At 37.9% G+C, this 72,089-nt stretch overlaps 2 protein-coding genes across 4 annotated transcripts; both read left to right on the top strand.

Annotated features, from left to right (window-relative positions):
* Positions 1-741: 741 nt before the first annotated feature.
* On the top strand, positions 742-27,541 carry TIAL1 (TIA1 cytotoxic granule associated RNA binding protein like 1). 3 transcript variants are annotated; one of them, XM_032225020.1, is made up of 12 exons: positions 742-1,058; positions 12,915-13,011; positions 15,309-15,407; positions 15,624-15,678; positions 16,039-16,126; positions 17,973-18,048; positions 18,730-18,838; positions 20,925-21,020; positions 21,103-21,187; positions 22,771-22,894; positions 23,119-23,258; positions 24,774-27,541. In XM_032225020.1, exons 1-12 carry the CDS (start codon positions 1,027-1,029, stop codon positions 24,889-24,891), a joined length of 1,119 nt encoding a protein of 372 aa, XP_032080911.1. In that variant the 5' UTR covers positions 742-1,026; the 3' UTR covers positions 24,892-27,541. The 3 variants fall into 3 exon arrangements, with proteins under 3 accessions (XP_032080911.1, XP_032080910.1, XP_032080912.1); XM_032225019.1 differs by having other exon boundaries at positions 744-1,058; positions 15,258-15,407; XM_032225021.1 differs by lacking the exons at positions 742-1,058; positions 12,915-13,011; positions 15,309-15,407; positions 15,624-15,678; positions 16,039-16,126 and adding an exon at positions 17,279-17,507.
* A 21,603-nt stretch (positions 27,542-49,144) lies between these two features.
* Positions 49,145-65,726, top strand: RGS10 (regulator of G protein signaling 10). Its single transcript, XM_032225929.1, has 5 exons — positions 49,145-49,261; positions 54,970-55,088; positions 57,088-57,174; positions 58,644-58,787; positions 65,152-65,726. Exons 1-5 carry the CDS (start codon positions 49,213-49,215, stop codon positions 65,296-65,298), a joined length of 546 nt encoding a protein of 181 aa, XP_032081820.1. The 5' UTR covers positions 49,145-49,212; the 3' UTR covers positions 65,299-65,726.
* Positions 65,727-72,089: the final 6,363 nt, after the last annotated feature.

The raw sequence follows: 72,089 nt of genomic DNA on the forward strand, positions 1-72,089 counted from the left end.
CTTGGCGACTTTAAGTCCTATGGACTTCAACTCCCAGAATCCCCCAGCCAGCAAATGCTGGCTGGGGAATTCTGGGAGTTGAAGTCCAGACATCTTCAAGTTGCCAAGGTTGAGAAACACTGCTCTAGGCATTTCCCCCCCTCAATTCCAAGTTCTATGATAGTTTATTTATATTCAGTGGTAGTCGTGCTGTATATCTTTCATAAGATTTGGCATCAAATCACAAAGCAAAATAAGAGAGAAAACCTTGATTTATGAAGTTTTATCCACACGAATGCTTATTGCATATTTCGCCAAGGTTGAGAAGATATGCTGGCTGGGGAATTCTGGGAGTTGAAGTCCACAGGACTTAAAAGTCGCCAAGGTTGAGAAACACTGCTCTAAATGAAACAAACTGGGAAAATAGGTGTTCCCCTCTCAATTATTCTACTGTCTTCTTTCCAACCTGCCCGCCTGGCCAGCTCCCCCCTCCCGTTCATACGAAACTACGGGTTCTCTTTCCCCCATCCCTGGCGTGAACTAGGAAGCAAAACACTTGCGTTTTTAAACTCCAACGCAACGTGACTCGGAAGACCTTACCAACTTTCAGGTACGTGGACTTCAACTCCCAGAATGCCACTCCCAGCCAGCAGGAAATTCTGGGAGTTGAACTCCAGACTGCTGAAAGCCGTCCAAGTTAAGAAACATTCCCTTTCTATCGTGACGCTGAGGAAGGAGAGCGAGAGCGAGAGAGAGAACTGGGTTGCGCTGCGCTTGCGCACTGCACGATTTCCTGAGTGGTTGGCGACCGCGGCCATTTTGTGGACCCTTTGGATCAACGCCCCCCCCCTTCCCCTCCCTCCGCGTTCTATTGACTCCTACCTTGGGGGCTGCCGAGGCCTAAGATAAAACGGGAGGCCTGGAGCGGCTCGGTTGTTTTCGGCTTTTGTTTTAATCGTGTCTCGGAGGTCTCCCTCCGCTTCCCCGGGCTCCCCCCCCCCTTCGGCGCAGCATCCTGGCTCTGCCTGGGAGCAGCTTTCCCGTAGCATGATGGAAGACGACGGACAGCCCAAGACCCTGTGAGTGAGACGGGGAATGGGGTTAGCCGCTCGGGAAGTGGGTCAAGAAGCGATGACAGGAGGGGGATTCTCTGAAGGAGCGTTTGGAGGGAGACCGGGGGGAAGAAAGCGGGACTCAGGATGAAGGGGGGGGGGGTGAGAATCGCGGCACGAGAAGGAAATATAAACCTCGCCTCAGTTTATGTGATGGAGGAGTTGGGGGTTCCCCACAAAACGTCATCAGGGCGGCTGATAAATTGTGAAGGATATAAACTCAGAGTAGACTTGGAGGGTAACGGGGAAGGTTTGTGGAAGGTGGTGTTTTTTTTTTAACCAAATGTGTAAGGTCAGTAGCTTGGTATATTCAAATTGCACCGGCCATTTGGTAACATCGGTGTGCCTGAAACCCTAGAAAGCCTTTTCTGTGGGGTGGTTATCAGGAGGGCCATTGGCAGGGCTTATGGCATAAGATTTGTAGATTTGGCGTTCCCTCTGGCAGTAGAAAAGTTTTGGAAAGTAATCCCGACTTGCAGTGAGGGACCTCCATCAGATAGGAAATACATTGCCCGTTAAAGAAAGCTGGAAAAGACCAGAGGAAAATGGATATATGTTTAAGTAGATATGTAATTTAAAGATTTATAAGACTGCTTAACTCAAGACAGTGTGACTCTAGGCTGTGTCACCTACAACAAAAATCGTCATCGTACAAGCAGCGCTTAGTATATAAATTACATAATCTAAAAATGTGAAATATGACAACCAAGCAGAGACCATAATAATAAACCTTAGAGTGGAACTTCCCCACTCTAAATGCTTTTTTAACCAAATGTGTAAGGTCAGTAGCTTGGTATATTCAAATTGCACCGGCCATTTGGTAACATCGGTGTGCCTGAAACCCTAGAAAGCCTTTTCTGTGGGGTGGTTATCAGGAGGGCCATTGGCAGGGCTTATGGCATAAGATTTGTAGATTTGGCGTTCCCTCTGGCAGTAGAAAAGTTTTGGAAAGTAATCCCGACTTGCAGTGAGGGACCTCCATCAGATAGGAAATACATTGCCCGTTAAAGAAAGCTGGAAAAGACCAGAGGAAAATGGATATAGGTTTAAGTAGATATATAATTTAAAGATTTATAAGACTGCTTAACTCAAGACAGTGTGACTCTAGGCTGTGTCACCTACAACAAAAATCGTCATCATGCAAGCAGCGCTTAGTATATAAATTACACAATCTAAAAATGTGAAATATGACAACCAAGCAAAGACCATAATAATAAACCTTAGAGTGGAACTTCCCCTCAAATGACTCTAAATGCCTGAGGAAGAGCCAGGTCTTAAGAGCTTTCCTAAAGACAAGGACAGTGGGAGGTCTGTCCTAGCAATAGCAATAGCAGTTAGACTTATATACCGCTTCATAGGGCTTTCAGCCCTCTCTAAGCGGTTTACAGAATCAGCATATTGCCCCCAACAACAATCTGGGTCTTCATTTTACCCACCTTGGAAGGATGGAAGGCTGAGTCAACCCTGAGCCGGTGAGATTTGAACCGCTGAACTGCAGCTAACAGTCAGCTGAAGTACTGCACTCTAACCACTGCGCCACCTCGGCTCTATACAGGTAGTCCTCAACATATGACCATAATGGAGCCCAAAATTTCTATTGCTAAGTGAGACATTTATTAAGGGAGTTTTGCCCTGTTTTGCAACCTTCCTGCCACAGTTAAGTGAATCACTGCAGAGTTGTTAACATGAGTAACATGGTTTTTAAGTGAATCTGGCTTTCCCAGATTGACTTTGCTTGTTGGAAGATCACAAAAGGTGATCACATCAGCTTGGGTCTGTGCAACTGCCATAAATATAAGTCAGTTGCCAGGTGTCTGAATTTTGATCACATGACCTTGAGTGTACTGTACCAGCTGTAAGTGTGAAAAACAGTCATAAGTCACTTTTAATGCTTCGAATGATCACTAAACAAATGGTCGTGAGGACTACCTGTATTAGAGGCGGGGGCGGGTGGATCATTCCAGAGGGCAGGGGCAACCACAGAAAAAGCATGCTTTAAAAGTCCCATGAAGTGACAGTTTAAAAGAAGCAATCTGGAACATATGGAACAGGGAGATGGAGAACATAATCCCTCAAGTAATGTTAGTAAGATATAATATTTAATAATGACATAAAGAAGTTGCAAGGCTTGGAACTCAGAAAGTTTGAACAATATAGCAAGTAAAATGAATATAACTTAGAGAGTTTGCAAAACAAACCACTTTGCAAGTGAAAATTGGAGGGCCTTAGTTAAAGGAGGTTATGCTCAACAAAAATATTAGTATGTGAAAAGCATCCCAGAAGTCAGAACAGTACAACATGATAGTAGTGATGCTTTACATAAGAAAAAAAATCAAAATCCTAAGGGGCCATTTTGTAAGGCCAATTGAAGATTTACAAAATAATGAAAGCTTTTGAATTTTATTGGCTTAGATAGGAAGAACTAGGAAACAAGGGAAGTATGTAATTGATTTTTAAGTCATTTTTGTTCTGGGTTACATGCTCAGGTGAAACAATGATGAGCCTCCAGACAAAATCAGACGCAGAACAGCATTAGGTTAAGCTTGGGGAGAAAGTGTAAAAAATTGTCAGTTTGCTGTTTAAGAAAGTATACTTTAGCTGTTAAACTTAGAATTGTTTTACCTACAACCTACACAGCTGATAAGAGACAGAGAACCTAGCTTGATAATATTTATTATTAACAAAACTGATAAAAATTTGTTACTAAGTTTGTGTTGTTGAAAATGAATAAAGAACACATTTTAGTGGAGTAAAAAATGTGAAAATTTTAATTTAAGGTTTCTTGAGAGTATATAAAGAGTAAAAAGAAAAAAAGTACAGAGAAAAAAGAAAAATGTATTAAAGCAAATAGTTAATTGTAAAGAAATAACTTCATCATCATCATGCCAAAAACAAAAAAATTCAGTAATTTATCACTTTGGAGATTACCTTGCTACAAAAGATCTCTTCTTCCCCGTAATCTCATCTCTTATCTGTAGACTAATTTTAAAATCTTTTCATTCAGCCCTAATCAGCAAAAGTCCCCTAAGGGTTAGCAAAAACAATAACATAGTTTAACCTTGATAAACTATCTTATTTCCCCCTCGCTTTTAATAATCTTGATATCCCTTTAAATAATGGCCTATAATTTGCTTTTTTTTTCATTTTCTCTTCTCAGAAATTACTTCAAAACTTTAACAAAAGTTTTGTAAATCCAAAATAGGAAAGTTATGCAACTTGCTCTTCTGGTTTGTTTTTTGTATATCCTTTTTAATTGTTAAGACATTAGCTGGCTTCATTTCTATAGCCAATGTAACATGCAACATAATGGGGTCCATGCTATTAACCCAAATACCAGTTTCAGATGTTTTGTTCTGTTATGATTCAAAATGCAGCTGTTCCACATAGGAAAAGTATTTTGCATATTCCATTCTGTTTCAGTTGCTGTAAATGTCTTGTTTCTTAGATTTGGGATATTTTCAGTTGTCCTAGTGTCAGAATCAGTATAGAAGGTGGATATTCCAATTGCTGCAAAAAGAAGGCTATGTGGGAGGGATTTGGGACAAAACAGTAGGCATTTAAGGAACTAATGTCACAAGCCATTTTGGATGTAACTACCAATAGAAAAAGACTAATTGGAATCTTGAAAACAAATTGGACTGCTCAACTGATACTTGATGCTTCTGCAGGTGGTGACTGCTGATAAGTAATTGGTTGTCTGCCAGTATCTGAGATAACCTCCACATCTTATTCCAGTTTAGTTTCAAATTTGATTCACCAATAGTCTGGTGTTGATTATAGTTAGAAACAGAAAGGCATCTCCCCAGTCCCCATTCCCTGCTTTTCAAAACAGATCTCTTTTGAATTAAAAAGAACTTAGTTAATATTCCAGAGCAGACTATATAGTAACACACTCCACCCACCCCAAATTACTGCTGCTTGGACATTGAATTGGTACAACAACTTCTCTCTCTTACTATAATAATCCTCTATTTCCCCAATAGACTTTCTCAACCTGTAACTGGGGATGCCAGACTTCCCCATCAGTAACTAGAGGATGTCCTTTTATTTCAATCTCCATACCTTTGGCAGAAACTCACCTACTGCCCAGAAATGGCCAGTGTCTATAAGATATTAAGAAACCTGGGTTACATTCAATGCATTCATATGTTGGAGAAGTCATAGTGCAACTAGTCCATGGCTCAGTTCCTGAGAGGCTACACATGGGCTTATTTAGTCTCTGTGCACTTGAATTCCAGTAGGATTCATCCATCAGTCCTCCAATGGCTTCCCACCTATTCTCAATCCAACTGACTCAACCTATTTATGCATGGCCAGTCATAAAGTTCCTGGATCTAGTGTCTGACCCAGCTGTGTCAAATGGTGTACTGTCTGAAAGGCTTCTGGATTCATCACACATATAGCATGGAGGTGATGTTATGGCCAGCAAGCTATATAGAAGAAAAAGGCTATATTCATAATGCCATTACTTGAATGATAACTACTATCTTTTTTGTAGGAAAGTTGGATTTTGTGTTTTTTTGTTAACGTGTGTGGCATTAAATAAATGTAAATAAAAATAGATGGAATGCCAGAGGTGTGTGCTTATGAATGTACTTTCACCACTTTGCTTAAGTTCGTACACAAGTGATGTACAGTAACTACAAAAAGTACACATTGCTTTGATCTGCTCTTTTAAGGGTATGTACTCAGCATATGCCTTTGACTCCTGATGGTGATGTGATTCAGGATATTTTAATTTATGCAGTGAATGTTTTCATCTTCAAAATCATTCTAAAAACTTCACTGTCAACAAGAACATGTAGAAAGTGCACATATCTAAATAAATTCAGTAGGTCAGTGTTTTTACCAACAAATTCTATGCTGATGGCATACTTTCATTGTTAGTTCTTTTATATTTTTTGATTGAATGCATTGAAAAGCAGTTTATCTGATAAGTTGGAAAGTGGAGTTTTTGCATTAGTGTTATGGTATCATTCATACTCATTGCACTGTATTGCATTATCTGGTGCCTTTTTATGGAGACTTCAGAGAACATTTCAGTGTGCAAAAATAATTTAGCCGCTTAGCTTGCTAAGCTTAGATGTGTGAACATACTTGCATTAACAGCATACAGTCCATGCTGTTGATGCAAGGCATAGTGTATTTGCAATTTTGTTGCAAAGGTATTTTTTATTTATTGATTTTGACCTATTTGCTTTAAGGTTTTTTTAAACCACTTCAAGCATAAAGATTGCTGAGAAGAGTGCATGACGCATGAGTAATCTTTTATTGTGTTGAGTGTTGTAAATGTAATGCACTACAATGTAGCATAGACTTATTTATAGAATGTAAATGCTATATGCTGGATATTTTGTGCTTCCCAAAGTGAAGCCCTAGGCCTAAGGAAAAAATGATAAAGCTTTTTTAGAAACAGTCCATGTTCCTGTCAGACTTAGCTTTGGTATAATAATAGAAATTTGGAAGGGGAAGTATATTTAAACTGATTTTAAAAATCTTTAATGGATTGGCATTAATTTAGTACTTTTATTCTAAGGTGTCCATCTGTCCTGGATGAATTAATTAATTGAAAGGTTACCGTATATACTCGAGTATAAGCCGAGTTTTTCAGCCCACTTTTTGGGCTGAAAAAAGCCGGCTCGGCTTATACTCGAGTCTACAACTGGATCCGGCAGTGCTGTTGCCTGTTGGAGGAGGAGGGGATTCCTTCCTGCGAGACCCCGTCCAGAAAAATGCGGGGAGCGGCAGCGGAGCCCCGGGGCTGCTTCTGCTCCATCCGCTGGACTGTTTCCTCGCCTGCCCGCCTGCCCGCTCATTCATTCCGTTTCCTAGCCTGCCTGGCCACTTATTCGTTTCGTTTCCCTCCCCTGCCTGCCCCCTCGTTCATTCCATTTCCTAGCCTGCCTGGCCACTTATTCGTTTCGTTTCCCTCCCCTGCCTGCCCCCTCGTTCATTCCATTTCCTAGCCTGCCTGGCCACTTATTCGTTTCGTTTCCCTCCCCTGCCTGCCCCCTCGTTCATTCCATTTCCTAGCCTGCCTGGCCACTTATTCGTTTCGTTTCCCTCCCCTGCCTGCCCCCTCGTTCATTCCATTTCCTAGCCTGCCTGGCCACTTATTCGTTTCGTTTCCCTCCCCTGCCTGCCCCCTCGTTCATTCCATTTCCTAGCCTGCCAGGGGAAGGATACTATGAAATCCCCCAAATCCTCCCCACTCCAGGGATAGGATACTATGAAAGCCCCAGGATCTCTTGTCTTGCTGGGCAGTCTGCGCCAGCCATTCCCTCTCCTCTGTTAACTCCCTTCCATTCCACGTCCGAGTCAAAGGACGGCCAGTGGCTGCTGGACCTCCTGATGGGCCAGAGGTCTGTCTGTCTGTCTGGATGTTTGTCTGGATGTGTCTGTGTATGCGCGTGTAGTCCGCTGACTTCCACGCAGGTGAGCCGCTGCAAGCCTCCCAAACGTGACAGGCTCCCAGCTTGGGTGGAAGAGTTTGACGCCCTTCCCGGCTTTGCTCTCCTTCGGGGTTAGACTCGGAACCCGAGGATGCCGGGTTCCAGTCGCCCCTGGCGTCCGAACCGAGAGTTGCCCGGCGAAGTTCCTCGGTGGGAACTCCGGCCGCTGCCCACCCGTGGGGAGAGAGGGAAGAGCCCCGAGCGAGCCGCCTCGGTTTGGCAACCAAACCCATCCAGCCTTTTACCTCCCGTCCCCCCGCCCGCCCGCTCGCAGCCCCCTCCCCGGGCTGGCGCCAACTCCTCCCCGTGCCCGGCCTCCAGCCGAGGCAAGTCGGTGTCTCTTTAAGCTAGAGAGAGGAGGGGAGGGAAGGCAGGGACCAGCCGGCTGACAATGGGCCGGAGCGGCTGAGTTGGAGCAAATTCCGCGGCGGAGGCGGCGTCCCAGCTCCAGCGGCTCCGAGGCGAGCGGCTTGGCCCTTCCGCTGGGCGCTCGGAGATGAAGGCGCGCTGGCGCTGAGTTGAGCGGCGAGCTTGCCGAGCGCGCGGCTCCGGGAAGCCCCCCTTCTCCTCCCTGCTGGAAGCCGAGCGAGCCCCGCCGCCCACGGACTCCCGCGGCCGCCCCAGGGCTCCGGGAGGCAGGACCCGGAGGCAGCCCAGCCCTGCCGCCGCCCCGCGCCCTCCACCCGCTGCGCGAGAGGGGACCCCGCTTTCCCCTTGCCGGATGCGTCCCTGGCGGAGCTGAGCCATGCGGCGGAGGCTCCCGCTCTGGTTCCGGAGCTTGCTGTGCCTCTCGCCGGTCCTGGTGGGACCTGCGGCAGGTAAGAGGCGCCGTCGAGCGCCTCGTACAATGATTTATGTATGAGGTTTAAGTGACTGAGACACACTCCTGGCTACGCAGCAATGTTATTTCTGACTTAGTATACTATGAAATCCCCCAAATCCTCCCCACTCCAGGGGAAGGATACTATGAAATCCCCCAAATCCTCCCCACTCCAGGGGAAGGATACTATGAAATCTACATTTCCTCCCCACTCCAGGGGAAGGATACTATGAAATCCCCCAAATCCTCCCCACTCCAGGGGAAGGATACTATGAAATCTACATTTCCTCCCCACTCCAGGGGAAGGATACTATGAAATCCCCAAATCCTCCCCACTCCAGGGGAAGGATACTATGAAATCTACATTTCCTCCCCACTCCAGGGGAAGGATACTATGAAATCCCCCAAATCCTCCCCACTCCAGGGGAAGGATACTATGAAATCTACATTTCCTCCCCACTCCAGGGGAAGGATACTATGAAATCCCCCAAATCCTCCCCACTCCAGGGGTAGGATACTATGAAATCCACATTCCCTCCCCACTACAGGGGTAGGATACTATGAAATCCCCCAAATCCTCCCCACTCCAGGGGTAGGATACTATGAAATCCACATTTCCTCCCCACTACAGGGGTAGGATACTATGAAATCCCCCAAATCCTCCCCACTCCAGGGGTAGGATACTATGAAATCCACATTCCCTCCCCACTACAGGGGTAGGATACTATGAAATCCCCCAAATCCTCCCCACTCCAGGGGAAGGATACTATGAAATCCACATTTCCTCCCCACTCCAGGGGAAGGATACTATGAAATCCCCCAAATCCTCCCCACTCCAGGGGTAGGATACTATGAAATCCACATTCCCTCCCCACTACAGGGGTAGGATACTATGAAATCCCCCAAATCCTCCCCACTCCAGGGGAAGGATACTATGAAATCCACATTTCCTCCCCACTCCAGGGGAAGGATACTATGAAATCCCCCAAATCCTCCCCACTCCAGGGATAGGATACTATGAAAGCCACATTCCCTCCCCACTCCAGGGGTAGGATACTGCAAAATCCCCAATTCCTCCCCACTCCAGGGCAAGGATACTATGAAATCCCCAATTCCTCCCCACTCCAGGGGAGGAAATAAATATTCAAAAACATTATTGGTATCTATTTTTATTTTTGAAATTTACCGGTAGCTGCTGCATTTCCCATCCTAGGCTTATACTCGAGTCAATAACTTTTCCAGGTTTTTGTGGTAAAATTAGGTGCCTCGGCTTATATTCGGGTCGGCCTATACTCGAGTATATACGGTATATGTTATGTGAGAGATCAAAAGCACAGAGCCATCCTTGTCATGCTCCTTTCAGTTAAAATACTGATATTCCTCTGGCAACTACTGCTTCAGATTTCAAGGAAGGCTATGCCATATTTAGGCTAAAATGTAAATGCTCACTAATTGATAGCAAAAATTAAAATAAGCAGATAAGAATGAACAAATATTCATTACAGCTGTTTGATTGTGGTAATGCATATGAACCACACATTTCAAATCCTTATGATAGCTGCATGGCTGTGCCTGTACATATATGCACATTTAGACAGAGAACAGTACACAGAATACTTCAAGAGCTTGGAAAAAGGTATGGCTGCTTTAGTAATTCATAACAGGCATTTCTTGCGCACTCCTACACATTCCTAAGGAACTGTATTATAGGACTTTTGCAGCCCGAATATTGACCAATCCTGTGCAATTTAAGTCCATAAAATTAAAAGACCACTTTTATTGTAGAATATGTTTTTATTGTTTTTATAGACTACAGGTTCAAAATAATCTTTGCAATTCAGCAAATTATTATTCAGTTTCTTACTCAGTGAATAAAATTGAATGTAGTATTTTCTCTCTTATTCTAAATGTATAGTTTGATTTCAGGAGTTTATTCAGTTTATTTCTGAATATCTGTCTCCCATTTTCTTTTTCTTCCCAAGCTCATGCATGAAGCTCCATTTGTGTGAGTGGTGGGTGCTCGCACGGAACCATCCATTCTTTCCTGATTCACCAAGCTAGTTGGGGAACGCTGATGTACAGCAGTAGTGTCAAATTCAAATAGGAGCCCTGGTGGTGCAGTAGTTAAATGCAATATGGCACACTAACTCTGCCCACAGCCTAGAGTTTGATCCTGATGGGTTCAGTGCTGACTCAGCCTTCCATCCTTCTGAGATCTATAAAATAAGACCCAGATTGTTGGGGGCAATATGCTAAACCACTCGGAATATGCTGTAAAGCACTATAAAGCAGAAAATGACTCTGCTTTTGTGCTATTGCTGTTGCTAACTAGAAATGGGGGTCATTAAACTATCTATAAAGACTGCATTTTGACTTATTTTATTTTATTATTAAAACATTAAAATCAGGTCAGAACTAGGCATAACTATTACATAAAAAGAAATGTATGTTTTACAAAATTTGACTTTGTTTTCAATGTTTGTGTGTGTATGTTTATGGATGGGGGAAACCTATATGGTTGCTACCATAGGAATCAAAACCAGCTTAATAGTAGTCTCTCCGTGTCCACGTGTGTGTGCATACATATTTCCCAATTCCACTCTGAACTTCCTCCTAACCTATTGTCAAATTATTGCACAAATCCTCACTATCATGTGCAATGTTCCCTCTAATTTCTGACATCCCATATGCAGGAAATACAGGTAGTCCTTGACTTACAATGATTCATTTAGTGACCATTCAAAGTTACAACGGCAATGAAAAAATGATTTATGACCATTTTTCATAGTTAAGACCTTTGCAGCCTCCCCATGGCCATGTAATCAAATTTCAAATACTTTGAACTGTTTCATATTTCTGACCATTGCTGTGCCAAGATCATGTGATCCCTTTTTGCAAACTTCTGACAAGCAAAATCAGTGGGGATCTGATTTTTAACCAGAATCACGTAAAAGCCAGGTTACTAATTATCAACTGCAGTGCTTAACAACTTTGGCAAAAAGGTGATAAAATGAGGCAAAACTCACTTAACAAAAGTCTCACTTAACAGCAGAAATTTTGGGCTCAATTGTGGTCGTAAGTTAAGGACTACCTATAATTGTTCTATGAGCTTTTTCCAAACCAAATGCTTCACATATTTGTGCATCTCAATATGAGACTGTGAGTAAATTGTAGATATTTGTAATAAACGCTAAAATGTTTACATATTTCCTAAAGTATAAACCAGAAAGTTTAACAATAGGTCACATTTCCCCTTGAAAGTTGTGTGTCTCCATCATTTTGGATTCCTGGCAGCTGCTCCCTGCACTTCTCTTGGCAGTCTTGTTCAGAAGTGATGTGGCAGTTCTTTTCTTCCTAGGAATGAGACAACCCCTGGCTTTGTACTAAAGACAGAAGGACTAGCACTATCTCCTTCTTGGCTGATACTTCAACCATTATACCAAACTCCACGCATACATGCGTACAAATGATAACATCACTACTAACTGCAATCAGTATTTTGTAACCATTTAAATTTCATTCCTTCTTTCTTTCCCATTTGCAATTTGATGAAGTAAAAATTTAGAAAAAAGGAAGAAAAGCATCAAGCACTTAGATTTCCCCCTTTCATTATCCCCATTCTTTTCTTTTTATATTTAAGAACTAACTTAAATTTTATATTACAATATTGGCTTTAAAATTGATATTAATTGAAAATAAGAGCCAGGGTGGCGTACTAGTTAGAGTGCAGTATTGCAGGCTAGATCTGCCGACTGTCAGCAGTTCAATTCTCACCGGCTCAAGGTTTGGTTGGAGTCTGGAGTTTGATCATGATGGGTTCGAGATTGACTCAGCCTTCCATCCTTCCAAGGTCGGTAAAATGAGGAACCAGATTATTGGGGCATTAGGCTGACTCTGTAAACTGCTTAGAGAGGGCTGTAAAGCAATATGAAGTGGTATATACTATAAGTCTTAAGTACTACTGCTATTGCTATTAGTATGAAATTAACAATGATCAGGGACATTGGACAACCTGAAACCCTACAGATATAAATCTAAACCTTTTTTGGAGGGAGGAGGAGGGCAATGAATTCAACTTGTTTCAGAGAGAAAAGAAAGTTTAAACTTGGTTTGGAGGAGGAGGGGAATTTTGAAGGGAGGAAAATAAGTTAATTCAACCTGTTAATTCACCTCTTTCATGGTGGCCATGAAAGTCTGCCTGCTTGCTCTGAGACAGGAAGGCAAATAGCCAAGCTTGCTGCTTTAGTTTAATTGCTCACGTAGGGTCATTTGGTGCTGCTGTAGTGTAGTGCTCCTATTCAGTTCATACCAAGGCAGTGCTAAGCAGTTCTCACTGTTGCAGTTAAGGCAAGGTGATGAAATTTGGCAGGACTTCTTACAAATCATGAGCCCCTGGTTATATGGTGGTTGGTGACTAAATGTATTACTTATTTATTTGTAATGTATTTATAAGTATTATGGCATGTTTATAAAATTGATTTTTTTATACCAGCAAAATATCTTGGCAAGGCATAAATTAATGACATTAATATTACCTTTTGTTTTCTATAGCTATGTAGGAAATCTTTCCAGAGATGTGACCGAAGTCCTTATACTTCAATTATTCAGCCAAATTGGACCTTGCAAAAGCTGTAAAATGATAACAGAGGTAATATGTTCTCACAATCTAATTTATATGAAATCTTTTTAACATTTCACATAAAAGTAGTTACTAATTCTGCTTTAACAAAAATAAAGTAAGACTGAAGGATGAAATGACAATTTAAATGTTTAATTAAGGAGGACTTCTATGCAAGCATTGACTAGGATTATAGCCTTAGTTAATTTAATTGACAAATTGATTAGAAAAAGGTTCTTGTATATCTTAAAATATATGCTTATTGAGTCTTCTCAGCCCCTCATGAAGATTGCTGTAAGATCTCTAGTAATATATTTGTTTAGTTTACCACTATTCTTTGAATGAAGGCTGGAATGAATACTCTTTATGCAAAATAATTCAAGCTGTATACATTATTTAAAGATTACTTCGATTGCAACATTTTCTTTGTGACAGAAAAAAGATAGAGTATAAGCAATTTTTTATTACTATTAATGAATATCAGTCATTACATAGACTACTATGAATATCAGTCATTACATAGAAAAGTAGTTGGGTTGCAACTATGTTTTTTATGTATCTTTATTTGAATAATTTATATTTTGTTAATACTTTCAGATGAACATCAGAATAAAACATGTTTTACTAGGATTTAGCCTTGCTTTTTACAGTCCCATGGATGACCAAAATATTTCTTTTTAGAGAGGATGGAACTTCAGAAAGAGAAAATCAATATTCTGTATTGGACAATTGAAATTGACTTGACTGATTCATTTAGTTATTTTCAACAAGTTATATCTTTCATTATTAAAAAATAAAACTTTATTTTGATGTTACTAAAAAACTAGAATATGGATTTTGAAGTCAGCTGCATAAATATTTACATAAATTATAGAAATTAGTATTTTCAATATGAAATATTTACAATCTACACCCCCCCCCCCCAGTTTTCATTAAATAGAGATTTTGTGGGAATTAGGACCATTTAAAATTAGGTTCTTTTTAAGTGCTAAGAAATTAGGGCTATAAAACCTGGAAGAATGTTCCTCCTTTTTTATTTTAATAGCTCCAGGGAAGGGATCTATTGCAAGTACTAGAACCTTTTTTAAACCTGAAAGTCTATTTCTAAATGGGTTGAAATTACAACAGATACAGTCCAATACTGCAATTTGCAATTTTGAAAATAATCATCTTGACCAACCTTTTCTAGTTCACTAGCCATTGACTGGTTCTGAAATCATAATGTTCATTTTTAGCTAAGTGTGATGTCTTAACTTTTATCACAGTTGTCTCAATATTGACAACAATCTGCTTTGTGTACACAGTATATCAAAGGAAATATATTCCTGATTTTAATTCAAATTCATATTCTGATTTTTTAATGGCAGATTTGAGGGCCTTTTTATATGTTATCAATAAAACAAAATGGTGCAATAGATAGTTCATTAGAAATTTAGACCAAAATACTTTTGTTGGTACAAAAGTACCAGATTAGTCAAAATTGTTCTATGTAATATTTCTCTGGAGGTTGGGTATATAGACTGTAACATTTATTTTTGTGTTTTAAATATTAAAGATTTATTTATTTCTTAGCAACTACCATAGGTAACTGGTAACATTTATTTTGCAGTTTTATTTATTAAATATAATATATCTACTTATGTAGATGTAATATATCTATATAACCTGGTTCATTAAAATATGACGCTAAAAATCAAATTTTTAAATGATTTGCTGCATTTTGCTGTAATTTTCTAATCCACATTCTTGCTTTTAATGCCTTGTGAAATCTGAAACAATCACACACATCCTCCCAAATCTGGGCTTTGAAATTGGTAAGTACCTGGAGCTGAATATGTTTACAAAGGAAATAGCTCCAGTTATCAATAAGCCTCCTTTTCCTTCAAAACTTACATAATTCTATTTGTAAAATTTACAGGAAGGAATGAACCATTTTAGAAGCACACATATGTATAACCTAACATAGTAGATGTAATCTTATCCCAACTGTCTTCTGGATCCAGTTCCACCACAAGCTGCTATTAAAACTTCTTGATTCTAAGTGTGTAATCCATCATGTCATCTAAACAGTGTGATAAATTTTCAAGAAAGGCTGTTTTGAATTGAACCTGCATTTTCATACATGATGACCTCTAGATGTGGTTCTGTGGATGCTATAATTTGAGATATTCTTTTGACAGAATAGACAACAATTCTTACAGCTACTTTGTAAGCACTTATGGTAATATTTTCTTTTCTAGCTTTAAGTAATATATTTTCCTGGATTTTCTTCTCAGCAACCCGATAGCAGAAGAGTCAACTCTTCTGTTGGATTTTCTGTTTTGCAGCATACAAGCAATGACCCTTATTGCTTTGTGGAATTTTATGAACACAGGGATGCAGCTGCTGCATTAGCTGCTATGAATGGGAGAAAAATTTTGGGAAAGGTACGTTGCAAAAGAAAAAAGAATGACATGTAGCAAATTAAGTAAATAGGTTATGATTCATGGCAAGGATTTTTTTGTCCCATTTTTAAATTAGAAATACCTTGAAACAATGTTTCTATAGAGAAAAACACTCATTTTGTTGGAATTGATCCTGTACAGCCTCTTCATCGACATAAGAATTATGCCAATACTGATAATTTTTTTCATTATTTTTAGGAAGTAAAAGTTAACTGGGCAACAACACCAAGTAGCCAAAAAAAAGATACTTCAAGTAAGTAAATGTTCTGAAGCAACACTACCTAAGCCATGTATTTAGTTCGATTCAATGGTGGGATTCAACTTTTTTTACTACCGGTTCTGTGGGTGTGGTTTGGTAGGTGTGGTGTGGCTTGGTGGACATGGCAGGGGAAGGATATGGTAAAATCTCCATTCCCTCCCAATTAGCTGGGACTCGGGAGGCAGAGAATAAATGAAGGTGGGACAAGTCAGAGGTGGTATTTACCTTTTCTCCAGAACTGGTCAGAACCTGCTGAATACCACCTCTTGTTAGATCGTATTCATTGCTTTGGTAGTATAAGAAAGTTAAACTTTTTGCATATAGAAGCAATGCATTTCTATTTTTTTCCTCCAGATCACTTTCATGTGTTTGTGGGAGATTTAAGTCCAGAAATAACAACAGAAGATATTAAGTCAGCATTTGCTCCTTTTGGTAAAATATCGTAAGTACTATACTTTTTACCTTAAATCATTAATACAAATAGAATTAAAACGCAAGATTGTTCTTCTCTTAAGTCACTGTCATTTATTAGGCAAAGATTATTTACATAATGGCATGTGAATGGTGTAGAATTATTTTATACATTTATTGTATTATATTATTCCACAAAAGTATGAACAAGGTTTCTGCATCAGTTCTGTTAAAAAGCTGTGTGGTTTTCACACTTGCAAATCCATATGCATTTTTATGGGCTGGGGTATATTGTGGGTAAATGAAGGCAAACCTGATGATTTTTGTGGCTTATAGAACATAGTCTGATATAAGCTGGAAGTTTCTTATAAATATATACAGTAGGTAGTGTTGGACTGTGTAAGTTCATAGCCAGTTGTAAAACTTCATTTCATGCATTTTTGAAATGGTAGCACTACATTTAGGATTTTTACATTTGAAAATTAAAATTCATATCTTTTGATAAACTTTTGATAAAGTAAAGAAGTCTTGTTTTAGGGATACGTTAATTATGCCAGTCATAAGTATCTTTCTCTGTTGACAGTAGAACTTTGGGACTAAATTTCCAAATATCTATAGCTTTGTAAATGAACATTTTAAATTTTGCAAGTGTTCCTTCAAGTGCTATAGTATGCGTGTTTGTTTTATTATTTAATCTAATTTCTTGAAAAACCTTCTCCTATTGTTTTCTTTGTCTTTTTAACAACATCAGTACAAAACCTGAACATCTTGTGTTACTTTACAGGAATGTATTTCTGCTATAAAGCATATTTTCTCTATGTTTTCTCATATTTTCAAATGCAACAAAATCTTATTTTGTCTGTTTGATTTACTTTGCTTTTTATCTCAATGTGGTAAGTACTGGTACTGTTTGCAAGCCACTATTAAAAGATTTAATATAGGTTGCTATTTCTCAATTTTGATTTATACCTGAGACCTGCAGTTTTTCTAAAGTCCAAGTCACAATTAAAAGTAATAGCATTCTGATTATTTTGCAGAATTGCTCATAAGAATGGACAGGATCTTGAAGCTAACTGCAAGGAACTGTGCACACTGGAACTCAGTTGTAGATTTTTTTTCTCATTTCTATTTATTCTTATTATACATTATTTATATATACATATCTTAGTATTTACATTTTAACATTCTATATTCAGTGCAGTTCTATATTTCCAATCATTTTAACTTACTCACTAAAAATTATGTGTAAAATTTGTTGTCTTCATATTGGTGAACTTAGCATTGTTGTTAGTTATATTCGCCTTTCTTAAATTTCTGAAAATGTCAATTTTTCAAAATTTACAGCTGCCCAAACTCCAAAATGATGGTAGAGAATTGACCAAGAAAAATAAAGAAATCTGTTAACAGGCCATGTATGCCTTTTAATTCCTATTTTTTTCCTCTTTTTCAATTTTTTAATATTTCATATTTTATATCACTAGGCAGAGGGCATTTATTTAGAAAATGCATGGTAAACATAGTTTTAGAAATGTTACAGTAATTTATAGTTCAGTAAACCTTAGAGACCCTAGTCAATAGATAATTAGAAAAGGAAATTCTGTTCCTTTTAAAATTTCAAATTTGAACGATTTAGTTGTAGAAAGTGCAGGATATATTGATAGGTTGCATGTTTATTACATGTTATTTTTTATTTTTGTCCTACTGCTTTTTTCTAACAGGAAAAGAAGTATTAGGCAGAATTAGGAATGGTTATAGTTAGGAGTTACTGAGTTTATATTAGGGAAAACTATGCTCACAATACAGTGTGTGTGGTTCCTTTTAGTTTTTATTTTGAATATCTATAATATTTCCTCATATAACTGTGCTTCTCTTCCCAGGGATGCACGGGTAGTTAAAGATATGACAACAGGAAAATCAAAAGGCTATGGTTTTGTTTCATTTTATAATAAATTGGTGAGTACATTGAGCAATATAAATCATTGCTTCATACTTTGTGAGCTAATTTATGAAGGATGCAATACAAGCAGGCAGACATTTATAGGATACTAGTTCATAGCCCACTTTTATAACCCGTTGGTTATGTGAAAGGCAGAACTTTTTATAGCTATAGTTATATGGTTGAGTAATGTTATATCGATCCTTTAAACAAGAGACAAAAATATGCCTATTTTTAACTTTACTAGTAATAGAGTGCAGATATCTTTTGCAGGGCAGTTACTTCTTATGGAAATAAGGAGAGCTACAGTATACCTACATGGTATACTGTCAGTCTCTACCTAAAAGTGTCTTAAATGTATTGAGTTCTTCAAATGTGAGGTGGAATATTTGTGGCGTTCCAGATGATGCTGAACTAGAATTCTCAGCAGCCCAACCAATATGGCCAATAGTAAGAACCATTGGAAACTCAAATTCAGCTGCATCTGGAAGCCACAGGGCTTTTTCTTTTTCATTCAGTGTATTCATTCCGTTACTGTTCGTTAATTTTTGGGAAAAGCTATTAGTACCTAAATTGATCCATTACATATTTTCTGAGCAAAAGACAAAGCAACAAAATAGAATGTATGTTTTAATTCTTTTATTTCAAATTTATGATTAATTTGGGTCCGTGTGGTTTTTTTTTTAAAAAAAAATTAGGATGCAGAAAATGCAATTGTGCATATGGGAGGCCAGTGGTTAGGAGGTCGTCAGATCAGAACTAACTGGGCAACACGAAAGCCACCTGCTCCTAAAACTACACAAGAAAGTAAGTGAATTTGGGCAAGAATGAAATTCTGTTTTTAATTATATTAACAGAGTGATTTTTAATAGATTACCTCTGTCTATATAAATATCTGAGAGCAATATTGAATATGGATATTTAATATTTTGCATCTCTTCTTGATATTACAAATGTATGTACAGTTCCATAAATAGTTTTGGTAATATTTGCTTTTGTGCATATATTGTTAGTTGGTTTATATGCTTTTCCATTTCGTTATTGTGAGTTTGGACAGGTAAAGGGAAATTAAAACTAAGAAACAATTAAAGAATTGCAATCATTGTCAATTAATATATCATGTGGTAGAGATCCAAACAGATATTTTCATTTGCAATTGTTAAATAAAAAATAACCAATCCATAGGACTCACGCCAACCCTATACACCTGACGAACAACCAGGTGCTTCCCTTAGCTGTATGCTTTACAAAAGGCCATCTAGATATCTGCATGTTGATGGAGAATGTGTGTGGATGCCCGTGCTCAGGTGGTATGCTAGGACAGAAGAGATCCACAAAATGGCAATACAATTAAAAGGGCCCCAAGAATGCCCAAACCTTGTTGATTTTGGCAGGCACGGAGAAACAAAAAGAAGTGGTTAAAGCAATAGCTAGGTTCTAATCTCTCTAGGTAATAACCAGCGTCTTGAATTGCAACAAGAAGTTAGCATGAGTAGTTCCTCCTAAATCAGCAGTGGTCAAAATTGATGCACAAGATAAACCTATGGAAAGACTATCCCAGTCTTTGCTCCTACTTGCTCCTTAAGTAGGAACTACTATCCATCAGGATTTCTGAATTGCACTCCAACTGTGGGGAATGCAACCCCATTTAGAGTTAATGATGAAAAGTATCCTGATCTGATACCCCAACCTTCAAACACCAAGAGATAAACTTGATATTGTCGCTTGGTTAATGTTGGACATATTGGTTATTATAAGCATTCTAATGATACTTGTTATATGTTGACGGATGACCTCATCCAGCAGCTTCATGTATATGTCAGATAGGAGCAAGAGGTATCACACAAAATAGAAATATTGGTTGATCTCTCTCTGCCACCTCTGATTGGAACCAGTTCTGGAGAAAGAGAACCATTATAACTCCATGCCTTCTACTCTCAATCCTGAGACAGTTCAGAAATGTACTGAGAGATGAAAACCAGAATGGATGTACTGTCTCCAGCCTAAGATCGCCAAACTCACCAACAGATGTAATCAGTGCTATGTGACTGCTGTAACCAGATCTGAACACCAGCTAAAAAAGTCCAAATAATCCATTTCTTCCAGAGCTCTCTGAACCACAAGCTGGTCATCTTTTCAGTGACCTTCCCTAAAGAAGGAAAGATGGAGGCTGTATAAAAAATTATCCAGTTCCATTGGATCTAATGGTATCTTCTTGAGAAAATGAACCTTCTTTCACAATAGGTGGAAACCATTAACTACTGCTTGAACTCAACTGCCTCACTTTTTGGAGGCCTGGACCAAGTAGATGAGTTATGAATCAGAAATACTGAGATGGGATCAGCTTAAAGCTTTGAGGACCCAGGCCATTTCATCAGGATTAAGAGATTTAAACTACTCTCAGATAACTAGGCAAGACCATTCTCAAGCAGCTCCATAGACCTCTATAGGTAGACGACAAGCAAAACCAAGCAAACAACCAATCTGGCAGATGCCTAGAATAGTTTTCATAGTGATTCTGCAAGTATTCCCATTGTTCTTCCTTAACAAAGAGGAACTGGCTCACCTTAAATGCAGCTGTCAGTCAGCCCTTCATCTACATGGCAAAGGCATATCCCTGCCCAATATTTTGCCACTCTTATTGCCATGAGATAAAAGTTCTTTCTCAGCAAAGTTTTGATTTTGTTTCTTATGTCATCTTTAAACATTTTCAGTGTTTTGTTAATAAATATATTAAAAATGATATTATATTGAAATTGAACTACCAAAACATGATTTGATGACTTGAAAAGAGTTGAATTTAAGGTTTTTCCAATTTATAGTAGGCTGAGATATTGTGACATACTGTATGTTCATTAATGGAAATAATAGAAAAAAAAGTTTTATCTTGCAGATAACACAAAACAATTGAGATTTGAGGACGTAGTAAATCAGTCAAGCCCCAAAAACTGTACTGTCTATTGTGGAGGAATTGCCTCTGGATTAACAGGTGAGAGTCACATTCATCTTTGCAAAGATTTTAATGAACTACTAAATACTCACATGACTAACACAAGTGTTAATATTTTTAGATCAGTTGATGAGACAAACATTCTCCCCTTTTGGACAAATTGTGGAAACCAGAGCTTTTCCAGTTAAAGGCTATTCTTTTGTGAGGTAGGACAATTATCATTATTTGCTCTGAACTTAACATAGTACCATGTTGGCAACAAGCAAACATAACTATATTTTAGCTATTGTATCTGAATTACTTTCATTGTATTTCTATAAAGTAGTCCTTGATTTATGACCATAAAGAGCAGTGGCGGTGCAGTGGTTAGAATGCAGTACTGCAGGCTACTTCTGCTGTCAGCTGACTGCAGTTCAGCAGTTCAATTCTCACTGGCCTTCCATCCTTCTGAGGTCATGCTGAGTCTGTAAACTACTTAGAAAGGACTGAAAAGCACCGTGAATATAAGTCTAAGTGCTATTGCTTTTGCTATAATTGGCACCAGAATGTTGGTTGCTGAATGAAGCAGACATTTAAGATATCATGTGACCACTTCACTCTACTACCGCAATCCCAAGTCCTCTGGTTACAGTGGTTAAGTAACCTCATGGGTTGTTAAGCAGGAATAGTTCAAGATAAGGAGCACAGGGGTTAATTAGATGGTTGGGGAGGCTTCACATGATTTGGAGAATGACATTTCTGCATAACCATGAGTATGGAGTCTGCTTGGACAGTGGCACAAGGGGACCTCAGTAGGATAGTCACACCTTCAGTACTGGAGAAAAACAAAAGGCATAAGTGAGATCCTTGCATGTGTTAGTGGTGTAGGGAGAAGGCTGAAGCCTCCTGAGCCTAGTGAGCAAAGGAGCAGGCTAGGACTCCTGAACCTGGTTAGTCAGGGACCAGGTAGAGGTCCTATAGGCCATAATAGTTTGATATGGGAGAAGATACAGGTGGACAAGGGCATTTGCAGCACTCCTGTGGTCATAAATGTGCACGGACTGCCAAGCGTCTTAATTTTCAGCATGTAACCATAAGGGCGTTGTAACATACATAGCTTTGGGCATACGTTGCAAATCCCTTTGTTTGGGACTGTTGTAATTTTGAACAATCACTGAACAAAGTCAAGGACTACCTCTAACATCAATAATTATGTCAGAGGTTGTTTGGTATTGCCGGGGCAGCGCGTGTCTGTGCTCTATTATGTTTGCGTCTTTGTGGGGTATAAGTTTAAGGCCAGGAGCTGTCCCGTTTTGTTCATCTGGAAACCATATTTTTGTAAAATATTTACAAAAGGAAATACAGAAAATATCCAATATCATACATGTTAAAAAGAAATGTAACCTTAAATATTATGGAATTATATTAAGAAGTTGTCAAAGTCAATGGCATACCTAATTGTTTTTTAAAGAATTTAAATACATTGCTTCCTTAAAGACTGAACCTAATCCCCCTGTCTGATTACTGACAGATAACAACATACACTGTAGCAACAACTTCTTCACTTTTGAAATGTATTTGGTATATTCTTTGAGAAAAGACATGTTGCTGTTAAGTTCCATGAATATTGATAGCATATATGCCAGGTTTAGTGATAAACAATTGGCTGATAGCCTTTTAACTGTACTAGATCTTCTGAAAAAGTAAACTGTTGATAAATGAATTATTTCATTCTTGTTAAACCAATGCTATAAGGTTAGAGCAGGATAATATAATAATATTTTACTTCAGAACATTTTTTTGGCCTCAGGTTTTCAACTCATGAAAGTGCAGCGCATGCAATTGTTTCGGTCAATGGAACTACAATTGAAGGTCATGTTGTTAAGTGCTACTGGGGCAAAGAAACACCGGATACAACAAAAGACTTCCAGCAGGTAATGGACAGATTGCATTAAAGTGTTGTACTCTCTATATCCTCTGTTGTGTGCATTTGTCCAAATCTGTGAAATCAGTTAGTGGAATCTTATGCATTAAAATCCCACATGGAATTCAATTTTAGACATAGAACTTATACTACGTTTGGCTTTTTCTCCAGTTTTTTTCATAAGCACATATTAATTAATATTGTTTATATAAAACAAATTGTTTAAATCTATAGGTGGAGTACAGTCAATGGGGACAATGGAGTCAAGTTTATGGAAATCCACAGCAATATGGGCAGTATATGACAAATGGATGGCAAGTGCCACCTTACGGAATGTATGGTCAAGCATGGAGTCAACAAGGGTTTGGCATTGAGTAAGTACCTCTGCTCAGAAATTGATGCATGCATATGTCATTTTCCTGGGATAGGAACTCTTGATATTTGCTTGTTCATCATTAAGACAAATGTTTTTTTTTCTAAAGTAGTAGTTCGTTACTTAAAAAAAAAAATAGAAAAAACAAAAGGAACAAAACACAAAAATAATGTACATTATAAAAAGTTCATAATAAATGCTTTAAAAAAGTTTTTAATTTTAAAAGAATTAAGCAGTTGTTCTAGTATTTTGTGTATCTGAGAAATTGAAAATGCTGCTGGTCCAAATAATGCTGTTAACAGATGTAGCTATAATATTGTCACTAAGTTACATCTGTGCTAAGAGACAAATATTTGTCTCTTAGCACAGTGTATAATAAAATTCATCTGTATCATGTTTCTAAAGTAAAGTGTTAATTTTTATCTAAGTATGAATTTCTGGAGGGAGACTGATTAATTATAATGTTATGTGAGTGAGCAGCAGTGAACCATAGATTTACAAAAGCACAATCATATGCAACCATAACCTAAGCCAAATGGGTTGCACTAGCTTAATACACACATCTTTTCAAATAAGTTCACTGAGTTATGTTCTGTTCAGTTGAATCAAAGATGTAAATGCAAATGAGGCCCTCTTAGTGTATCTGATTGCCAAAGCTTAATGTGGCTACTGATAATTTGAATTTTCATAATTAAATTTGTAATAATGAAGTAAACACTTTTGAGTTGCAATTTATCCCACTCTACCTTGAATTGAATCCCTATCTATACATTATTCAGAACACCAGTCTACCTTTCAATTGCTATTCTAAGTAAATTGTTTACCAAAGACAATAGAAAACTGCTAATTACTGTATTTTTCAGAGTATAAGATGCACCAAGGTTTTGAAGAGGCTGATTTTAAAAAAAGGTTTTGCACTCTGCAAATCTCCCAAAAACGCCCCGTTTTTCGCAAAAATGGACCCATTTTCCCTCCCCAAAAAGAGCATGAATAGCCTTTAGGAGGCTTGTAGAGTGCTCCTGTGGGGGGAGCAAACAGAAAATAGCCAGTTTTCCGCCAAGAAAAGGGCATGGATAGCCTTTAGGAGGCTTGTAGAATGCTCCTGGGGGCTGGGGGGGGGGCAACATTGAGCAAAACACACCCATTCTTTGCTCATTTCTGCCCTCCCCAGCGCCCAGGATCTCTCTGAAAGTCTCCTAAAAGCTATAAATGGCCATTTTGGTGAAGGGGGTGGGGTTTCGGGAGGCAAAAATGCTGTATTCAGTGTATAAGATGCACCCAGATTTTCAGCCTCTTTTTTGAGGGAAAAGGGTGCATCTTATACTCCCAAAAATACGATAGTTTGTTTTGCGAGGTAGTTGTGGGTAATGATGTATATATTCATTAAAACAAATAATATTTCTGTCATGATTAAAGGTTTACAGGGGGTTAATTTTCATCATCTAGTAAGGGGTATTATTGTAGTTAAAATTGAAACAGATGAGAATAATTACAATTTTCTTTTCCTCTTAACCAGTCAAACACCACCTGCAACCTGGATGAGTGGTTTTGCTGCTCAGCCTGCCCAGGGACAAGCTGCTCCGGTAATACCTAATCAGGCTGGCTATGGTATGGCAAGTTACCAAACACAGTGAGCTTAGAACTCTGCTTAGAAGTGTGATTTCAAGACAGGTTTCGTTTTCCAGTGATTTTTCTGAAGCCTGAAATACAGACACTGGGGAAAAGAGGGGAAGGAGGCAAAACGGGAGGGGGCCAAGACAGAGAAAGAAACAAAGAATATTTATTTTAAAGAATGAAAATGTTTGGACCTTTAACACAGCATTTGCTTTGATGAAGGACACAAATATCTTCAATTTATGCCTTTTTAAGTTTTGTTCATGATAGATATGAACAGGTTTTCTTTATGTACAAAATTTAAAATAAAGTCATTAAAAACAATTCTGACTGCACAATTTGGTATGTTGGGAAGAAATGCTTAACATTGTGGTTCTTAGATCCATTCCATTTTCTTTTGTCTTCAGCATTTTATATCAGGTTTTGGAAAAAAAATATTAAAGATGCTTTTAATTGAACATTAAATCCTGATCTTTTTCTGTGGACCAAAGATTGCATCAAAGGCAACAATATATTCTTCGTTAATTTCAGAGCCATTATTCAGAAGAAATATTCATGGAAATATTTTTAAGTTAATTTTGAAATATTTGAAGAACCTTGTGTAAATATTTTGGTTTGGTCTGATCAACATTACCTGTAGTACTATCAGATATTTCTGTTCCCACCCAGAGGAAAACTACAGCTTTTCAAATTTATTTTACTTGAAGCACATATTTGCTTTTACTTTAGAGGTGCCTTTTTAATTTTGTTTTTTAAGCATCATATATGCCCCTTTGTATAACTACCTGCCGGGTTTAGTATGCTCTGAAATAGAAGGAAAAATTTTATACAGCAAGTTATTTTATTCTGCTGCTTTTTTGCAGTGCAGTAATATAAATGAACCATACACTTTCAGAACTAGCTACTACATAGAATGAAAAAAATATATTCAGAAAGCCTTATTTTTAAATTGATAAATAACTCCTTTTGTCACCAGAAAACAAATTATTTTACTTTATGCTACTTACTATGTAAATTATTAGGCTACTATTAAGTACCTATGTTTTAAAAATGACACTTTAAAAAAAAATATAGGAATATTTAACCAAAATATTTTTAATCAGATTGAATAATTTTTAAAGTAAGACATTTTAATAATGTCATATATGTTTAACAGAACTGCGTTTGGAATAATGAACAATTTGAAGTATGAATTAAGTGTATTTGTTTTTTAATTATTTTGACTTGCATTTCACAAATTTGTATTGAAGCTAGGTTATTTGTGGATTAAATATTATTGGGATAAATAATGAAGTTGGAAAAATGTTACATAGGGTTACTTTTTACTTTGTGGACATACTGATACATAAATTTTAAGTTGAAAGTGAATGAAGACAGGTTACAGAACAATCTGTGACAGCTAGGTGGTGCAAATGATTCATCTTTGAATTTATAACATTTGAGATGAATAATACATGCCATTGCATCTTGGTGGATCTATGCCAAAATATGTATGAGTATATATGTTTGGTTGGTTTCTGAATAGAAAAGTGTTGTTTAATAGATCACTATTAAATATATACTACATTACAGACTTAGCAGATATTGGGGAAAAAAATTATTCCAAGTGGGAGAAAGGTTGGTTAAACTAATCTCTCTCTCTTTTTGAATAACAGATCATAGCGTTATTATCACAAATGTTTTTGCTATGTGCAATTTATTGATCTATGCTTTGGTTAAAATATTTTTAGGAATTCTGAATTTCTATTATTTGCTTTGAGGATAGGAAGATTAAAATAGTATTCACGTACATCCTACTAAGTCTGTATTATGATCTTTGGCAATTTTAACCAAATAATATTTTTTGTTGGTATACATAAAGTGTTAACAATGTTTTGTTTCAGACTGTGGACAACCCGATCTTTTCCGGGTTGGTTAGTTTCCCAGTGGAACAAAATTGAATACAACTTGAGTGTTCTGCATAAAACATAACTCTTAACAGTTTGGTTTCTACATCATATGGGAACAGTGGAATCCTGGATCAAGATGAGCCTCATTTTTCAGTTGAGGACCCCCATCTGACTAATTTCAACATATAGCAAAGTTGGTCAGATTATTTTTTTAAAGAAGAGTTTAAATAAATCAACAATTTAGGATATGTTTTTTCCCCATTCTGTCAAGCTTAGCAAGAGGTAAAGTCCAGAGCACAATTGGACAAGGCTGTAGACAAAGCACAAGCAGTTATCTTTGAAAAGCAGAGTTTAGAGCAAATTGTGCTTTACAAGCTTCATGGCTGTACCACCATCAGAGCTCACTTGTGCATTTAATTATTGAAACCAAATGGTATGTTTAATTTCAGTTGAATTTAATTTTATTCATGGAGGAATCATCATTCATTTATTTTATCCAGGTCATTGTATCACAGATTTTAAAAATGTTTGACCTAAATATTAAAAAGTAATGTTTCTTTCAAATTTACTTTGACCCATGTTAGAGTCATGAGATGAGAAAAGCTATGTAGTTTTCTTAGCAACATTATAAAGTGATTTGCCAGTTCTTTTTTCTAGGATTTTATCTAGCCTACAGTTCACAGTTGTGCTGATGGATTTCCATCTAAGTATCAACAAGGTCCATCTTTTCAAGATCAACCAAGCTCAGCTTTATTCTGTCAAAACAGTTACAAAAAAAAAAGCACAAGACATACAAACATTCATTTTATTTTTTTCATATTTTTTTAAAGTTGTGAATGTACCTATCAGGCAAGACTAGCCAAACTTACATGGAGAGTGAGTAGGCTTTTTAGGTATCTTAAGAGTCGTCATTTGTCATCCCAAATGCCAAAGCAAAAGTGGCTCAGGCATTGCCTGAATGCCTATTAGAATTTTTGACTCCCCCCAAAATGAGTTGGTCTAAACTTTTTCTGGTCCTCTGTGTATATGAAAGGCACCATTAGTTTTGGAATCTGGTTTGGACACAATTGAATTTCTAGCTAGGATATATTAATTGCCAAGACCAAATTGATTTTTCCAGCTCTTCTGATACGATAGGTACCAGCAGTTAATTTTTACATAGATATGATTTGATTTTTATTCATTTTATTTGAGGAAAAACACCATAATACTTTGTTTATTAAGCACATGCATCAATGAAGAATGGGTATAGGTAATGATGAAATGATACTACGTGTTTTCCTTCAACAATCCTTTGATTCACTTTTATCTTTTCTTTGTTAAGTAAAAATACATTTGGCAAATTGTATGTGTATATTACCTGATCAAAATGCACTAATCGCTGATAGAGTGGCATAATAAACTAATTTTTTCTTCAGTTATTAAAATTCACTGAGTGACTTTGGCCAGTCTTTCTCAACCCAGCTGACCTCACAGGATTCTTGTTGGGAGAAATTGGAAGAGGAAATACTAAGCACACTTAAGATCCTGATGACAGATGGAATATGAATCAAATAAATGAATAAATATATGCTACAGTGTATACATATAAGCTTCTGCTACTTACTAAGTACTAGGAACAGTTTTTTTCAGGAATTATGTTTCATATCAGCCATCCAGAATTGTTTCTATATGTTTCCTATTTAAATGAAACATTTGTGTCAAGTTCAGCAACAATACCTTCTATTTCTAACTATATAACTACTGTTTTTTTTCTGTCCCTCTTGTCACCTCACACCTCAGCAATGGCAACAGAGAGAGAACTGGTCTTTGAAACTTCATGGCTCTTCTAGATAAAAAAAAGCCAGTCATAGGATTCAAATGTTCAACCTTATTGAACATTTATTTGTTTGTTTATTTGTTAAATTTATTTGCTCCCTATCTCACCGTGGGGCTAAGCAACAAAAATGGCACTATTTTGTGTTTGAATGTGGAATAAAACCAATATGCTTTGTTCAGAGGTCAAGACAAAATTTTAAACAAGGGAATGTTGTCAACTTGAAAAACAGTTTGTGTTTGAAGCTTAACATGGTTTACATGTCCCTAGCAGTTGCTTTGAAAAACTTGAAAATATTTGGATTTTATTTTTCAAATTGAATCTAGCAATAAACCAAAAATATTTATTTTATTAGACATATGGCTCCATCCTGACTCTGAGAGGCATATAATATCAGAAGTGTTCCATTAAACATTTTTCTGACTGTTTTAGCATGATACTATTTTATGCTTTTAGCTAAGGCCCGGTTAGCTATTTTTTAAATTAGAGATCTCTTCAAATTCAGAATAATTGTTTTATTGTACAGTTTACTTGATAGGTTTGTAGGATGCACTGTGGTGCAGGACACCGAGAAAAAAGGGAAGCTTACTGAAAATCAGATCATGTCATCAGATTCTGTGTGTGTGTGTGTGTGTGTCTGTGTACACCCACCACCCACACATATATATAAAAAAGAGGAAAAAAGGAAAAAAATAAAAAACTTCCTCCCTTTTCCAGCACTTAAAAGTTACAGGACATGAAATTAATTTAAAGGAACTAGGTTAATCTCCAGAATTGAATACTTCAACAAGACAATAATTATGGAAGCTATCAAAATAGAAAAACACCCCCACAACATGAATAAATGTGACAATACCTCCCGCCTATCAGACATCTGGAAACCAGCCCCAATCTACCAATCATGATACAACCACACAATCAATCATTCCACTTACTGAAACAAAGCCAGCACTCCACACACACACACCAAGAGTTATAGAAAGACGGCAGCTCTGACCATGCTTTTAAGCCCAAAACCCAGCCTGAAGATGGCGAGTGAGACCTCGCTGAAACATTGCCAAGACAATCTCAATGTTACATGGGAAAAGACACGAATACAAGAAGACCGGCATACATACACACACAAACACGCAATAAATTTACCTGCAAGGCTTATTTTCAGGGTTACTTAGAGACTGAAAAGAAACAAAAAGAAAAGGAGTGAGGTCACCTTACTACCATCTTCATAACTAGGTTCTTCAAAACCTGTTAATTTTTATTTATTATGTTCTTGGATTTTAATTTAGCCACATTTTTATACGTAGCATATAGAAGTATTAAGCACTTCTGACAGTTTTATACTTAAAAGGATTGAAAAGAGCAGTACTGTACTTAAAATGTTATGGGATTTTAACAAATCAAGTTTGATATTTAAAAATTGAACATGCCTATAGCAAACCTCTTGAAGGCTATAAAAACAATTACTCGTATGTTATACCATGACAGTGCAATAGTATAGTGATGAAAACATGTTCATGGAGCAACTGGTGCTAAGATTGTAATCAGCATCCATAGAAAATGCCTTAATCAAGCAAATACAATACATCGGTTTTCTGCATTCCATATAATTTACAGATTACTTTTCAGTATGTTAAAAACAATGTATAGTTCTCTCAGCAATCTTAAACATTTTCAGCCCATAATTATGTCATTTGGCCAGAGTATAGAAGATAGAAGTACTTTGCTTTTTATTCAGATAGATATACATTCTGTTTAATCTGAATTTTCTGCTAAATTCTCCATTTTTGCTCAAAGAAAAAGAAAGGTATCTAATTACCTGGTAAGTACCATAGGATACAGATATGTAATGTTTTGCAAAACTATATAAAAACTATATGTTTTGAATAAAGAACATAAAATCTACTGCATAGATGGTTTCACATGAACAAGAATGTTATAACAATTCATGTTTAGGTACAATTTATGGATAGTTATCAATTGTACTTTTTAATAAGTTTGGAACTCCATCACACCATATGAATTATATACGTGCATTAAACGAAAATTCCATATGCTACTTTTTGGATGGTATAACAGAATTCTGCCATAGAAATACAGATTGTAAAGGCATAATTAAAATACATAAAATAATAAATACTTTGCCCATTTGTTATTTATTTAGAAAATGCCTTTGTTCCCCAAAATATATCAAAATTTTCATATGAAGTGATTGGAATCTTCATTGTTCTTTGTGTTATGTTACAGTAAAAGATAAAAATGAAGTTTTTATAATTTTACATCTGCATATGTTTTATTGTTGAAACATATGTTATTGAAACATCCGCTGCATTCAGCTGATTTATAGTTTACCCTTCGCAATCAAGCTTAGCTCTTAAATTGTGGAACAAGCTAAAAGAAAATCCATGCAAACTGCTTGGTGCAAAGTGAATATAAAGACTTCCTTACAAGAAGTTCTCAATGATATTTAATTATAAAGTCTAGGAATAATGAAGCATCACTATTGCTATGCTGCTGTTTCCGTGGCACGACAAAACCGCGCTACGCAAAATAGCGGAGATTAAATCGCGTCGCTAAAGTCGCGACGTCATCACCGCGCGTCATCACCGCGGGGACAACAGCGCGGCGACAGAAGGGCGTTCTACATACTTCGTTCTTTGCCTCCAAAGGTAGCCCTCCTCCTCCAGCTGACAGCGGCAGCAGGCATGGGGCAAAGCGGGCTGTCCAGCAGCAGCAGCCCGCGGGAAGGGTCCAGCACAGCCATGGGGGGCAGCAGGAAGCCCGCGGGGGGCCCGAGCAGGGCCGCCGACGCTGGCGGCGGAGGAGGACGCAGCAGCGGCGGTGGCTGAGGCTCTCCCGGGGCTGGCGAAGCGGGCTTGCCCAGCAGAGGCAGGCCGCCCTCTTCTTCCTCAACAACATCTCCTTGGATGGGCGGCCGCCGCCACCGGGCAGTTTATGAGAAAGCAATGGAGTAAACAATTCAAAGGAAAGTAGATTGTCAATTTAGGTCCTGCTCTTTGTATGAAATAAGATGGTTCCAAGGAAAAGAAAGTATTGGGGCAGGAGATGCCATTTTACAATGGCGTCTCCTGTTTTATTTAGCAATAGCACTTAGACTTATATGCTACCCCATAGTGCTTTACAGCACTCAGTGATTATAATGTCATCATATTTCCCCCAGCAATCTGGGTCCTCATTTTACTGACCTCGGAAGGCTGAAGGCTAAGTCAACCTTGAGCACCATCAGGATCGGACTCCAGGCTGTGGGCAGAGTTTTTCTGAAACACTGCCTTTAACCACTGTGCCACCAAGGCTCTTTTACCTATTAAGCAATGACTACTTATCTAATAAAACTCTGTTGTAGTGAATCACAGCAAAATATCATCTTCAGCACATAAGCTCCACTAGATGTGATGGGGAGCCAACTTGGATAAAATAGAGTTAAAATTAGGTACTCCGGGTTCTAATGTAAGATATTTCTATGAAAGCATATTGCATCTTAAATGGGAAATGGTTAAAGTAAAATATGTTAATGAAACAATAAATGATTAAATTGTCAAGATAGCTTGATTTTAAATCTGCCAAAATAAAAATGGATAAGTTTTACTTTCAACCTGCTCTGACTATGCCCACCATGCTGCATATTAGCAAAGATTGTTAACTGCAGAAATAGTCACAAATACTTTGTAGCTGAATCATCTCAGAAAAGTTAATATTCTATAAAATAATCCAAATAGTAACTAGATTTTTCCATATTTCATTGTCACAGGTATTTTAAATAGTAAGGGTGATTATTACAAATCATTATAGAACACCAGTTCATTTGCAGCTAATAAATGCAGATAATCCCAGGTTTCTGCAAAAATATTTACAACATGTTTTATACACCTTCAGAGTTTGAACAGTTCACCAGCTGACTTCACTTTTTATAGTAACAAAAGCTTAAAAAATAGTTTCTTAAATGGTCATATTTGGAGTTTCATTGTCATACTAAAGGGAAACCCACATTTTATATATTTCTAGTTTTCAAAGAACAAGGAATCTTCAATATCTGGAGCACTGCAAGCTTTTGATTTTGCTTTAAGAGCCAGATACAAATCCTAGTTAGCAATGAAGCTCAGAGTCAGTCTTGGTAATTATTTCTTACACAGGATAAAATTGAGAAAAACAACCATATAGAACTCTTTGGTATGGATAATTCATAGCACATAGAATAATGCTTTCTGCGCCAGCTCAGAAAGCTCAAACTGCCGAAGGAGCTGCTGATTCAGTTCTACAAAGGAATTATTGAGTCTGTCATCTGCAACCAAACAAGACAGACAGAGACTTGAATGGATAATTTTTTTAAAAAAATTTTATTTTATCAATTTCATATATACATTCACAATTATATGATCTCATAACTTATTAATAATATGTATTTATAACAATATTTTCCCTACGGTTGACAATATACTTGAAATTGCTTTCTTACCATCCCATAAATCCATCTTATCTTACAACGGTCCTACTTCTTCCCTCCCTCCTCTTTCCTTCCCTCGTTTCTTCTCTCCTACTCCTCTTCCTTCCCTCCTTCCTTCCCTCCCTTCTTCCCCCTTCCCTCCCTCCTTTCTCCTCTCCTCTCCTTCCCTCCTTCCTTCCCTCCTTCCTTCCCTCCTTTCTTCTCTCCTTCTCCTTCCTTTGAATGGATAATTAGAACTGCAGAAAAAAACAATTGTTACTAACTTGCCTTCCATTGAAGACTTGTATACTGCACAAAAAGAGGACTGTGATATAGGGCACTGCACACCAGAACAACTAGACACAAGGACAATTTTTCCCCGAATGCCGTCACTGCTAAACAACTAATTCCCACAACACTGTCAAATTAGTAAGGCTATATTACTATTATTCTCCTATTTCCTATTATCTATCTCCTCCCACTTATGACTCTAACTTGGTGGCTTGTATCCCTACCATTTATATTGTTTTATTTGTTTCCTAGTATGATTTGATTGCTTTAGTAACCTATGACTATCACTAAGTGTTGTATCTTAGGATTCTTGATGAATGTATTTTTTCTTTTATGTACACTGAGAGCATATGCACCAAAGACAAACACACTTGGCCAATAAAAAATTCTATTCTATTCTTTCTACTCTATTCTACTCCTGTCTATTCTATTCTAATAGAGTTGGAAGGAACCTCAGAGGTCTTCTAGTTCAACCCCCATATCATTCCAGACTGTTGTCCAGTATCTTTGAAATCCTCAGTAAAGGAGCACCCACAACTTATGAAGGCAAGCTATTCCGTTGGTTGATTGCTCCCACCATTAGGAAAGTTCTCCTTAGTGTATGTTTCAAAGAGCATAGAATCCTTACGATTGTTCCATGAACAATCAGTACTAAGATAATTATTGCAAACATTGTCATCAGTGCTCTATAAATATTGCAGCATAGAATAAAGTTTTGGTTACTATATACTTTGTATACGAGACTGCAGAAAAATTCAAATCCAAGAATGTTGTTGTATTCCGTAGCGGTGGACAAAACAATTCATATTTGAAATATTTTTTGCTAAAACACTTTGTTCCAAATTCAAGACAGTTCTGATTATCCTGGAAATGTTCTGAGCTTCAAAAAGGTTTATTTTGAGCTTCAAACACTAGTTGCAAGTTCAAAACGAGACTGCTTTGAACCAGAAAGAGATTTGGAATATGTGATTTTTCTCTCACGAATGAAATGAATATACATGTCCCAGGATAATGTTTCAGGATTCAATCTGGATCAGTTACGGGGACCAGAGGTTTTGTCTTCCGGGCTTCTCTCTAGTTCTAGCACGAGTCCAAAATCTCGGAAGACAAAACCTCTGGTCCATGTGACTGACCCAGATTGGATCTTGCATTTTTTCTTCCCTTGTATGCCCAAACTAAGGTATAGCAATAGCAATAGCAGTCAGACTTATATACTGTTTCATAGGGCTTTCAGCCCTCTCTAAGCGGTTTACAGAGTCAGTATATTGCCCCCAACAATCCGGGTCCTCATTTTACCCACCTCGGAAGGATCGAAGGCTGAGTCAACCTTGAGCCAGTGAGATTTGAACTGCAGAACTGCAGTCAGCTGAAGTAGCCTGCAATGCTGCACTCTAACCACTGCGCCACCTCGGCTCTATATGTATGGCTGGAAAGTAGTAATCCTTTCCCTCCTTGTTCTTTTCTAGTAATTAAATTGGAGCGTTGGCAAGTGCATATTTTCCTGCTAGGAGATGTATAATTGTTTTCAAAATTGCAGAAAATATTATCTATTCCAAACAGAAAAACTACCAGCCTACAAGCCAGTTGCAAAAAATATATCATAGAAATAGAAGGTTTCCTGGTGGTGTATGTGTGTGTGTGTGTGTGTGTGTGTGTGTGTGTGTGTGTGTGTGTGTGTGTGTATATATATATATATATATATATATATATATATATATATATATATATATATATACTTTAAAGTCACAACCCCTGGTATGCCCAAGTATTACAGGTTCGATTCCCAAAAAACTTGGGTGTGGCTAGCTGATGAGAGCTAAATACCTTGAAATAGATCTATACTAGTCCCTTTATTTATTTATCAGCATAAATATAACATACATATATATATATATATATATATATATATATATATATATATATATATATATATATATATATATATATATATATATATAAAAATTGGCATTTTGGAGCTGGGATTGCAGAAGCTGGTCTGTATGAGTTGAAAACTACAGTTCCATCAGGAAGCAAGCAAGAAGCATGTTTCTTGAAAGGAGATGACATGGAATGGTGAAAAGTAAGACCTGAGATATTGAGGGCCTAAGAAGGCAGCTGACAGTAGCCTGAAGAAAGGTTAAAACAAAGGAAGCAACAGATACCCAAATAACTTGATATATAATAATTCACTTGTTATCTAATAATTTGCCAGTCTGAAATAGATATTTTAGAAAAGTGGAGTATTGGTCAAGAGCTGGCAAGCTGAAAGATTGCATAAATTGACAAAGTGAAGCGATTTAGAGCAACTAATGTCATTTCATCAGCACCAATGTTAGGAGGTTGCGTAATACTTTGATTCAGTACAGGAAGCTACAAAAATCTTAACTGAGGCCTGTAAATAAACGAATTGGAAAGACCTGGGGAGCAAGTACTAGAATTACGCATAAAAATAGGAATTGATTAGATCTAAGTGAAATGAAGAGTCTGCTTGTGTTCCTATTAAGCTATAAATAACCCCTCCAGGGATGAAACATCATTCCCACTCATTGTCCTGCTTCCCTCCTGAAACGGACAATGTCTGGAAGAAAGTAAAACTACTTCTAATAAGTTCAGAATAAGCAATTTGAGCTCAGACAGGTTCAGATTTTAAAATTTTGAATGTTATTAAATTGTTTCTATCATAATATGAGAAAATGGATTGCCAATAAATTAATAGCAGCTTTTGTTAGCTATGGGTGTTTCAACTGAGTTAGCTAATTAGTATTTAACCACTAGTAGTCGTTTGTTCTTTAAATGTTTTAAAAGGGAAAATATTAACATTTTAAAATACTTTGTTAATAATCATATTATAAAAATCAGTTATTCAAATCAAATATATTGTACATTTAATCATAAAATTGAAGGATATTTTTAATGAAATCATAAAGGTTTTCGATGCATTAATTCCTTCTAAAGCTCACCAAGATTGGGTCTAGAATTCATTATGCTCAGAGTGGATCTATTAAATTTAGTGAGACAAAATCAACAAAATCACTACACTCCGTTGATTTCAGTGAAATAAATTGAAACGACACTGAATTTACTAGCCATCACCTTTGCTGAACAATTGGAAGTATGCATAACTTTTGCTTTTTCTAATGTAATATTAATACTTCTGTAATCAATTTAACACTACTTCCTGTGTTAAATGTAATTTTGAAAAGTTAATGTAGCCCATACAATGAGATTTGAAGAAAAAAAGATATGCAGCTGTATAAATCGGAGAAATGCAGTTTTTCCTATGTATCCAGAGAAAACCCTACACATCCACATGAGTCCGAGGGAAGATGGAAAGAGAGAAATAGGTCAGCATTGTTAGAAAGGAATTAAATTTCATCATCTCTGGGAAGTTCGAAATAAGCAAAACAAGAAAAACCCCAATTCTTGTCCTTAATCATTTAGACATAACTGGCATATATAATACATCGTGTATGTTTTTAGTATACAAAATGCAGAAATTACACTGTACTGAATTCTAAGTCATTGCCACTGGAAAAATAATAATGATGGGTTCACTTACTTTACTGGTGAACTTGCCAGATGTTATCCCACAAGCTGATTTACAATTTTTAAAACCACATATGGTAACACAACCTTATTTCAAGTAAAACATTTATTCTGCCTACTTAACAATCCCATTTGCAATTTGGTCTTTATTTTCCTCTACCATACAAGACTCAAGGACCCAACATTCAACAAACTAAGTTGCATAGAATGTGGTCTTTCTGTTTTAATATTTCTGACTTGAAGTTTGCTTTCCAAGAAATACCAAAAATGGCTTAAAAACAGACATAATCAGTTACATTAGAAACTATTTCTAATCAATTAAAACAAATTCTAATCAGTTAAAACAAATTCTAATCAGTTAAAACAAATTCTAATCAGTTAAAACAAATTCTAATCAATTATATTGAAGCAAATCCTTATCAATTACATTAAAAACAATGGACTTAGACTTTGGATTTAGCCAACATTATTCTGAACTTACCAAATGTATCAACTTCCCATGGATAAAGATTTCCTTTTAAGGTTACATTTATGAGATAATAGAAAACATTAAAAATGCATGAATGTAAAAATAACTTAAATTTTCCTTTTTTAAAAACATAAATTTTTACTTAAATATTGGTAAAGGATTTATAGGATGTTACCTTGTTAGATGTAAATATTTGACCAAAAAAAGGCTTTGGGTATGAATTCTTACTGTGTTTTGCTACAGGGCACCAAGTTTTGACACATTCTTTTTTTCTGAGGTTTTCCAGGAAGATTCATGCTATACTATATAAAGAGTCCATTTTAAAGTCCAAAGCTTTACAAAATATTTAGAATAAGAAGTTATTCTCAGTTTACAGATATAAAACACTGATGGATCTTCACTGGCCAAGTGCCATTATGCATGAGTTCACAGTGTTTATACTTTAGTTCAGCTGTTTTTAAATCTGTAAGCACTTACATGGGAGTAAGCCCAGTTGAATTCTTTTAAGATTTATTTCTAAGTACAGGAATCAGTCTTAGAAGTACAGGCTGTATGTTACCAAGTAGATTACCTATGTATTCTTTGAAGAAAAAGCCAAGCACAAGCAAATCACTGTCCATGTGCTGTTGAGTTTGATGATAACATCTCCTTTGATATAATTTATCCAGAAAATGTAACAAAACCCACTTTTGCAGGCAAGAAATTTAGCAAGTTTATCTATCTATCTATCATCTATCTATCATCTATCTATCTATCTATCTATCTATCTATCTATCTATCTATCTATCTATCTATCTATCTATCTATCTTACAATTATGTCCACTACCCATCCAATCCTGCAGGATGCCTGGTGCTCTAAATATAGTGCATGGTGACTGTAATATTTTTTCCCCTTCTTGATAACAGTGTAGAGATCTTGCAACTAAGTTATTTTGCAATATGGTCTCTTCCCAAAGTAAGGGAACCTGAAAAATAATTTGATTAGCTTATATAATTTTTACAACATGAATTTGTTGAGATGAACAACTTGCTCAAACTGAGTTATAATTAATGCTCCAGCTCCAGGATTTAAAAAAAATAAACAGCAGCATGTCTAAGATGAGCATTTGTTATTTGCAAGAATTCTGTAGCACAGCGTTGGAATATTTATTTATGTATTCAAATTCTATAGCCACCCATCTCAATTAATGACTCTGGATGGCTTACAAATTCAAAGGTTAAAAACAACAACAATAAAAAGCATTTTAAAAAGGTAAAAACCAAAATAATAAAAAGCATTTTGAAAACAGTAAAAACATGCAAAATAACAATACACAACAGTTAAGAAACTTGACCAGTTAAGAGTAAAGCCAAGAAATGGGGTTCCACCACAAAACCGCGATGCCCTTATCCGCGCCGACATAAGTGCGGAGGCAAATCCGCGGCGTCCGAAGCACTAAGAAAAAAACGACCCTACCGCCGCAACAACAGCGCGGTGACAGAAGGGCGTTCTACATGCTTCGTTCTTTGCCTCCAAAGGTAGCCCTCCTCCTCCAGCTGACAGCGGCAGCGGACACGGGGCAAAGCGGGCTGCCCAGCAGCAGCAGCCCGCGGGAAGGGTCCAGCTCAGCCGTGGGGGGCAGCAGGAAGCGGAGGAGGACGCGGCAGTGGCGGCGGCTGAGGCTCTCCCGGGCCGGCGAAGCGGGCTTGCCCGGCGGAGGCAGGCTGCCCTCTTCTTCCTCAACAACATCTCTTTGGACGGGCGGCCTCCGCCGCCGGCGCCTCCCCCGGAGGAAGAGGCAGGGCGGGCAGCAGCGGCGGCTGAGGCTCTCCTGGGGCCGGCGAAGTGGGCTTGCCCAGTGGCGGCGGCCGCCCATCCAAGGAGATGTTGTTGAGGAAGAAGAGGGCGGCCTGCCTCTGCCGGGCAAGCCCGCTTCGCCGGCCCAGGAGAGCTGCGTTCTCCGCTGCCGCCAGCGTCGGCGGCCCTGCTCGGGCCCCCCGCGGGCTTCCTGCTGCCCCCTGTGGCTGTGCTGGACCCTTCCCGCAGGCTGCTGCTGCTGGGCAGCCCGCTTTGCCCCGTGCCCGCTGCCGCGGAGGAGGACTACCTTTGGAGGCAAAGAACGAAGCATGTAGAACGCCCTTCTGTCGCCGCGCTGTTGTCCCCGCGGTGATGACGCGCGGTGATGACGTCGCGACTTTAACTACGCGATTTAATCTCCGCTATTTTGCGTAGCGTGGTTTTGTCGTGCCACGAAGAAATGGGATTCTTAACACGCAGGCTTGGGAACACAGCCAGTTTGGGAACACAGCCAGGTTTTTAAAGCCTTACCAAATGCCAACAGGATTGGGGCCATTCTAATCTCAAGTGGAGGATATGCCACAAAGCAGGACTACTGCAGAAAAGGTCCATCTTGTAGTCCCTGCCATCTGAAGGGACCTGTAGATTGGAGGATAGAGACTTGTTGTGACTCAGCAGACGTCTCCTGTGAGTCTTTTCGGGATGCAAGATTAACAATGCAGCTGGGGCTCATTAGTGGCGTCTTCTGGTGATAAAAGGACCGATGGTGCCACGCCCTGGTTGCAGGAGTCAACGTTCAACATTCATTGATCCTAGGTCGTGGTTTATTTGTGAGAGACACTTGGAGAAGTTATTTGTTTTCTGTAACCCTGATTCAAGGAGACACTTGGAGAAGTGCATTGCTTTGTAAGAGTTTTGTTTTGCATTCTGTTATCTTGTCAGAGACTTTGTTTATGTTAATTTTTGGGTTCGCAGCCAGTCTGAGCCGAGGACTGATAAAGTTCTTTCCTTTTAAGTTTGTCTGCCTGTCATCTGTTAATGAGCGAGGAAGGGGGGACAGAACAGAGACTCATGAGTGTGTGTGGGGGTGTCATTGAGGTATTAATATCCCATATTAATACCTCAGTGACTTTAAACCATTTCATGTGAAGGATGGAGCAGTTCTGGAAAATAGTGGAATACCAAGTCCTGGGAAATGAACCGGGAAGAGTGCACTAAGCAGAATGTAGAGGCACCCAATAAGGAACACATATACCCAGAATGGAACTTGGATTTAACGATGTGACTCAAGCATTCCAGCATCTCTGTACAAATACCCGGAGTATGGAGAAGAAGTTAAGAAGTCTAAATCTAATGGGACAACTCAACTGGAATGCAAACACTGAAAGGTATAGCTAATTCCTCAAGTGAAAACGAATACTAAGAAAACTTTATCCATCATATCCAACAGCTTGAATAAGGTTACTGATGAAACCTGTTTTTTAAAAAAAATATAAATCTGTTGTCTGAAGTGTTCCAATTGTGATTGATTAATGTAACAGTTTCTGAATATTTGCTTCGAGGTCATCAACTAGACTCAGTGACTAGTTTTATTTATATTGGTTGGGGGAAAATTCTAGCTCTGAATCCTTTTGGGGATACTAAATTATAGCTTTTGGGGATACTAAAGAGCTCTAATCTCCCTCCTGTCCCATTTAACGTTTATATGAAATGGTTGAATGAAGCCACTCATCAACACAATGTCTGATATGACAGCATGTTTATGATACCCCATTGTATAGGCTCACCCAAGTTATTTCACTGAGTTTTCCCCTCCAATCTCTGAAGGCAGTGTGGATCTGAATGGGAAAGTAAAGGCTTTGGCTCCATTCTGGCAAATGGAGAGTCTCTGGAGATCTGGAAACAGTAAAGTATAATTTAATTTTCACTACAGGTCATCTCAGGGAAAGCTATTGTATCTTTGGAGGGATTTGTTTAATTAGGTTTTTTGGGTGGTTTTTTTTTTTTGAAAAAGCTTTAACTTCTGGTCCAGGAAATGAGATTAATATGATTTGAAACTGTTTTAAAACGGACACCAACGCAATCCAGCTTTAACCATTTTTTTCTTTCTCTTTGCTGAATTGGTTTGGCACTCAGTCAGTTGCCTTGGCCCTCTTTCAGAGGTGGGCCACAGGAACACTTCCTGCCCCCCCTCACAAGAATTTTGTTTCAAAGCCTATATCAGCAAACTGAAGCATGTCAGAGCATCTGGGAAATTAAATACATATTTGATTTGTGTCTCTGTGTGGTTGCTTCCATTCTGCTTGCATCATATTGTGAGGTTTTCAGGACGATTGGTAAAATGTGTCTGTTAAGTATGTCCATGAAGACATTGCATATTATCTTTTAAATATATAAATAAAATTGGTAACTTATGCATAAACTATTCTGGTACAAAACACTTTATCTTTATTAGTTAGAAGTTATTTTAAAAGTAAAATAAACATTATTCTACCATACACTTGTTCTTCACATGTAGGTGTCACACATTTTGGCAAAGTTTCTTTCCTTGCAACTCTCCATACATTATTTTTACCAACTATGGAACTGCATTTGTTGTCCCAAATAGTATACAGTCAACATGTAAGTTTAAACAAGGAAACAAGCCATAAAAGGCTATATAATATTCTTGTTTTTCCTTTCTAGCATTAAACGTATCAATTGACTTTGTATTTTCATAAATCACCAGTTCTTCTTTTTCGTCTCCGAAGCAGCTGTTACACTTTCTTACAGTAAAGTATAATTTAAATTTCACTACAGGTAGTCTTCCACTTACAGCCACAATTGAGCCCAAAATTTCTGTTCTGTGGTATAAGTTAAGGACTACCTGTATTCCTAACTGCTCAATAACTGGGGAAGGAAGTTCCACTCCACTCCAATACTTCAACTATTCAAATATTCTTGAACATTCCAATGTTACAGTTCATTTATGTAGCTCAACATTATCAAGGGGAAGAACCATACCAATTCTTCAAGACCTGTCAGAAAAGAGCATAAATCTACCAGTTTCATGATTCATTCAGATATGCAAGAAAGTTTCAGAAAGGATTGCTCAAGTGTAATATAGCATGGGATTCCAACATAATGAAAATTATTGCCAACCATGAAAATGATCTGCAATCACTATGCTGTTCAGTATTTTCACTGACTACAATAGTTTTGTACCATTAAAATAGTGCCAAAAAGAAAATAGTGCTTGTCTTTGCTGTTGGTTGTTGCAGTTTGTTTTATGTAAGTTCTTACTGAAATAAATTCTTTTGTTTCTCATCAAAATTCTTTTAATAGACTTTTTGTAGCAATGTTCTCATGGTTTCCTTTATGTTGTATGTTCACACACACATTACATACCAAGTTAAGTGCCAGTTAAAACGAGAAGTCAACATAGGTTTTAAAAAGAGTAATCTTTGTATATTTAGTACAAAATCTTGAGAATAACACTCAGTGTTTTCTATGCAAACATAGGAAGTGCCTTTTAATTAAAACATGCAATTCATTTAATGGAAAGATTACATTTTATTTGCCATGGCATTTACACAGTTTGGTCTGCAATCATAAATGGCACAATGTACAAGAAATAAAGAAAAAAATAATTTTCTGAACATTATGCCTATATTTTCTATAGTTAAAAGTTCTTAATTTTGGGTTCCTCCACCAAGGAAGAGCTGTAACTTTATTTTAATGAGACATGCTTCTGAGTACAGACTTCAGGACTACTTGGTCTATTTCTTTTTATAGAAATTCTAAACATTTTGTACAGTTGCTTTCATATTACTGTAAAAACAAATATCTATAATCTCTATAATAGGACTGAGGATTTTTCTTGCTGTATTACTTCATATATAAAGGGCTTGGAATATTTAAATAGGGCTGGTGAACACAGGATATTTTTCTCAATATCCCTCATTTTCCAAATACTATTTCACATTATTAGTTCTTCTTTGAAAAAAATGGGCTTTTCCCAAGGGTCTCTTATAATGCTTTCCAGAACTGGCTTTATGCTACGGCGGAGTGTGCATTGGCTTGGGGTGCCCAAGTTATTCGACACTAATATTTCTCCTCCTCCTGAATCATTCTAAAACTGAAGATGTTCACATTTGTGGGAGGTGGCACCATCCAATGTGGTCTGGGGGTGCCAAATACTTTGAGCTGGCACTGGTGCTATTCGCTATCTTGAGTCAGCACAAAACTTTATCACACAAAATGTGTTGCCCCTGTGCCAATCCTTATCCCCTTTTTGTTGTCTCTGATCCCAATCATAGCAATTCACCTACTTCCTTTTAAGGCAACGGTGGCAAAGGCTAAAAAATGTTATATATCAGGCTTCTCTTGCATGCTTTCAGAGAAAGGGAAAAAAAGACTGCTGGAAATAAGGGTGGCCCAATGAAGGATAATTAAGCCCCTTTCACCCATGAACTAGGGATAACATTAATTATGAGAACATAGAAAAAAAAGTGTTTTCAAGTCCATGTTTGTGTCATCATTAAGATGAAAGTGAGGTCCCATTATTCTCCTTGTATGACTCTTTAATCAATCTGTATTTTAATTTTTTCAATGATTTGCTTCTGTATGTTCTACTGGATTTACAGGAAATGATTGAATAATTTCGGAACAAAATAATGAGTCTGAAGTAGGATAAAGTTGCCTGTCAAGATCTCTCAACGTACCCTCCAAGCTCCTGCCTGAATTTTATTGCTTAAAAAGCAAATTTAGGAAACTGCATGTTGCAAAGTCACATGCGCTAAAACCATTACTTTAAGATAAAAACCTGAATTTTGTAATGTATCCTCTTCCCTAAGGGAAAAAAATAATAATAAATTGAGGGCAGCGAGCAATTGGAGGGGATGCTGGGGAGAAGTCTCACTAGTTTATCCTTTGAAAATGAATATGTGACTGATGGCTACACAATTATTATATGCAATTATTAGTAAATCGGGAACAGATATCACATGGTCTCACCCAATGTCCATCAGATGTCTGGGAAGTATTTTTAAACATAGTTTAATACTCTTTCAGAAAACCACTAGACCAGTGTTTTCAACCTTGGCAACTTGAAGATGTCCGGACTTCAACTCCCAGAATTCCGGACATCTTCAAGTTGCCAAGGTTGAGAAACACTGCACTAGACTGATAAAAGCAACTGATAATGGGTGGAAGTTGCAAGGTAAGAGTCAGAAGGAACTCTGGGTCCATGGGTTTACCCTTCAATCAAAACCCAGCCCACATTAAGGAGAACAAGTAGACGTTTTTTTTTCTGCTAGCAGGAAAAATCACAATCCTTAACTTATTCTACATTAACCAGTCACCAACCCCTTCACTCAAGTTGAGTAGAGCTTGGACGTCAGTGCAGAGCTGGCAAACTTTTCTACCAGCTCAGGATCTGAAGGAATGCATCTTATCCAAAGCATGAATCAGTGGGGAGGGTTGCTATTGTATCAGACTCTATGTAGCGACCTTTCTGCCTGAGTTATTCTCCATCTCAGGGTTGGCAATGGAAACCACCAGGTTTATGACACTGGAGGATTTCAATCTGCCTTCCTTAGGAGCAGGGTGCGAATTGGCTCTTCATGTCTTCCAGGAAAACCATGGACTTATTCCAGGTCATCTACAGCCAAAACAAGAAATGTGGTCACATACTTGATCTAATTTTCTGTTGGAGTAGAAGCAGAGTGGCCTGGAATTGGCGGAGCTTTCTGTGACCCCCTGTCATAGTCGGATCATGGCCTGGTAATCCTGGGATTCTCTGGCATTGACCTCTCCCATGCTATAGGGAGACGTGGCACGCCAAAACCGCGCTCGTCAAAATAGCGGTGATAAAACCACATCGCTAAAGCCGCGACGTCATCACCGCCATGACAACAGCACGGCGACAGAAGGGCGCTTTAAAACAGCACAGCGGCAGAAAGCCGATTTAAATTAAGGTAAGGGTTAGGATTAGGTTTAGGGGTTTGCTTTAGGTTTAGGTTTAGGTTTAGGGTGCTGAGTGCTTCGGAAGGCGCGAATTTGCCCTCCGCGGTTATGTCATCGCGGTGGGGTCGCGTTTTTCCTTAGCGCTTCGGACGGCGCGGATTTGCCCTCCGCACTTATGTAGGCGCGGATAAGGGCTTCGCGGTTTTGTGGTGGAGCCATAGGGAGATAGGACCTCTTAGACTGGTCCACTGCCAGAGACTAATGACAGCTAGAAGGATTCCAGAGGGAATTATGGTTTGTTTGTTTTTTGATGGTCTGATGCATGGTCCAATTGAGTCCTTAGTCACTGCTTAGAATAAAGGTGCATGCAATTATCGTTTTCCCATGGATCGTGTTGTTCTGTGCAGTTTATGGAAGAGCTAAAGATGGGAGATGTCTACAGCATTGATGAAAGTCAATGAAGCATGAACTTGACTGAACATAGGTAAGAGTCACTATTAAGGCCGCCCTTGTGAGTAAGGACAGTGAAATGAAATTATTTCTCTAACCTTATTGTTTACAGAGATTGCTGTTTGGCGGCCTTATTTTGGGTGGCCCAACTCAAGCTGTTGTGGACAAGGAGAAACTTGCAATTCACCTGCAAGACTTGGTGGGATAATTTTCTTAGTGTCTATTGAACAAAATCACTCAAAATTTGTTCCAATAAATAGCAATAGCAGTTAGACTTATATACCGCTTCATAGGGCTTTCAGCCCTCTCTAAGCAGTTTACAGAGTCAGCATATTGCCCCCAACAACAATCCGGGTCCTCATTTTACCCACCTCAGAAGGAAGGAAGGCTGAGTCAACCTTGAGCCGGTGAGATTTGAACAGCCGAACTGCAGAACTGCAGTCAGCTGAAGTAGCCTGCAGTGCTGCATTTAACCACTGCGCCAAATCGGCTCTATGGTGACCACTGCTCTTAATGCCAGTTATGGTGTGGGTCCAGTGGAAATGCCTAGGGTTCAGTCTTGCCTGTTACAAGAATGGTTTGAATTTGTTGGGCCTGAGGTTCCACCACAAAATCCCGGAGGACAAAATCGCGCTCGACGAAAGCGCGCATTTGACGTCATCACAGCGCGACGAAAACATCGCGCTGTGATCGAAAAATGTAAAAATAAAGCTAAAACCTTACCCTAACCCCCCCAAACCTAACCCTAAACCTAACCCTAAACCTAACCCTTAACCTAACCCTAAACCTAACCGTTAACGTAACGCTAAACCTAACGCTAACCCTTAACCTAACGCTAAACCTAACCCCAACCCTTACCTTTATGTGAATCAGCTTGCTTTAATTTTAATTTTATTTCAATTTTTAATTTTTTTCGTCGCGCTGTGATGACGTCACATGCGCGCTTTCGTCGAGCGCGATTTTGTCCTCCGCGCTTTTGACGGGTCACGGACTCTGATGGACAACATCCTTATGACTGCAAGCTCGTTCACCTCCTCCTTAGACCTAGGGCCTTTCTGGTTAGCTACGACTTTGGTTCACTCAGAAAACCATTGCTGGATCCCACCATACCAGAGGTGGATTGCTGCTGGTTTGGCCCAGATTGGATGAACCGGCAGTAGCGGCGGTGAGAGGCTCCGTCCACCCGCCCGGATGTTTCTGTGCATGCACATTAGTGTTGCGCATGCCCGAACCAGTTGGAAAAAAATTAGAAACCCACCTCTGCACCATCGTGGCATGGCGAAACCGCACTGGTCAAAATCGCGGCAATAAAATCGCGGCGCTAAAGCCGCGACGTCATCGCCGCACGTCATCACCGCCGCAACAACAGCGCGGCAACAGAAGGGCGCTTTAAAACGGCGCCACGGCAGAAAGCCGACTTCATTTAAGGTAAGCGTTAGGATTAGGTTTAGGGGTTTGTTTTAGGGTTAGGTTTAGGGTTAGGTTTAGGGTTAGGTTTAGGGTACTAAGTGCTTGGGAATGCGGGATTTTGCCCTCCGCGATTATGTCATCGCGGGTTAGGGTTAGTGTTAGGGTAGAACGGCACGAATTAGTCTTTGCGCTTATGTCTCTGCGCAGAAGGGCTTTGCGGATTTGTGGTGGAACCTTGCACCATACTAGACAATTTTTGTCCAATGTCCAACTTGCTTTTTGGGGGGAAAGTTGTAGAGAAGATGATCATTCAATAGCTTCACCAGATCCTGAATGAAATGAATTATCTGGACCTCATGCCTGGACATGGCATAAGAATGTCATTGGTCATGCTTTTGGAAGATCTATGGCATCAGCAGGATGCAGGGTAGTGGATCTATCTTGGCTCTACAAGGTCTCTCAGTCAACCATCAACCGTATCATTTTGGATCAACTCCAAGGATTGGGATTGAGTGGCACAATATTGGAAGATTTTCTTCTTTCCTTAAGGCCAATACCAGCCAATGTTCACTGTGCTTAATGATGATTATTTGATGACAAAACAATTTCTCTGTGGGTATGTGCATTATACATAAAATCAATGCACTTTTATCAGTTGAAAACTACAGTGTTCTAATATCTTTTTACTTTTCCATCAATATTTGTTCATTTCTGGGGACTCTTAACTATTAAAGTGGACTCTTCAGTAAGGAAGGACACTTGGATGTTATGATAGCTACCGTGTTATTTGAAAAATCTCATTTAAAAATCTCATCTTGATTTCGTTTTTGATCTTGCTTCAAAAGGAGCAACTTAGCATGAATATTTTCTCTCATCAGCAATCACACTGCCAACATTTATTCATCTTAAATTCTGGTTAGCTGCAAGAAAAGGAGGAGGTCATCATATATTTCCATTACATTTAATGCTTACAGTATCTTTTAGCGTTACCACAGATGTAAGCCTATCACTTATAAAATGCAGCCCTCTAAATTAGCTAGCAGAACATTGCTGCCACGATATATCTTTCCCATCTGCGATTGCTTCAATGAAGACGTTTCATTTGTCTTCGGGACAATTTTAATTCGCGGCAGGCAGTTTCGTTTACTTTTATTTCGCAACTCAAGTTTACAGTTCCGTGCGGCTTTCAAAGAAAGGCGATGTGACTTCTAAGGAAGATGGAGAACACAGAAGAAACGGGCATCATTTCGGGAAATCGCCGTCGTTGACACGCACCGTTCTACCCACCCTCAAAGCCTTCAGGCCTGTAAGACGCGTGTTCAAAGAGAGACGCGTGCAGACGTTTCACGCTTTCATAAACTCTATAAGCGGGGGAGAGTCGCCAAGCTCTGTCTAAGGGTCGAATCAAAGAGGCGTTGTAAAACTTAAAGGTGGGCTGGGACGCTACGGCAGTGTTTCTCAGCATAGCTGGCTGGGGGATTCTGGGAGTTGAAGTCCACAGGACTTAAAGTCGCCAAGGTTGAGAAACACTGCTCTAAATGAAACACTGGGAAAATAGGTGTAAGACTTGCTAGCATGGAAAAAGTTTGGTTGCGCCTAGCAAGTCTTACACCTATTTTCCCAGTGTTTCATTTAGAGCAGTGTTTCTCAACCTTGGCGACTTTAAGTCCTGTGGACTTCAACTCCCAGAATCCCCCAGCCAGCATAGCTTCTCAACCTTGGCGACTTTTAAGTCCTGTGGACTTCAACTCCCAGAATCCCCCAGCCAGCATAGCTTCTCAACCTTGGCGACTTTAAGTCCTGTGGACTTCAACTCCCAGAATCCCCCAGCCAGCATAGCTTCTCAACCTTGGCGACTTTTAAGTCCTGTGGACTTCAACTCCCAGAATCCCCCAGCCAGCATAGCTTCTCAACCTTGGCGACTTTAAGTCCTGTGGACTTCAACTCCCAGAATCCCCCAGCCAGCACAGCTATGCTGGCTGGGGGATTCTGGGAGTTGAAGTCCACAGGACTTAAAGTCGCCAAGGTTGAGAAACACTGCGCTACGGAACCGAGCCCCAAGGGCGCTTTTCCCCGCCAAATCTAAGGCGGGCTGAAGTCTCCACTCCTCCGCGACTCCCTCCGGGCCCGTCTTCTTCAAGCCGCGGAGATGAGAGCGGGCGTGACGCGCGCCGGAGACGGTCGCTCCAAGGGCCGCGCCAGGCGCCTCCCATAAGCAGCGAGGCGGGTGGTGGAGGGCGCCTGCCGAAGAGCGCGCTTCAGCCGGGAGGGGATACGCCTCCTTTCCCCGGACTCTTCACCGCCGGCGATGTTCACCAGGGCGGTGAGCAGACTCAGCAGAAAGCGGCCTCCGTCAGGTATGGCCCGGGGTAGTGAGAGAGGTGTGGTGATGGGTTAGAAAGAAAACGCCTTGCAGCGTAGTCTGTTTGCTAGTTTTCTTGCAAGCGGAGAGTTCGGACCAGGGTGGCTTTGCAGTTTGCAAACTGGCTTTTTTTCTGTGCCGGAAGGAGGTGCCTCCCGTCTGTTAAAATTTGATTTTTTTTTTGGTTCATTGTTGCTACTTTTCTGCATCTATAAGCGCAAGTATTCGATTTAGGATCGCTAGGTTTTTTTTTTATCCCGCTTTTTTTCCCTCTCTCTCTCTCCCCGAAGTCAGCAAACGCAAGGGGAAGTCTTGCAGCCGAAAGAGGAAGGTTGAAGAGAGGCTCGCTTGCCATTTGGCAGGGTGGTGTTTTCAGACAGACCGGCACGAACGAGTCAGAGAGAAAAAGAAAAAAAAGGAAGAGGGAAAGAGACAGGCACGCACTTCGGAGCTGAGAGTCTTGCATAGTTCAAAGATACCGAGATGGTTTCAGGGGCATGCAAGAAATGCAAGATAGAAATTAGACACTGCCCTTTTCTTTGGGAATCCATCAGGTTGGATTGCTCCTGCAGACAGGAGGGGGGGGGGATTCCCCATTAATGTTGCCTTTCTCTGAATAGTCAGCACGAATCAGAAAGGTAATACAAAATAGCACAGCAGAGAGCAGATGCTGGATCCCGTTGAGCCAACTTCAGTTCACTTTTATTTTGGTTCAAATCCAGGCGTTTTTATGGAAATCAGTTTTGCAGTATGAAAATATTTTAGAGATGAAGGAATTACTGCAAGAACGGTGGAATCATGTTCCACATTTCCTATACAGAATAAATTCCCCATTAATGTTGCATTTCTCTGAATAGTCAGCACGAATCAGAAAGGTAATATAAAATAGCACAGCAGAGAGCAGATGCTGGCTCCCGTTGAGTCAACTTCAGTTCACTTTTATTTTGGTTCAAATCCTGGCGTTTTTATGGAAATCAGTTTTGCAGTATGAAAATATTTAGAGATGAAGGAATTACTGCAAGAACGGTGGAATAATATTCCACATTTCCTATACAGAATAGTACTGTACCTAAATGGAAAATAATATGTTTCATATCTCAAAGTGAAAAGTCCAGCCAGTCACAAGATTTGGGTCATCAGGATTCTGTTGAACTTTGTAAAAGTTTTGCTTTGAAACAATGAACCTTTAACAATGATACTGGGTATTGGAAGTTAGATTCAGTATTTACTGAGTATCTGCTCAGCTTGGTTTTCAGATTTTTGTTTATAAATTACTGGATTTTTCATGCATGTGGTGGAAATGATTCGTGCTTTGATTTTAGCATGATGTTCTAGGATCCCTGAATATGATCACTGTACCAACCCCCCCCCCCCCGAAGTAATCCTGGCTGGGAAGCAGTTACTTGGAAAGTATTTATATACAGTATTAGCAATATATATTTATTAATCTCAATTTTAAGATAAAGTTTAAGCTAATCAGGTTAAACTTTGTTTCCTATGCTTTGGATGAGAGCAACAGGAAATCTCTGGGCTATAGTTTGGACTGCAAATAAATAAAAAGCTTCCTAAAAGAAGACAACATCAAGCTACTTCTGTATTGCTGCAGAACATTACCTATGACCCCAAATTATAGCCAGAAATCACTTAATTTCATAGAGACTTTTGCCTCTGAAAAGTTATCCCCATTATTGAACTGTCCGTAGTATGCAGGACATTTTTTCATTTTTGTCTTTTGAGCATATATCAGGGCAGGTGAACTTAACTCCATTCTTACTTGGATTTTCAGAAAACGTTTCTGAGTTATGAAGATGGATATTACTTCTACGATTTTTTTTCTCTAGTCTTGGTGATTTATTCTGCAGCCTCTCCTTATTTCAAATACTTCTGGTTGCGGTTCTCTGAATCTTTTTCAACTTACTAGAATTTTTAAGTCCAGATTGGTTTTCCTGTTCTCAAATACCAACCTTAGATACAAAACTTTTTGGGGGGAAATAATTTAGATCACATAATTTACCCATAAATATTAAATGATCTGACAAATTACATAGTTTAGTTTAGTCAAGTTAAATTCTAGCAATGCAGGAGCTTGTAAGTAACACTTGGGCTGCTAGAGCTGAAAGGTGTTGAAGATGAATTATAGTGCAATCAGTATTGCTTGGTGAAAGAACCATGTAATATTAACCTGGTTTATTTCTTGTAAAGCAAAGGCTTCACACCTGATAGTGTTTCCTGTCTACTGTGCACATATATAACATCTAAATTTTTGTACATTTTTGTTTAAAAGTTAAACCCTATGATTCCAAAGAAAATGTTTGGATTAGTAATTTCAGTAAATCTACAGATTTAAAACAAAAGTTATGGAAACGTGTGTTTTAGAAACACCTACAGGTAGACATCAACTTATGACCAGTTGCCTAACAACCATTCAAAATAACCACACCTCATAAAGCATTTTTGGTTGTCCTAAAATGTGCTAATCCCCTATGTCGGATGACTGTTTTTTGATAGTTCGGCTAAAGGCTCACCTTTATGAAAGATTCTGATATCCTGTGATCACATGATCACAATTGCAGTATTTTTGAAGTTTCCAGTATTTTTTTGCCATTTAGAAGAGCGTGTTTGCCCTTATGACTACCACGTTCTTTCAACCACACAGCAGATTTGCTTAAAAATGTCCCCCTTCCCTAAATTATAAAATTGGGTCCATGTGGTTGCCTTTATTTAACAACCAGAATGACTTACGACCAGAAATCCAATCCCAATTGTGGTCATAAGTCAAGAGTGTCTGTACTACTTAAAAAAATTGTGTGTGAAACCTGACCATGGAAAGTAAAGTTTCTTTGTTTCTTGGCCATGGAAGTATTTTCATCTTGGATTGTTTCTTTCAATCTTCAGCTTATTTCAAGCAATGAAATGTGTTTCTATGATTGTAAAATGATGTTATGTAAAAGAAATTTGTTTTGGAGAAATATGTATCATGTGTTGGTATAATGTTATAACTTTTTTGCAAATTGCAGATATAGTTGTGAATAGAGAGCGAAATAATATGCAAGTTATATTAGCAGTGATGTAATAAAGGTTGTAACTAGTCTATTGTATAACTTAAATAAAGTAAATATCCTATTTAGGCAACAGAAGCAACGTGAAAACGCTGTTTGCGTTAATTGAGTAGGATCTATATTTCATTTCCACTGAAAACAGTGGGACAAGTTCATCTGATTAGGAGTGCAACAAGTGGTGTTTACTAGTTGTCTATTTGTTTGCTTGTTAGTTGATGTTGCAGAGGAAAAAATGAGAGAAGATAGGCTAAAACTGCTTCCAGATGAGGTTTTTATTGTATAATTATCCTGTCTTAAACATAGGATTTAATAGGAAGCTCAGATGGCTTTTTCCATTTGGAACTCGTCCATGTTTTTGCATTGCTTCTTTTATTTCTTACCACAAAATTGGTGGGGAGGAGGAGAAAAGATAGGCAAAATAACTGCAGAGCGCCTTTCAATTAACAGAGAAGCAACTAAAGTGTACCTTAAATATTTAAATAGCTTGCCAAGTTGAAAGCTCTGGGATTTTTACCCAGGATTCTTAAAGTTTTAAATTCAGATGTATCTAGAAATAACCATAATTCACTGAACAAGGATTTTTATTATATTATATTAATTCTTTGGACTTTACTCTGATTATGAGATACTAAGAATCTGGCTTAATAAAGCAGCAGAGGAATCTAATTGATTAATTTATAATAGATTCTCTCCCCTTCCCCACCAAAATTATATTAGCACCATCCTTTTTGACATTCTCAAAAGCCTTCAAATCTGGTTGTCCAACTTGAATACATATCAGAAAGAGAAAGCTTGAGAGTTTACAAAGTTTATACTATATGGAACAAAACTGCGACAGAATCTGATCTGCTTTGGATACCACCAAGATTCCTCCCAGAAGGTAACAAGGAAAACTGGTCGTAAAGCCCAAATACAAACCAAACATTTGTCATTTTAGTGAAAACAAGCTAATGTACATCTAGTAAAATGTTCTTTCCCATAGTTATGGCTGCAGTTTTTTTTCCCTAAACAATTGCTGGCTTCCAAAAAAAAAAAAAAAGGATTTTTTTCTGAGATTAAACAAAAACTGGACATCTCCCTCAGAAAATGGACAATGGACATTTCCCTCAGAAAATCAAAAGCTAGATCTAAATAAAAACATGAACCATTTCTTTAAATCACAGCTTTTGGCATTCAGTATCTGTTCAATAGAAAAGCAAAGGAAATAATCAGGAGGTCTTATCTGGGTTGCCAGAAAGCTATCCAAGATGCATTAAGAATGGAAAAGCACTGGTATTCATTTAATGAATATCCAGATTTTTTCCTAGTTCTGTTGTGGGAGCCCAAGCCTTACAAGTGTTAGATGTGGCCAGTCATCTTTGACAAGAATATTTCAGTTCTGTGTCTGTGGAGATTCTCAATCATTCAGGTCATGATTGTCTCAAAGGTGCTTTCTCAGAAGGCAACTGGAGTTTCTTGGCTGGATGGAAGCGAAACATTTTAAGGAAAAAAACCAAGAAAGTCCAGTTGCCTTTTGAAAAAGCACTTTGGGGGTTTCAGTTCTGTATTAATAGAATCACAGAATTGGGAGGAACGTAGAGTTGATGTCATGGTGACATCAAACTCTGAAATTCCCTTTCTTTGAAACTACTATTGATTAGTTGATTGACTTTTAGCCAAAGCATGCATTCGATATGGTCACGAAGAGTCGACACCAATTTAATCACACATAGTGCTAAAGATCTAGGGCAGTATAAAAATAGCTTCAAAAATGAATTCTGAAAATGTCAAGTAATTCAAATGAAGTCTGAAAATGAACAGTTATTTCAAAATGTTAATGGTACATATTCAGGGAAAATGGGAAGGAAAAGGTCATGCTGGGAAGTTGTAATTGTAAAAATTATGGTATTGTATTTTGTTGGTTTCACCCAATTTAATAGTAATTTTTACAACATTCAAATAAAAACAAAATTAAGAATTTTTGTCTTGCTTTCAAATATTTTTAACCCGGTAAATTCTAGAATGTTAATAAGAAAACGGTCTGTTTTTCCTTTAATTTTTTTACATATTTTAGTGTGCAAATTTCTTTAAAATTCAGTATTTTTCCCATTTTCGTCCAAAAAGATAAAATATTTAAAACATATGGATTTGTGTAGCTGTTCTTCTATGCCATTCTTTTAGGAAATATTCCAACTTGTTTACAAGGCAAATATTTACTGTATAACCCTTTTGCCTTTTTAAAGGTCCTTGAAAAAGTTCTACCAACTTTATAAACTTGGAAAAAATGATAGTCACATTCAATAAAGTCACAATCTTTTATATATGCTATATAAGCATAACTTGGATAGAATTTTTGTATATTATATAGTGTTGCTTTATAGCTTTGATTAATATAAAACAGGAACATGATTAGTCACAGAAATATAAAATACCTTATATTAAGTAAGATTATATTCATATTTCATTTTTCTACCCTTTGAACTTGAATCGTGAAATTTGTAGTTAATTGTGGAATAAATGACATTGACATCACAATATATTTGTTGGTTCTTATCGTCTTCAAAACTGCAAATTAATGAATTGTCTTACAGCCTTTTAACAGAGACAGTAACAATTCTACAGCTATAAATTTAAATACACAAACATAATTAACTTTCTTTTTCAGAAATAACTGACAATGACAGCAAGCCATGTAGTAGCCATCAGACACTCAACGGGACCACAAGATGGGCTCAGTCACTGGAAAGTTTGCTGGAAGATCGAGAAGGTGTAAAGAAATTTATGGTTGGTATCTTAGGTATTATTTATTGCACAAACCTAGATACAACTCCCAATCAATTACAGCTGTTTTGTCATCATTTCATGAATCAACAATATGCAAGCCATTTATTTTTTGAGTCTTGAGTGTATTTAGTGGCACTGAGGTCTAGGGAAAGATGTGTGAAGTTCATTTTCATAATAGTTGAGGTGTTAGATAAATGTACAAGCTTATATAAACAGAGTGAAGCCTTTGTCTGAAAGCCATTACTAAGCCTCTACCCTAATTCTAATACTCTTCTCAAGATTGCATGAAAATGACTATGAAAAGTTGTACTGCAAAGTTATACTATGAAGCATAATATAGCAATAGCAGTTAGACTTATATACCGCTTCATAGGGCTTTCAGCCCTCTCTAAGCGGTTTACAGAGTCAGCATATCGCCCCCACAGTCTGGGTCCTCATTTTACCCACCTCGGAAGGATGGAAGGCTGAGTCAATCTTGAGCCGGTGAGATTTGAACCGCCGAACTGCAGATAGCAGTCAGCTGAAGTGGCCTGCAGTTCTGCCCTCTAACCACTGCGCCACCTCGGCTCCTTACTATATAAGCTTTTAGGACCCAGGTACTGAACTCTTTGGGGCAACATCAGCCTCTGACCTTTGAATTACAATGACGGTTGCACTCCAAAGAAAAGTGGGGGAAGAAGGGGAGCGTGCTTCCACTTCCTTGTTTTAAATCTTGTCATCTTATGGACAGAAGACATGTAGAGGAAGTCCTTGACATACAGCCATTCATTTAGTGACTGTTCAAAGTTGCAATGTCACTGAAAAAAATGGATCATTTTTCACATGATCATTACAGCATCCCTGTGGTCATGTGATCTAAATTCGGATCCTTGGCAATTGTTTCATATTTATGATGGTTGCAGTGTCCCGGGATCATGTGATCACCTTTTGTAACCTTACAAGCAAAGACTTCAGTTAACAACTAACTTACTAACTTAACTGCAGTGATTCACTTAACAACTGTACTCTGGCAGGAATGGGTCAACTTAACAACTGTCTCGTTTAGCAGCAGAAATTTTGGATTCAATTGTTATTAGTTGAGAACTACCTCTACTTTTTTTTTTAATTGCCCTTCTTTTCTGGAAAGATTTATCCTCTGATGGACTATGGCCCTAACTCTGCTCACTTTTAGGGAAGATATTGAGATCTGACTTTTTCCAGAGGCATTAGAGGTCACGTGAATGCTTTCCCCTTTGATTGTTTTAATAAGCGCTTGGTCACCATTTTTCTATTTTGTATATATATATATTGTATACATTTTTATTTATTTACATGCAGCACTGCTATTGCTATTGTTGGCTTAATTGTTTTTGTTGTCATATGCCGCCTAGATTTAGTATTAGCAATAGCAATAGCAGTTAGACTTATATACCGCTTCATAGGGCTTTCAGCCCTCTCTAAGCGGTTTACAGAGTCAGCATATCGCCCCCACAGTCTGGGTCCTCATTTTACCCACCTCGGAAGGATGGAAGGCTGAGTCAACCCTGAGCCGGTGAGATTTGAACAGCCGAACTGCTGAACTGCAGTCAGCTGAAGTAGCCTGCAGTGCTGCATTTAACCACTGCGCATAGGTTTGGCAAATTGGCAGTCTTATAAACATGGTTTCGAATAAAAATAGAGTTTAAATAAAGGAACATGTTCCAGAACAAAATAAATTGTTAATATGAACATTCTCTCTTGATTCCATTTTTCCCAGTAATGCTATATTAACAATTGCTGTTTGGTAGGTTTGCCAACAGCCTTTGAAGGGGCTCTGAAAATTGTAGCAAGATATTCAGGAAGGCAGCATGTTGCTTCACACATGCACTTCGTTACACCGTTGTTTAAGAGTTTGCAATTGAATTTGCAAGAATATCAGAAAATCCTTTTGTTCTTTATGTAAAGACTTTAAATGAAATTAATAAAGGCTGGCTATTAGTTTATGATACTTTATTTTAATAGCTCCTTTTCCTCCCATCAGGACTTTTTAAAGAGAGAATTTAGTGAAGAAAATGTTTTATTCTGGCAAGCTTGCGAAGAGTTTAAGAAGATACAAGATGAAAAACAGGTATTGACTCCAAAATCAAGCATAACGCAGATGAGCTTCACTTGATATGAATAACAATGCAGTCTACATCTATTATAGTTACCCAGAACACAAAACTGATTCAGGTGGGAAGTGATCAAGGAATCCCAAAAACTTATTAATGATTGTTGAGATTATGGTGGTTCATCAAGTATTCTTTTTTCTTTGTTACTTATTTACTGGATTACATGTTAAAATGACTTTAAAACTATGTTTTTTCTATAATTTTCTTACTATTTTTTCCCCTTCTCTTTTGGCCCATGCTGTCTGATTTAAGAAGAGGATAGGTAAACTCAATTTTATCTTACATTTCCCTGGAAAATAAACTGAAATATAAAGTATTGATTTCATATTTTTGACAATTCAGTTTTTACTATATAACCCTATAAAAAAATAACAAGTGTAAGTTATTTTTTTTAAAAAAATTAAATCATTACTTTGGAAATGCTGCCTAAAGTAGGGTTTCTCAACTGTAAGATACATGTGGGTTTCAACATGCTCAAAGTTGAACCGCGCACATCTTAGCATTGCCAAGGTTAAGAAACCTGGCCTAGATGAATGACATCTAAATGTCTTGGTACCAGCGAGCAGCAACATGAAATTTGTTGAAGTATACATTAGTTTTCTAGAAACTAACATGTGATGGCTTGCATAATAAGATGGTCTCATAAAAGATGAACATGCATGATAAGAGTAGGAATATAAAGAACAGTAATCCGGTTCATCAAGTTGTAGATAAAGTGCTGATTTTAGAACTGCACATATCAAGAAGCAAGATGAATGTTAATCTGATTCCATAATTACACCATACCACTACTTCTGTTGCCATTGTTTTTTGTTAACTCTACAAGGGACAATTATGAGTCATGCGGATTCCAATAGGATACAAAATTTGACTTGCTACTTTAGCCCTTATGTTTTTCTTACCATGTAATAATCTTTGTTGAAACAAAAGCTATTTGATGAATCAGCTGCAATCCTTTTTAGTCAAGGAATCAGCTATACACAACAATTAAGACTGTTTCAAATGACTTCTGAATGCAAAGATAGATCATAATAAATATGGAACTTGGCTTACAAGATTCATAAACCCCTGCCATCACGGCCTATAATTAGTGTTGTAGAATATAACAATGATTACAGTAATGTATTAATTATGTTGGCTGTTCATAGTTATGTTTATTTCCAGAATAGTGTTCTAATCATAGAATACAGTTCTCTTTTCTTCACTTTTCCTATAGGTTCATCCTCTCTTTAGTATTGGAAAGACTATCTGAAACAGGATGTGTGTGGGACAGGGAGATTTCAGGAGGAAAATTAGGCATTCTTCTCTTGCTTAAGTGGAATAATATTCAGTGAATACTGAATAAGTTAATAACTGAATACTGTTAAGATCGGCAATATTGGGAAAATGACATCTGTGCTTAGTGAAGATGTCCTTCTCTTCATAGATGAAAGCAAAGGCAAATGAAATTTACAAACATTTCTTGTCAAATAAAGCTTCTTATCAAGTCAATGTAGAAGGACAATCACGTTTGGATGAATCAATACTGGAAAAACCTCACCCTCTGATGTTTCAGAAACTTCAGGATCAGGTAAAATTCTATATGTCCTTAATTATCTTGTGAAAGATGAACAACTAACTCCTGGCTGCAGGACAGGATCATAGTTACAATAGAAAAAGCTCCAGGGTCAATGTTTTTTGCTGAACAAGTTACCTAATATTTAAGAAAAGAAATTGATATGTGAAAAATGCTTAGGAAAGAGTAGTTTAGTTTATAGTTTAGTTTTATTGATTTTGTATGCCGCCCACTCCCGAAGGACTCCGGGCGGCTTACAATAAAACAAGGGAGGGGGATAATACACAAAACAACATATTAAAATATACAACAGTCACAATTTCCGAGGGGCTGGATATTTCGAGAGCCCCCCGGCCTGCTGGAGCAGCCAGGTCTTAATCGCTTTGCGGAAGGCCGGGAGGGTAGTAAGGGTCCGGATCTCCACTGGGAGATCGTTCCAGAGGGCTGGAGCTGCGACAGAGAAGGCTCTCCCCCGGGGAGTCGCCAGCCAACATTGGCTGGCAGATAGAATCCGGAGGAGATCTAGCCTGTGTGATCTAATCGGTCTATGGGAGGTGATCGGCAGGAGGCGGTCTCTCAGGTATATTTATGATTTCAGTGGACTTAACATTTAGTGTAGTGGTTAAGCCAACAATCTAGAAAGCAAGAGACCATGAGTTCAAGTTCCACCTTAGTCATGAAAGTCAGCTGAGTGACCTTGAGCCAGTCACACTCTCTTTAACCCACCTCGCCTAACAGGGTGGTTATTGTGTGGAAAGTAGGAAGAGGAAAGTGTGCTGAATATGTTTGCCACCTTGAGTTATTTGTAATAATAATAAAAGCAGGATGCAAATGGCCAAATCAATAAATAACTCAGAAATAATTTGAAATTAATGCATGCTTACTTTGTAAAGTACATCTTTACCTTATTTCAAGCACTGTATTTGATGACATAATACGATGAATAATTTGTTTGAATTTGTTTTTGTTTTTTTATAAATAATTGCTGGTTAGGCATTGCAAAAGTATATTCTAGATAGATACCATTTTTTTCCCCTCCTAAAAGAGGCTGAAAATTTGGGTGCGTCTTATACTTCGAATCCAGTCCCGCCCACCCGCCAGCCCCTACCCTTCGGCCTCTGCGCGTCTTCTTCCTGGCTGCAGAGATTGCCACCAACAATGGCTTGTGTTGGTGCATTGCATTTTTAGCCTCCAAATGCTCAACGTGCAGTGCCCAAAATGGCTACCCGGATCAGCTGCTGCCTTCTCTTACCCCTTCCCCGCTTTGCCTGCTTTAGTCACTGGAGCTCCCTCTGAGGATCAGCTGTGCTTTTGAAGTTGTTTTTAAGCCCAAACACGAGCTAAGTGATCTTTTGTGCTTTGCCTGCTTTTCTAATTGCTTTTCTCTCCAACAATCGGCTGAAGCACAGCCCCCACCATCCCAACCTCAAAACCAGCGAGCAAACTAATGTGTTGAAGCTGACCAGGCTAAGGACTAGCTAGATGAATACCTGGTAGGCAGAATTTTTCCTCCCCCCTATTTTCCACCCCAAAAACTAAGGTGAGTCTTATACTGTGGTGCGTCTTATACTCTGAAAAATATGGTAGTTTATTAACTGATTAATCTCACAACCATATTAAAAAATAGAACAAAAATCAGATACAAGATCTAATTCCAGGATAAAATAGATAAAAGAAAATACAGCAATAAAATAGACATTTTATAACTACAAAGAATCAACATTCAGATAAAGACATCACCTTTACAGAATACACCAAACTGTTCGATATAATGGACTTTTATCTTGGCTGCCTTAATTACAAATTTAGCAGTTCTGCTATGATGTATACATCAGAGCCCAGAAACCAGTGGGTGGTTCTTTCGTAGTAGGAATGTTAAATATCTAAATGCAAGAAGGGCATGTTCAGGACAAACAAAATATGAGCAATATTTTCAATGGCAGTTCATATACACAATGAATATTAAAAAGTTGCTGTCCTGTCTCTTAAAACTTTGATGCTTTTCCTTTTGGAAGAATCTGGCTGACACTGCTTTCTATTTATTTGTGATATATAATATATATGTATATGTATATGTGTGTATGTGTGTATATATATATATATATTACTGCAGTCCTATTTTTGGCCACATGATACTTTATTGAATTGAATATATTATCACTGTACAAATTAATATTTCCACTGACTCAAAAATATCACCTCACTTCTTCCACACTGTCCCATCTTTTCTTTATCTAAATCTAGATCTATTCTGCCTCAAATACTTAGATTTGGGTATTATTCTGTCCCCTCTCCCTCCCCTCCCCCATCTCCTCCCTCTTTCACACACACACTCCATTATGTCTTATCCTCTTCTGTTTATCAATAACTCTCCAATGCATTCAACATCTTGTTGTAGGCAGAGAAAAGGAGTAAGTCTGAGTAATTTTCAGGCAACTGTGAGAGCCTATCTGGCCTAGTAGTTAAGACATTAGGCTAGAAACCAGGAAATCTCAAGTTCTAGTCCAACCTTAACATGAAAGCCGACTGGGTAATTTTGTGAATCTCTCAGTTGGACTGAGAGAAAATGACTGGCCCAAAATCACTCAGCGCTTTTCATGCCTAAGGTGGGACTTGAATTTATGCTTTCCTGGTTTCTAACCCAGAGCTGCCTTCTGAGAAAAAAAATAGGAGGAAGCAGTGGGGGTTGCAGGCAGTATGCCCCGGTATGGGTGTACCGGTGCCTGCCCGGAGCTTCGGGTACCATTCCAGTACGATGCTCTGGAGGACCCACCTGACATCCTTAGCTGTCTTTAAACTATTTGGCGCTTCCACGCATGGCGCATACAGGGCTTGCGCAACGCTCCGGCGAGCAGCTGGAGCCTCGCAGAGGAGTTGCTGGAGGGCGTGGCACGACAAAACCGCGCTCATCAAAATAGCGGTGATAAAATCATGTCGCTAAAGCCGCGACGTCATCACCGCGCGTCATCACCACCGCGACAACAGCGCGGCAACAGAAGGGCGCTTTAAAATGGCGCCGCAGCAGAAAGCCGATTTAAATTAAGGTAAGGGTTAGGATTAGGTTTAGGGGTTTGTTTTAGGGTTAGGGTTAGGTTTAGGGTACTGAGTGCTTGGGAATGTGCGGATTTGCCCTCCGCGATTATGTCATCGCCGTAGGGTCACGTTTTTCCTTAGCGCTTCGAACGGCGCGAATTAGTCTTCGTGCTTATGTCTCCCCGGATAAGGGCTTTGCGGATTTGTGGTGGAACCGCTGGAGGGTAGGACGCATGTATGCACTGCATGCATTCACGTGGAGGACGCCGGGCTCAGTTGCAACCGTACTGGTTGTAAATGGATCCAGAACCCACCACTGGAGGGAAGGAATATTAGATATGTTTGCCACCTTCAGTTATTTATAAAAATAATAAAAGCGGGAAACAAACAAAGAAACTTGGCAGGCCACTAATGAGCATGTGAAAGAATTCTACTTCCTGTCTTGGCACAGTCTTAGTAATAGGAAAAACTTATGTGCAATATGTTTTTTAAATGACCAATCATTTATATCCAAATCATAAATCATAGATGCATGCCTAATGGTGGAATTTAAATGTATACCAATAAATAAATAAACAGTCTGCTAATTGTGTCAGGCCGCTTACTTTGAACGGCTCATAGCCTGAATATCCTCCTGAATTATTGGTGTATAATATTCTTTATACAGGAAATTCTTTACAGTAGAAGAACGTAAAATAGAAGACTCTAAAAACAAATTTTTACTGCTGCCAGAATTTCCCAAATACTTTAACAAATGGCTTCTTATTTTGTATCCAGTTCTTAATTAATATAGGTGCATTCATATACTACAGAAATAAAAGGACAAACACATTATAATAGAGACTAGTTTATGTCAAAGCCAGCCGTATTAACACCAGGTGTCTGTTTTACATACATTTTATGTTCTGTTAATGTTTCAAGTTCATCATTTGAACTGCAATGTTATATAGAAGAATATAATAGTTTAATTTCCTCAGCATAACTCTATTTGATAGTCACTGTGTAGTAGGTAAAAAATGTAAGGCTTCCTTTAAACTAAATTAAGCTTAGACACAAGTTTCTGATTTGAAAACAAACATCAGGTATCTAACCTGGTAATCATATTTTTACACACACACAAAGCACAAGGTGTACTAAATTAAAATTTGTTAACAAAATGTTTTGAATTCTACGTTTTTATAACTGGGACTAAAAAAATAGATAGTGACTTACATTAAAAAGAAAAAAATGACTTTTAAAAATGACACTTAATGACTTACATTAAAAAGAAAAAAAAACCCCAAAGCACTTTGTGTCTCTTAAAGGATCCTCCAATCAGTTGGGGAAAAACCCTTTTGCAGCTAACTATATGAGGCCTATTATTGCTGAAGTATAAGCAAAAGTCCTTAGAGTATATTATGCAAAACACTTTGCCAGCTGGCTTAAGATTACAGTTGTGTTCTCTTTCTTTGAATGGGTCTTGTACTGAAAGAGGACCTCAGCCAGCCCCCCCTTCCTTTCTCTCCATCTGCCCCCCAAAGTAGCACCTGTTTATCTTAGCTGGTCATCAGTTTCTCAAATTGGAGAATTATATCCAAGTACCGAGGCCATGGGAACTGCAAAACTCAGTTGCTCTAATAAAAATTACAGCACTTCTGGCTTCGAAGTAATAAATGCTACTTTGACAAAAAGTTGTACACTTTCAAAATAACTGAAACTGATTTAAAAAATTCAGATAACAAACAAATGGACTATTTTTTGTATTTTTCAGTACATCTGGGCTTGTACAGAGTATGCCAAAAGTCATGCCCCATAGGCCTATTACAGTATGTTCCATTAATTAATATTGTTTTTCAAAGAATATAATTGGTGCTCTCTAAGCATGCTTATTTTCTTGCAGATGTTTCACTTCCGAACTAGGTAACTTCATCAGTGCTAAAAGGGAGTGGGATTTATCTCTATGTATATACAAATGGTTTGCCCGGTCAGTATTTGTGGCAGAACCTCACAGTACTTCTCTGAGCTACAAATATTTTCTTCTAAAAGATTATTGTTCAAGAATGATCAAATATCATGCGTCAAATGAGTGTGGAAATGTTTAGAATAAAATTATAACCTCAAACATTTAATGTAATTTGCATAATAAATTATGTGTGGGCCTTGACTTTTGTTGCATCTTGTTCATTAGTGACAGATTTTCACTTCCCAGTAGGTTGCATTAATGTTGTCAGTTCCTCATAGGTTAAACATTCCAGGATGCAACAGTGTGCTAAGATTGAGATCTAAGAACAATTAGAGGCTAAACATAACAAAATTAGTGGATTTACTGTGAGATTAAATCCACTGATTATGTGCTAATAAAATAAAATATCCATTTGTCTTGTCTAAAAATAATTCTATTTAGGAGGACATTGTTTTGGCATTTTTGAAGCAGCAATATATGGTATAAGATAACCATCTTTGTGTTGGCTCCTTATTATGCCCAAAGTTTCTTTGAAAATTAATAGCAATATCATAGTCAGGTGAGATTATGGCATTATATATTGTACTCAGTATTCTGATTAATCCAAGAGTAAGTTATGTAGTGCACATTAAACTTTATGGAATTGCGGTAGTGTGAAATACGGAAAAAGTTACTGGGTGCAATAATGAAGAGAAAAGGCCTGTGTATGAAGAAAAAATCGTATAAGAGAGTGATTGCTACAGAAAGGATGCCAAGAATATAATGATATGGAGAAAAAAGATAGTGGCAAAGTGTACAGATAGTCCTCACTTACTGATGGCTATTTCAGTGACCATTCAAAGTTACAATGAAGTTGAAAAATTAGACTTATGACTGGTCCTTATACTTGATGAGTGAATGAGTTCGGAGGGAAAGGGAGACCAAAAAGGTGACAGGCAGAATTGATGAAATCCTTAAAAAAAAGTGTCTTAAGAAAATGGAAGAACAAATGTTGGTTAATAAACCAGCATATAAACTGGATGGTTTACATGGTTAGAATAGTAGTCTGTCATGTAGTCTTTTGACACATCCTCAACCATCATTTTATTTGCCACGTTTGAAAAGCAAAATCCATAACTGTCTTGCTTGTTTTTAAATTCCACAAGTTATGTGGGCTTCAACTCCCAGGATTTTGTGTAGAGTTAATGGTGGACGTGAATTCTGGAAAATCAATTTCACATACCTGAAGGGAACTACTAATCGGAAAAACGCCTGCTAGGGCAACAGAATATTTTCCTTTTTAGCATTTTTTTAGACAGATTTATTCTTGACTAAATTGGGCAGCTCATTTGCAAAACCTTTCTTGTTCTTGTTGTTTGATGCTTCGTTTCAAATAGATTGCATTGTTTCCCTTTTTTCATACAGATTTTCAACCTCATGAAATACGACAGCTACAACCGCTTCTTGAAATCAGATGTGTTTCTTAAATTGAAGGAAACTGAAGAACAAGAAGAAAATTCACCTGATCCTCAGACTGCAGCAAAAAGAGCTTCTATAATTTATAATACATGATTGTATCCACATATTTGGATACAATCCAAATAACAACAATCCATAGATCATGTTGAGACTACAATCAAAGTAAATCAGTACTCAGGAATAATCTTTGTGCTTAATACAGATGCATTTAGAGGCTTGAATAGTATAGAATCCTATTAGATAAAACTTACATTTTGGTTGCTTCAGTGACTTGTTTCTTGCCAGTGCTTGCTTCTAGATACAATGATTAAGGATATGACAGCCCTTGAAAGACTGAACAATTTGTAAGTTCTTGCAAATTGCCTCTCATTTTTTAAAAAAAATATATTTACTTGTAAATCATTTGGTAGTGGGGTATGATAAATGTAGCATTAAAAAGTAAAGCAAATTTGAAAGTAGAGATAATAAAAGGCAAAGGTTTCCCTGTCCACTTGTTTCTGACTCTAGGGGGCAGTACTCATCTCCATTTCTTAGCCATGGGAGTCAGTGTCTGAAGACATTTCCATGGTCATGTGGTCAGCATGACTATATGCCAAGGCTCATAGAGCACTGTTACCTCCCCATTAAAATGGTACCTATTTATCTACTTGCATTTGCATTCTTTGCAAGTGCTGGGTGGGGCAAGTAATGTGAGCTCACCCTGTGCAATGCTTGGGTCTTGAAATTAGGCCATCCAGCTGACATGCTCAACCTCTTTAACCTCTGATCCATTGCGTCCCAGACTTTGAAACACTCATAAAGTTTTGTCTAACAGAGACTTTCCGAAAATATCTTCTTGTTTTAACAACTGTGTGAATTGAATTAATCATATCACTTTAGGTATCCAATCCATTGATGGAGCAGATAAAGATAGTTTATAGTAGCTATTTTGCTAGGACTTTTGTCTTCAAAAAGTGCTTCCTTGATCCATTTTATAGTGTGTTTTTCTATTTAAAACTAAGGGATCTATTTACAGGTAAATCTACTACAGCAGATTTACCTTACAATACCTTCATCTTTAAAATACCTATTCTCAGTAATGAAACAGTATAGACAAATCTCATAACAATTCAACATTGAGATTATGCCTACAGAGGCCATTTTTGTCTTGGCTGCCTTGAAAATATTTTTTTTCCAGAAATTATGAATATGGAAATGCACTGGTAGAAGTACGGACTTAATGGAAAAATGTGGGCTGTGTATGAGGTTAAAGAGCAGTTTATGGCAAGAAAGAAATCAAACATTTAGAAAGAAATTGTGCTTCATTTTGCTCTCCTGCTTTTTAAATCACATTTCAAATATTGATAATGCCAATGAAATTGTGTATGTTAGTATGTGTGATAGTATTTTATATTTGATTATGCTTGGGCCATTCCTTCTTCATGCTTGGGACTGAAGCATAGTTTGTTAATGTTTTGTCATCTATAGAAAATTGAAGTACAAAAATAATAATGATAATATGATTGCAAACCTAAACCAAAAGCCTCCTCTCTTGTTTTTCAGCTGTAATAGCTCAGGCAAAGAATCTATTTTTAGTTTATTATTTTTGTTTTAATATTCATTTCCCAAAAAGTAATTGCAGTGCTGTTAAACACGAGGAACAAATTGGGTCATACCCTTCATTTACAAGTTCTGCTTGTGAAATGTAATTCTGGCTCACAAATTCTATTTTCTTTTTAATCTTTGTATGGACTACTTTGTTGTTCAATTTAACTCTAAATATTTGTAAGTTTTTTTTTATTTTGGCAAGTAGGACACACACATAATTTTTCTTTCTAGCTTTATTCTCTAGAAGTATTAGTCATAATGTATATTAGGAAGAGATAAGATGCTTGGGTCAGATAACAGCTATATTCTGTTTTCATCTTAACACAGAGAATTGTGGTTGAACCAGCAATTAATCGGTTCTCCCTCAAATCACTGTATAACCAAGAATAGCATTTGTAGATGTAGACAGTAATCTCCTGTAAGTTCAGTTCAAAAATGTCAACAATTTCTTCGCCTTAGGCATATCCTTAATGCCTTATTGATTTAATTGTCTTTCTCTTATACTTACTCTTATACTAAAGGGCAAAGTGAGTAGGAGAAATCTTCTGTAGATTATATATATCTTACAAAGGTAATCATGTCTGCAGAAGATGGGGGTTTTCAAGGATGATTCAGGAAACAGGGAAAAGGCCATTGTTTTTTCTATTTCCATGAACCACATTGAGACTAGTTTTACTGTTCATGATAAGCCATTGTTTCTTTGTTTGTTTTAATCATCTTTAATATATTTAAATGATAGGATATATACATTATACTAAACCATAAAAGCTGAATTCACTGTATGCCAAAAATAAATATTAATATCAAATGGTATGATGTGTGGACCATCCTAGAAGGAAGGATAAAATACCCTGGGATAAGTATTGAGGCTGAAGCTAACAAAGATTTGAAGTAAGCGCCTGAAATAAGATAAGATCACTATAAGATGGTAGGTATCTTTAACATCCAAAGCTTATAGCAATAGCAATAGCAATAGCAGTTAGACTTATATACCGCTTCATAGGGCTTTCAGCCCTCTCTAAGCAATTTACAGAGTCAGCATATCGCCCCCACAGTCTGGGTCCTCATTTCACCCATCTCAGAAGGATGGAAAGCTGAGTCAACCTTGAGCCGGTGAGATTAGAACCGCTGAACTGCAGATAACAGTCAGCCGAAGTGCCCTGCAGTACTGCACCCTAATCACTGCGCCACATCGGCTCTATCTAAGTGAATGGTAAGAAATCTGTTACCATGTAAGGGTGAGAGAGGTTTAGGATTTAAACCTTATTCTAACTCCCTGCTGTGGATTTTTTTTTAATTGAATAGCTTAATTTTTTAAACATTTCAAAGTTCTGCTCACCTTCGGGACCTTGTATTCCCTAACTATTAAATATGACCAGATTGTTATACCATGCAATAGTGGATAATCTTCAGAAACGGCTTCTTTGATACTTGTTTTAAAGTTAACTTCCCTTTCTAAGCTGTAAGTTCCTAAGTGAGGCTTAAATTGAGAGGTTCATTTCAATATACAAGGTGAATCTCTGACAGCAAGATCACTTATTCCTTGTCCCAACTCTATGGGAAGATAAAAGTTACTTATGAGTTAAGGAGAAAACTATGGCTAAAAAACATTCCTACAAACTGGTGCCTATCTGACAGTTTTGTGTTGGCTATTTATATTGATGGCAGAAATAATGAATGAAACTGACAAATACTGTATGTTAATTTGAAGCGTGCATGGACAGATACCTAATGGGAGTTTGCTAGTAGATTTTAAGAGGGGTACATCACCAATTTTCTTTTTAAGTCAACAGTATATGTCTACTATGAGACTACAAAAACCAGTAAGGGGGTATTTTGTGTCTTTATACTAGTATTATACTACTATTTCTAAGTGTTAGCCTTTTGAGGTAGTTTAGTCAAGTATTATAGACCATAACTACTAAACTACTTTATGGTAAGTTTAGAGTCACAAAAGGTCACGAGTCTGAAAATACATACAAGAAGAATTAAATAGGTTGCCTCTCCACAGTAGGGACAGAATAAAACAGGGTGTGTGGGAATCGGCAAGATATCTAAATGACCTGATCTCCCCAAAACAAAGAATAGCTTTCTTCAGAGCCAGATTTAACATTCTTCCCTCAGCACTCCTCCAGGGCAGGTATAAAAGAACACCTATAGTCGAACGTGTTTGTATATGCGGTAAAGGAGAAGTAGAAGATAATTCACATGTTCTATTACACTGCGAGCTGTACAGAGCTTGTAGGTCTGCATATATTCTCCCCTTATTAGAGAGATTGCCAGGGAGGGCAGACAATGTTTAGGCTTCTCCTCCAGGACACTAACCCGGCTACCACGTATGCAGTGGCAAAGTTCTGTGCTGCTGCAATGTCCATAAGGAAAAAATTGGCTACAGTATAGTACCATCTTTTACCAATTATCTGGACATACCTTTAACAATCTTTGGACCATTATGTTATTATCTACTTTTAATGTAAATACTTTTAATTATATTTTAATGTTAGTATTTTTAATATAGTGTAAAGACAAATGCATATTGCTGGTCTTTGACCGTAATAAAGATCTTACTTACTTACTTACATATGGATTGCCTTCACAATCCAAGAAACTGGAAAGAGTTTTTGAGCTGGCACCCTCCCACCTGTGGGCTCAAATGCTTCTTATCAAACTCTTGCGTAGTTCATGGCACCTCTTCCTCTTTCTCTCAAGGACATTCTAACAGATAATTTACATTGCAAAGTTTTTGATATGTCTCTGCATCCAGCCTCAGAACAACTGGCACATATTTGCATTTTATGATAGTCTTTAAAGGAGAGAACAGATAATGCAACTGTGTCCTGCAAGCAGTCATAGACTAAGAAATGATACCTTATAACATACAAATGTGTGCTGACTAAACTTACCACCATGTCGGTGGTGGGTTTCAAAAATTGTTCGAACCTACTCTGTGGGTGTGGCCTCCTTTGTGGGAGTGGCTTGCCGCCCATGTGACCGGATGGGAAGTGGCTTGCCGCCCATGTGACCGGATATGAAGATGCCGGCGACACTTGTCAGAACCACCTTAAATTACCTCACACACAGCACTGGCATGCATAAGAATAGGATGTAAACTTTTTTAAAAGGCATCTTTGGTTTGCGTTAAAACAACTTCAACACACGCAATGTTCTGATTGCACCACAAACGCAGTAGTCATCCTTACCTTTCACAGAGGCGCTGAGGTTTATAAATATGAGCATGATAGTGTAGAATAATCATATCCAAGGACCAGTGGTGGGTTTCAAAATTTTTTGGAACCTCTTGTGTAGGTGTGGCCTGCTTTCCCGGGTCCACTGGTGGAACCTCTTCTAAACCGGTTTGGTAGATTTGACGAACCGGTTTCTACCGAATAGGTGCGAACTGGTAGAACCCACCTCTGTACCATGTAAAATAAGCTGTATTTCAGGATAAAGGAAGTGACAATTTGCAAGATTGATTAAGCCACTGACAATTAGCTGTTCTTGCTAATGAACAAATTGCTACGCTGTAAATAACAGCTACACTTATACCACTACAGTGTTTGACGAAGTAAGATAGAACCTCAAGAATTCTCAACCATTGTTCTTGTCTATTGAAGACAACCAAAAAGGGGAAATATAATGTAAATTAATGAAGGCCCTCAAATATGTACAAAAGATTTGTGAGGCTAAGTATTGTATCCTTCAGTTTCTATACTCCAGTTTGTTCAAAAGGAATAGAAGCAATACAAAAAGAGTTTAAAATATCCACTCTTGGTGAGAAATTCAAATTTTTGGCAGAGGTGTGGAGAACTTTAAATAAGTGGAGAAACAAAAACAGAATTTTCTCTAGAAAATTCTTGAAGTCTTCTGGACAAGTTTCTTCAGAAGATGGAATATGGCACAAGAGAATTGATCATCTTATCCAAGTGCTAATCAATGGAAAGGACTTAGTTGAGGAAGTAGAAATAATAGAATGTTAGTGTTATGCAATGTTTGTTTTCTGATTCTAAGGGAACAGCTTAGCTAACTGCTTACTAGAACATTTGATAAACTCAGAAACCACAAATTAAAATTCTGTGGCAGGAGAAGCTGGAATGAAGATGGATGGAAGTTTTTAAAATGGAATACGGAAAGCACAATTTAAAACATTCTAATAATGCACAGAAGCCAATATAGTTCAAAAAGCTTAACAAAGATCAGAGAACAAAAAAAAAATCACGTCAGAAATTGAAATAAGGGAAGCAAGTATACTATGCAACATATAATTAATCTGGCCTACATACTACATTCAACATAATGCCTCCATGTTCATCATAATCACATTGGATATTTGTACCTATAAGCAATCTGATTGATTTGTCTGTTTTGTCTTGTGCCGGGTGAGCTATTCTTGTTCTAAAAACTAAAAATTATAGACCTGGATGCAAAATGTTGGGATAGAGGCATTTAGACAGAATAAGTAGGTGCAGATTCCTGTGAACATGTAACAGCTCGGTACTACAGATTGAGAGATTTGACTCTAAGCACTTAAGTTTTGGACAAATGCAAGTACATCAGTGGAAGGTTGAGTAACTTAACTACTCAAATGACTTAGATGACTTTTTAGAAGCAAATAGGTGTTTCTCTGCCTTCTCGAATCTAATGGTTACCAGATTTTTCAGCCTACACATTCTGGAAACTACAATACACTACATTTGCAGGATGTCAGATTAGAATAAATTGATCTAACGGCTGTTTGTGTCTCCAGTTAATAAAAGCCCTATATCTAGGCAATATCTTTCTAAAAAATGTACGTGACAGACAATAGGAGGTACTATGTATATCAATTTGAAATATTTTGCAAAGGTACTTGGAAGCATTTGGACAAATAATTCTACTCCCTGATATACAGTGTAATCCAACCTGACAGTTTTGATTTGAATATTTCAATGCTCGTATCTAACGTATTGAATTTCTTTTTAGCTAGTTAAATAATGTATATGATATATTCATGAGTACCTATTGAAATACTCATGTTTTGATAATCTGAACATGTTAAATTTGTATACTTTGTACAGGTAGTCCTTGACTTATGATCATAGTTGACCCTATAATTTATGTTGCTAAGTGAGATAGTTGTTAGGTGAGTATTGCTCCATTTATAAACCATTCTTGCCATAGTTAAGTGAATACCTGCAGGTGTTAAGTTAGTAACATGATTATAAAATGAATCTGGCTTCCCTATTGACTTTGCTTGTCAGAAGGCCAGAAAAATTGATTAATTGACACTGCAACTGCCATAAATTTGAGCTAGTTGCCAA

Source organism: Thamnophis elegans, chromosome 10, assembly GCF_009769535.1.
Source record: "Thamnophis elegans isolate rThaEle1 chromosome 10, rThaEle1.pri, whole genome shotgun sequence".
NCBI classification, from domain to species: Eukaryota; Metazoa; Chordata; class Lepidosauria; order Squamata; family Colubridae; genus Thamnophis; species Thamnophis elegans.

Excerpts from the sequence above, each read along its gene's own strand:
- RGS10 (XM_032225929.1), top strand. The coding sequence starts at position 49,213 with ATGTTCACCAGGGCGGTGAGCAGACTCAGCAGAAAGCGGCCTCCGTCA. Across the intron at positions 55,089-57,087 it reads AAGGTGTAAAGAAATTTATG|GACTTTTTAAAGAGAGAATT; the intron begins GTTGGTATCTTA and ends TCCTCCCATCAG. Across the intron at positions 58,788-65,151 it reads TTCAGAAACTTCAGGATCAG|ATTTTCAACCTCATGAAATA; the intron begins GTAAAATTCTAT and ends TTTTTCATACAG.
- TIAL1 (XM_032225019.1), top strand. The coding sequence starts at position 1,027 with ATGATGGAAGACGACGGACAGCCCAAGACCCT. Across the intron at positions 13,012-15,257 it reads GCTGTAAAATGATAACAGAG|CAACCCGATAGCAGAAGAGT; the intron begins GTAATATGTTCT and ends TTTTCTTCTCAG. Across the intron at positions 21,188-22,770 it reads AAAGGCTATTCTTTTGTGAG|GTTTTCAACTCATGAAAGTG; the intron begins GTAGGACAATTA and ends TTTTGGCCTCAG.